Raw genomic sequence first — 72,089 nt, forward strand, 5'->3', positions numbered from 1 at the left:
ATAGCTCTTTCCTCTGTTGAAGACTGTTTCTGTCTGCTGAAACAGTCTTCTCTCAGATAGCTACCTGACTCCCTCCCTCTCCTGCCTTAGAATTTTTGCTTCTCTGTGAAGATTTTTTTGACTGTCCTATTTACAATTCTAACTCTCACCATCTTCAGCTCCTCATCTCTTCCTGCAGCAGATACTTCCTTTCACCTTCTCTGCATTATTTTATTCTTTAATACTTGTAAGCATCTGACATACTATATATTTTCCCCTTTCACCAATTTAGTACCTGACTTTCCATGTTCCCTTCCTTCCTACACACACACTAGAATATAAACTTAAGAAGAGTGAAGATTTTGTCAGGTTTTTTTTTTCACTGCTCTATGCAGTACCTAGAACAGTGCTTGGAACATTCTAGGCATTCAATATATATCTGTTGAAGGAAACCTCATTTCACAGTTGAAGTAACTGCAGCTCAAACCTTGGCCTAGGTGACACTGGGTGTGAATAACGGCTTGAATGACAAAACCCAGTTCTGTCTGTCTCAACACACATCCTGAGCCATCAGCATCATTTTGCTGTTAATATTTTCTATGTATGTATGTATTTATGTATCTATCTATCTACTCGGTATCAACTGACTCAAGACTTGAATATATCCAACTGCCAACATGATATCTCACTGGGGAAATAATAGATATCTCACATTAACCTGTCCAAAATCAAGTGTGTTAATTTTCATTAGCAGACAAACAGTTCTGAGAACTAGAGGCTACCAGTGGCCATTCTCTTAGAAGTGTTAGGATCCCTGCTCTGGGAAAGGACAGGACAGGACCAGAGTTCCTTTCTCATGGCCCCAAGTGACTTAGTGTTCCCCTTGCCCTCCTGCCATGAAGCTCATGACTGTGCATGCCACATGCCTCATTTTTCCAAGAAGTCTTGTTTGCACATTCTTAATGCTTTGAAGAAACAGTATGCATATACGAATTAAATTCTAGGTAGGAACGATCTATGAACTGCAGAGTATGTTGTTAGAAGTTTCATCAGTGTTTGGAAAATCTTCCTCTTTATATGGGGCCAGTGCAGTGGCTCACACCTGTAATCCCAGGACTTTGGGAGGCCGAGGCAGGTGGATCACATGAGGTCAGGAGTTCAAGACCAACCTGGCCAATATGGTGAAACCCTGTCTCTACCAAAAATACAAAAAAAAATTAGCTGGGCCTGGTGGTGGGAGCCTTTAATCCTAGCTACTTGGGAGGCTGTCGTGGGAGAATCGATTGAACCCAGGAGGCAGAGGTTGTAGTGAGCCAAGATGGCACCACTGCACTCCAGCCAGGGCAACAGAGGGAGAATCCATCTCAAATAAATAAATAAATAAATAAGACATATGGGACAGTACACATCCATTTTTTATTATAAATTAAGACTTTACAAGATAAAAATGAAAGCATAAATGTTAAAGTTGGAGGACTAATAAAAGCCTAGAATGCTTATGTTGTAACAATTTTAAAAATATGCACAGTAAATCTTTAAAAGAGCTGCACATATATTTATGTCATACTAATTAAATTTATAACTCAGAGGGACAGAGTAGAATTGTGGTTAAGAGTGTGGCTTTAAATCCCAATTCTACTACCTACTCCTATGTGATCTTGGACAAGTTGCTTAACCTCTCTGCATTCAGTTACTAATCCATAAAACTGAGATAAAAAGAGCACTTACCTGGAGTGTTGCTGCGAGAATTTGTATGTTAACACAGACGAACTGTTATGAAAGTGTTGTCATTGTTATTATGGGTCTTAATCTCCACATGTATAATGTGACTGGAAAACCTGGTTCAATGACATCATAAAGGAGCTGCTTAAAACTTATAGAGTAGTGCTTAAGAACACACTCTAAAGTCGGATATTGCTAGATTAAAGACTCATGTCCAAAACTTACTGTCAATGTGGATTTGGACAACATCTTATCCTTTCTACATCTCCTTTCTCAGTCTAAAAAATGGTGCCAGTAGTATCTACCTCAAAATATGGCAAAGAATTAAGTTGACTCTTGTCAAGTCTTCAGATGGAACTTGGCACACAATTAGTGCTAAATAATTGAGAGCTCTCACTCCTACCACACAGAAACAAAAGTAAATTATCAGATGAAAATTTTAAAATGTAGCCCAAAGAATTATCTGATATATATAGTCTTACATTCTGTCCCCCTGCCAAAAAAAAGTGGGGGAAGGAAAGAAGGAAGGAAGGAAGGAAGAGAGGGAGGGAGGGAGGAAGGAAGGAAGGGAAAAAGCAAGAAAGGAAGGAAGAGAAAAGTTATTTTACTAAAAAAGCATTGCACTTTCCATTTTATACAACTCTGTTTTGTGATCTGAGGCCTAGATGAAGCCAATTGCTCAGGACACTGGTCACAATTAAAATTCAAGAACTCTTGATAGTCTGAGGTTTGTTCCCCAAACCTAGCCAGAGAACTCATTTCCCTTTTTACAATGACATCAATTCAATTCAGCGTCCTGGAAAGAAAACACAATGTTTTCACACTTGTCACTCGTCTCATAGTTATTTACCTTAAAATGAGGCTGCATATTTTGGAATAAGTTAAGCAATGGTGGAAATCAGAGAGACCAGACTTTTGTCAGAGTGAACCTGACCCTTAGCAACCTTGCCCAATCTCTCTATTCTTTTCAATAAATCAATTAAATATCAATATGTATGGATATTTATTAGATTAAATATCAATATGTATGGTAGTTTTTATTATGTACGTTGTCAGAGATTTAATCTTTTTCATAAATGAATAATCCATCAATTTTTGCTAAACTATAATCTAAAGGAATATAATATTCTGAAATAAATTCTTAAATCTCCACTGGAGTTTTCTATTGTTGTTTTCTATTTTCTAAAAGGATCACAGGCAAAACAATATTTTTTTAGAAGGTAAGTGATCCTTGTATACTTTTGTATAGTTTCAGAATGTCTCTCCTGGCCAAAAATTGTCGTTCTTTGTTCAGAGAAATTGCATTTTAGTGAAACAGTTACCTAGGAGATTCTCTGATGGTGTGATTTATTGTGTGGCAGCAGCCACCAAGTCCAGTTGAAAGAGCACTGGTATAAAGTCAAATCGTTTATAAGTAGAATCCCAATCCCTCTGTTTGCTGCCTGTGTGACTCTGAATAACTGAGTCCTCATTATTTTACCTATCAAATATAACTAATACTCTATTCTTATAAAATTGTATTAAAAATCAAATAAATAGAACCACATATAAAGCCAGCACATGCCTAGCTTAAAGCAGATTCTTAATATATATTTGCATTTTCACCTTCTTTGTAACATTTGCTTTATTATACTCTCAAAAGTCAGCAATCTAGACATCAATATGCATATTATAATCATCCACATCAGTGTAATGAGTTAGATTTTACAAATTGTTTGCATTTATGTCATTGGAAACTCAGGCTCTGGGGAATGATCTTTTGCAAAGCTACTAAGACACAGAGCTGAGATAATGGGCCCAGTTCTCCCTGTGAAATTGTTTTGTGGATTGGTATCATCAGCTCCCTGAAGCACCTTTATTAAAATAGATTTGGAAAGTAGCTAGTTTGGGAGCCATGTCTTTGGTTTTGAAAGCTGCAAGCTGGAAGAGCATGTGCGGGTTGATACAGGATCTGAAGATGGAACAATCACATACCCAATATTATTCCCAAGGAAAGAGCCAGCCTGCTGGGCTGGATAAAGAAAATCCACTATAAAGTGTGTTTATCCTAAGAACAGGGACTGCCCGGCTTCCCTATAAATGCCAAGTGGAACACCACTAATAAAGCAGCTGACATTCTTTATATGCAAGTTGTGAAACTGACTTTAAAAGTTTATAAAGAAAATAAAAAAGAGAAAGAAATGGAAAAGAAAATTCCAACAGAAATTCTTAAGACACGATTGCAAGAGGAAGTCGTTTTTGCTTTCCTGTGCTAGTAGTTTCTTTCTCAGAGTGGTTCTTCCACTTAGTTCTGGTGACTCATGTCCTTGGCTGCAGGCACTTTGCTTATCTTGAGTGCTATAAAGCAGCGGTTCCCAACCGTTTTGGCACCAGGGACCAGTTTCATAGAAGACAATCTTTCCACAGACAAGGGGTGGGGAGATAGTTTAGCGTTGATTCAAGCACATTACACTTATTGTGCACTTTATTTCTATTATTACTACATTGTAATATATAATGAGATAATACTTATAAAACTCACCATAATGTAGAGTCAGTAGATGCCCTGAGCTTGTTTTCCTGCAACTAGATGGTCCCATCTGCAGATGATGGGAGACAGTAACAGATCATCAGACATTAGATTCTCATAAGCAGCATGCAACCGAGATCCCTCCCATGCACAGTTCACAGGAGGATTTGTGCTCCTATGAGAATCTAATGCCACAGCTGATCTGACAAAAGGTGGAGCTCAGATGGTAGTGCAAGCAATGGGGAGCAGCTGTAAACACAAACGAACCTTTTCTTGCTCACCCGCCACTCACCTCCTGCCGTGCATCCTGGTTCCTAATAGGTCACAGACTGGTCCAGGCCCGGGGACTGGGGAACCGTGCTGTAAAGCATCATGAAATGTGAGCCCTCATGGGATCAATCAAAGTAAATAGCAAGCAAACATCTATACTGAGCACCTACTATATGCCACATAGTAGGTACTCAACATAGATGTTTTAATCAGATATTCTACTTAACTCAAATAGGATCCTGATTGTGACTTCTCAAAAGTCTGTAATCTAGACATCTTTATGCATATTATAATCATTCACATCAGTGTAATGAGTTAGAGTGTACAAGTTTTCTGCATTTATGTCGTTGGAAACTAACGTTCTGGACTTACTGTGGCCTTTAGTCTGATTTGCTGCTAAGAATATCTGACCAGGAGTATCTATCTCATGTTGTCTCTCCATCTGGATATAAGCTACCCTAGGGCAAGAACTAGGTCTTGTCTGTGGAGGAAAGACTACTTAGCATGGCATATGGGGAATACATGGATAACTTTTCTTTGATGGATTACTTTTGTCTAAATTATCAAGTCACTGTTATAGACACAGTTGCTGCCTAGAAGAATTCAGACAATTTGGTTTATATATAGTGGCATTAGTAATATTTTATTTAAAACCTTCAGAATGCCAGTGTTCTAGGCTGTAATCCAGTCAGTAGAATGTTGGTTTTTTTTTTTTTTTTTGAAAAAATCTTGAAATTAAAAGCAAAAAAGGTCTGAGGGGTTATTTCACCAGGGTTAAAGCAAGGCCTTTCTACAGAGAAGCTGCCTTCCAGTGGCCACATTGCTGGAGTCTCTTCAGTGCTCCCCTCAACTCCTTTATTTTCTATTTCATGAGGTAATTAATTTTGATACAAAAAATATTTACAGAAAACTCTGATTTACTATAATTCCTTAGCAAAAAAATATACATATATAATCTAAAATATTATAAAACAAATTTTCCCAACTGGTTTTGGATAACTTTCTTCTTTGGTTTTCTCTCTGGTTTCCTCCAGTTGCTTGTTGCATGCCTTCTAAACAGCCTACCCTGCCAAGTGCCATGATTACTGTGACCACATCTTCAGAACCAGAAAACAGGATACCTGGCCCTAAGCATGCACTCATGGAGCAGAAGAGTTTTAAGTTCAGAATGCCACAGAAGACAGAAGATAACATGCTTACTACACTTGTAAAGCAACATGCAGCCAGCCATTTCCAGTGCAAATTATCTCATTGCATAGTGTGATAACTAAAGGTCATAACCATAATACAAATCGTGTTTTTCTTGTAATCTATCCTTCGGTTAAATGTGAACTCCAGGAGAGCAAAGACTTTGTGGGTATCCCCAGCACTGACGTCTGTGACCAGTATATGATAAACTGTAGTTGTACATAAGAGAGAATCAATAACTATTTGTAGAACTGAATACATTTTACTGCAACCCTTTTCATAATGTTAAGATAATAGACATCATAGTGTAACTAACAGTGCCTTAGAAGTGGATATCAGGGACTTGGCTACCACCAACAAGCAACTGTGAATGAGTAACTTCTCTGAACATCTCTTTGTTCATCAGGAAATTGAGAGAGATGGGGCAGATTTATTTTTTAGGTCCCTTCCACCTGTGAAGTGCCATTTCTCTCCACCTTCACTTATGATCATTCATTCACCAGGGCATGCAGACATTAGTCTTTGCTCAGAACTCAGTGTTTCCAGTAGACATGGATTGGGAGCAATAAAAGTGGACCCAGAGCTAATTACTGGGAATTCCTACTTGAATACAGAATGCTATGGCAGTTCAACACATGGAAAGGGATGTCTAGCCCATGAGGAATAAATACTCGATCTTTTAATGCTTCATTTCTAGAGCCACAGCTTGTGTTAAAAGAACCACCTTCACCAAGCAGTCCAATGAGAACAAACTCTAGGACAAACATTCTCTGCCAACAGAGCTAACTAGATGGAGAAAAAGAAAATGAATGAAATCTAGGGAAAAAAATGGAGCCACCCAGTTCAAGACAGTGCAGGTGGAGGAGCAGTATGTTTAGACCACATCGCAGGTAGAATTCAGAGGGACTGTAAGCGATGCCTGGAAACACTTATTGACCAACAATTAACTCCTATAGAACCAAGGGACTATCATTCTCCTATTGCAGAATAATTTTTCTAGATACTTTATTTTATTATAATGAAAGTTCCTTCTAATATCTTAATGACCTTAGGGAATTGCTATTCGTATCCTGTTAGTTGAGAGAAGAGAGTTTTTCCAGTGGGAACATGAATAAATTTAAATGAGTCACCCCTCAAGTACCAAGCACCACTGTTCCCAGGTTTAGATGACAATTACTATTCCTTCAGTGAACCATGGCCACTCTGAGATTGGGGGTGGGGAGGAGAAAGGAATGGAATGCCAGTGAAACCATCTTCTATTGTCATCCTGCTCTGGGGCCTCACTCAGTTGTAATCTTGCATCTCAGACCTTGGCCTCTTTGTGAAATAAACATTTCTTGGCCCTGTCTTGCAGGAAAATTGGAAGCCTGACCCTAAAATAAGCTAATATCATCCATAGACCAGACCAAAAGAAAAGCAGGGAGCATTTGGCACAAAGGAGCTCTCTTCAAGAAATTATTTTCCATGTCATATTTGCATAAATTAGTCATGGGCCCGCCAATTCAATGAAAGAGGAAAAGAGCGCTCATGACCCTAGTGTGCTGACATCCTGTTGTCCTTTATAGCTAAGGTCAGACTGTTTCTCCTTTTGCCTCATGTCGGCTCCTCTTAGTCGACTAAGACTGGCAAATCTGAGGCTACAGATTGTGCTATGAATGAGCAGCTGGAATTGCACAACATTTTACTTGGCTAATATTTCAGTTTGTTGAGTCAGTGGCCTGACAAGTAGCTACAGCCCATGAAACAACATTTTCTGACTCAGTGCATGTGCGAAAGAAGTAGTAGCTAAAGGTTCTGTTGGCACAGCCTTCTGACTCCACAGCATTGTTCTAGGATCTAGATTCCTCTCTACTTAACTCGGTTTCATTGCTTCCTATAAATTCTATGTAAATCTCAGACCCTCAGTAACATATCCCAAGACACATGATGAGCAACACTTGGTATTCAGTTTTCTCCAGTGCTGTGAAAGAGTCCCACCAGGAAACAATAAGGTCTTTTAGCCTATTAATTCATGAGCAATTTGATGCCTCTTACGCGATAAGTGCAAGTTGAGAAATGAATTTCCTGCTGCTAAAATTCCAACGCTTTAGAAACTCTTCAGTGAATAAATAAAAGTTTATTCTTTGCAATAATGATGGAAACAAAGACTTTCATAAAACCAAACAATTGAAATGTCTTGATAAATGCCTGCAGAGTTGGCTAGGTTTCTAAACTATCAAATAATGAGTTTACCTCTTCTTACACTTTTTCAAGAATCCATTGAAGAATCAAGATAGGAAAGAGTATGATTCTTCATTTTTCCTAGTCATGCTCCACCGCTCTATGTTATCATAAAAGGACTTTAATTAAAGTGTTATTCCATTAATTGCCCAAGAAGTCATATTTGAAAGAAATAAATGCTTATATATGTATGCTTACATGTCCCTTCTGGAAGTCTTAACCTTTAAAACTACTCCAGCCCCTTCCCCAAACGTCCTTCCCCAATTCCTTCTGCACTTACTGGATTCAAAGCATGACACTATAAAAGCTGTGAGAAGAAAAAAATATAAATTGAAAGAAAACTTTTTTTCAGAAAGATAATTAAATTCAATGTAACAATAATAACTACTCGTTTTCAAAACTCAGCTCTTCATCTATTTCTCCTAGAATTTTTTTCCAAAACTCTTACTTCAAGTCTGACACTGCTTCATCTCAGTTTTCTCTTTCATGATTATGTATTTTAACTCATAGGTATACTCTTTAAGACAGGGGCTATCCCTGAGACCTATCCCACATCCTGAGAAGGGCTTGGCACTCTCCTTGTCAGATAGCCTGTTGCCTCCTCAGCCACACTGTGAGCTCCTTGATAGAAAGAATTGTGCTATCTGTGGCTTTCAGAGCCCTATTCAGATACTTGATGCTTAACATGTGCTTGTAGAGTCGGTAAACTGAATGTATGTGGAGCCTCCAGAACTGTGTTCCCATTGAGGATGACAGGGAACAGATCAATCCTTGTCCTACATGGCCTAAATCTTAGTTTGACAAATATCTGGAAAGAATTACAAAAATATAAGGTAAGAATGACTTGGGAGTCCAGGGTGGTGTCTGAACCCTACTCACTGCCTTGGGCACACATATCTCATACTGTTGCAATGTCACAGTTGTTGACTTTCAGTTCACTCCGTTGGTCATCTGCCTAAAGTTGGTTAAGGACCCTCATACCCCTCATCCTACTGTTTTCTTCTACCCCAAACCCCCTTTCTCAGGACTTCCAGTGGTTCCCTCCTTTTAACCTCAGTATCAGCCCTTTATCCCTAACTCTTTGCCTGCCGAATGACATAGGAGCAAAGGATGAGAGGGAGCTGTCCTGGAGGGAAGTAGTACCTGCAAGGTAATCAGACCTTTCATACTACTCAGATCTTGTGGCCATCTCATGTGTGATTATGTTACAAGGATGTTTGTTTCCCTTATGATTTCATGCTATATGAACTCAATCTCAGGAAGAAAAAGAAAGAATTTTCAAGGCTCATCCTGCTACTGATGAGTTTTGTTTTAGAATGTTGCCTCCGAGATGCCTAACGCCATGCAGGAGAGAAAGCTAGGCAGGCAAATTAGAACATGGGCCTCAAAGCTCCCCTGGGAGATGGGAAGTTCAGCTCTCTGTGGCTCCATAGTGAAAGAGATCAGAAGCAGCACCTCTCTGGATCACCAGGACTTCAGAGTTGCTTGCTCATAACCAGACAACTTGTGAAGGCTTCTGCAAAATTTTATGGTGAAGGCTGAAGAGAAAAGAAGTAAAACCCTCTCTAACACTTATACACAGAGCCCTGTGACCCTGACACTTAGCATATCTTTCACAGGGTTCTCTACTGCAGTCATCTCACCTCTCACCATGGATTTCTCTATTCCAATTTTTTAATTGTAAGATATGTCACATTCACAAAAAAAAGTGAAAAGAACACATATCTGGCTGGGTGCAGTGGCTCACACCTGTAATCCCAGCACTTTGGGAGGCTGAGGCAGGTGGATCATCTGAGGTCAGGAGTTCAAGACCAGCCTGGCCAACATAGTGAAACCCCATCTCTACTAACAATACAAAAATTAACCGGACATGGTGGCACATGCCTGTAAATCCCAGCTACTTGGGAAGCTGAGGCAGGAGAATCGCTTGAACTCGGGAGGTGGAGGTTGCAGTAAGCAGAGATCTCTCCATTACACTTCAGCCTGGGCAACAAGAGCAAGACTCCAACTCAAAAAAAAAAAAAAGAAAGAAAGAAAGAAAGAAAAGAACACATACCTATAGTTTAAAACCATTATTATAAATGTTAAACACAAATAAATGGTAAATGTTCATATGTGTAACCACCATGCAGATGAAGAAATAACACATTACCAACATTCTCAGAACCCTCTCCCCTATTTCACCTCTTCCTGTTCCCTTTGAGTAATCACCTCCTGATTTTTTCCATAGTCATTCCTTTGCCTTTCTTTATACCTTTACTATCTGTGTATGCATTTCTAAACAATCCAACTTATGTTGCCTGCTTTTGTGCTTCACGTAAGTGAAATCATACTTTTTGTATTTTTTGTGCCTTGCTTCATTTGCTCCACAATATGTTTGTGTAATTCATCCATGACATTCCATACAGCCATAAGTGGTTTATTTTATTTGCCATTAGGGATTAAGAGGAGAGACTCTAGAGCCAGACTTCTCAGGTTTAAATCTCAGCTCTTTTCTTGTTCAGATGTATAACCTTGTGCAAATTATTTCCATCTTTCTGTACTTTAGTTTTAATTTACCTGGAGCTGACTGTGGGGTATGGTGTAAGTTAGGGGTCTTAGGTAGACCTCCCTGGGAAGATCTCAGAGATGGTGATTTGTAAACATGTGGTTTATTGGCGTATGAGCATGGGAACTATACCTGAAAAAAGGTGAGGAAGGCAGATTTGGGCAGAGGAGAAACGAATGGTGAAGCATATGCAGTGGAGGCCTTGGCAGGTCCCATAGTAGCTTTCAGCTTGTCTCAAATTGATAGAATTTGTATCCCCACATCAGCTAGTCTCGATGTGAGCTGCCTTCAGGGAGGGACCACAGCCTTCAGCAAGGCAGCTCCTTTAGGCCAAGGGCAATTCCTGAGGAGTGATTCAGCTGCGACCTGTCAACCAGCAATATTGCAGCTGTAACAATTGGTGTCATCACTCTGAAGGGGAGAACTGGGAAGGGCACCACAGCATACAATACAGGGTCCAGTTTGATTTTTTCCCATACAGGTACTCAATTGTCCCAGCACCTTTTTCCACGTTATATAATGCTACCTCTTTCATATCAAGTGTTCATACAGTAGTCTATTTCTGAGGTTATTAAAAGTTATGTTTCCAGCCGGGCGTGGTGGCTCACACCTGTAATCCCATTACTTTGGGAGGCCGAGGCAGGTGGATCACGAGGTCAGGAGATGGAGACCATCCTAGCTAACACGGTGAAACCCCGTCTCTACTAAAAATACAAAAAAATTAGCCAGACGTTGTGGTGGCCCCCGTAGTTCCAGCTACTCGGGAGGCTGAGGCAGGAGAATGGCGTGAACCCGGGAGGCGGAGCTTGCAGTGAGCTGAGATCGCGCCACTGCACTCCAGCCTGGGTGACAGAGTAAGACTCTGTCTCAAAAATATATATATATATATATGTTTCCTCGGTCAATTATCTGATTAAAACAAATTGATATCAACATATATATATATAGAAAATTACCCAATGGAACTAAGAACGAAGAGAGAGGACTTGACATATTAGATATCAAGAGTTGCTGTAATGATCTCTTTTTTCACAATCTCTTTCCCTCCTTTTCTTCCACATGAAATGTCCTCAACTGTCTTGTCCACCAGGGATGCAGAGTTTACTGTGCATTCTTCAAGACTAAGCTGAAACATGATTTCCCCTCGGAAGCTGTCATTGTCCTCAGGTCCTTCTTCCTCTGTCATTCTTCAGAACTTCAAGTGCTGTCTCATAAACCGTGCCAGTTCAAGCCTTGAGTAACATCCTATAGTTGTATGATCTTGGACTACTTTATTTAAACAATATATTATAGACATGCTTCACAATTTTCTGTAAAAATTGAAATTAAAGTGTTAACTATTACCACTTAGCTCTATAATATAGCTCAAATTATTTTTATTTGCCATTACTGACAATGAGTTTCTTCGGTGCAGGGATCATGGACCATTCAGCTTTGGATCCCTATCACCTAGCATAGTTTCATCATATGGATATGACTGAGATTCAAGATGGTAAGGCTCATAATCAAGAATGCAAGTAGTACATTGGCTTACTGGAAAGAATGGTCAGACATTCATATACAAGTCACTTATTTCTGGAAATAAAGCCACAATATTGAATAAGGTAGCTTCAAGCTAGGATGCTAGCAATTCTTTTCTTAATTCAAAGTTCCCATTTTCCACCTACTCTTTTCTCTAAGTAAAGGATGCCCCCACTCACCACCTTCACTGCCCTACACAGAACCCCAGATTTCCCTGTAGGCTGGGGGAAACAGATAATCTGAAGGAGAAGGAGAAGCAGGGGGAGGAGAGGAAAGAACAAGAAGACAAAGAAGGGGAAGAGGAGGGAAAAAAAGAAAAGGAGGAAAGGATGGAGAGAAGAAAAAGAAGAAAGAAAAGAAGGAGAGGGAGGAGGAAGAGTGGAGAAAAGAGGAGAAGGAGAAAACTATCGCCATATACTATTTATGCATACCTTTCCCTTTTTAAGGTTCTAAACAGGATGTTACATAATATTCCAGTCTGAAACCTTTGGAGTATTTTTCAAAACATCTAAGATTTCCTAAGGAAAAAGAATCAGTCCCAGAACTGACTTTACCTGTCTAGGGAGTGTGCCACTAGAACAATGAACAAGTATGCCCCCCCGCCAAAAATAAATAAATAAATAAATCTATGTTAACTACGGAAGCTCACGAAATAAGTTTTGGACAGTTTTTTGTTTTGTTTTGTTTTGGAGATGAAGTTTTGCTCTGTCACCTAGTGACAGAGCTCAGTAATGTTAGCTCAGTGCAATCTCTGCCTCCCAGGCTCAAGCGATTCTCTTGCCTCAGCCTCCCAAGTAGCCAGGATTACAGGTGCCCGCCACCATGCCTGGCTAATTTTTGTATTTTTAGTAGAGACAATTTCCCCATGTTGGCCAGGCTGGTCTTGAACTCCTGACCTCAAGTGATCCTCCTGCCTTAGCCTCCCACACTATTGGGATTACAGGTGTGAGCTACCATGCCCGGCCTTGGACAGTTTTAAAATAATTACTTGATCTTACTTCCAAGCATTGATCATTCAGAAATACTGAGGTCTACTTTTTAAAAAAAAAGTCAATTTATTCTGCTTTCAAATTTTTATTCTAACAAACAGGAAGCTAAAATATTGGACTGCTATTATAATGAATGTGTGAACTATACTGGCTTATACTTAGGAATAGAAAACCAAACACCGTATGTTCTCACTTATAAGTGGAAGCTAAGCTATGGGTTTGCAAAGGCATAGATAGTGATATAATGGACTTTGGAGACTCAGAGCAGGGAGGGTTAGAGGGAGGTAAGGGATGAAATAACTACATCTTGAGTACAATGTACACTACTTGGGCGATGAGTGCACTAAAATCTCAGACTTTACCACTATGCAATTCATCCATGTAATCAAAAGCTACTTGTACCCTAAAAGCTATTGAAATTTAAAAAAAAATAAAATATATAGCCAATATCTAAAAAATATAGTACAGAGTTGGAGAAACTCAAGAGCCTATCTCTGAGTCTGTTCACAAGGTCAAAAAGAGTTTTTCTGTTTGTTATAAGTCTTTTATTGTCAGCCCCATGAATTAGGAGGTTTATTTTTCCCTGAACCACATTTGTCTTCACTGAAAGCACCATTAAATGGAGATTCTGGCTCAACTCAGTGAAGCAGAAATGTGCTTCCTCCTTTGGAGCTTGATCTCCTGAGCAGCTGTTATTGCAGGTGATCTTATGACACAGCTCAGAACCTCAGTAATTTTAGTAGGCCAGTAGGGCATTAGAGAAGTAGGTCATTCTGGCTGCAGTCCTGCCAGAACAGGCCTTTGGAATTTGCTATTGTTTTCTTCCAGGAACAAGCAACAGGGTACATTGTTAGCCCTGCTACGTGCAACTGGATGCCACAGTAAGTTTTAGTGGCAAAGCTCTAATTAGATATTACCCTACTCAGATGAATAACAGCATTAAGAATGAGAATTTCAGAATGTGCTGCATTTGTTACTCTCCTGCAGCACATGACTAACTGAATAGCAGGTAGGTCAGGGCCAAAGCTCAGATCAGCATGGAGATGGCCTTTCCAAGCTTGGGGAGCATACTTTATGGAGTCATTATTTTACGTTTTGTGCTCCCTGCCCACTTTGTACTCTCTTGCCCTAGGGGAGCTCCAAATTAATTGGGTCTAAAGCAGAATATATCTAAATAAAGCATTTTATTTTTTGTAAAAGCCTAAAGTAATTGAGGTTATCATAGCAATTCTGGAGTGGAGAGCATAAAGAGAAGAGTGTCTTTGAGCAGAAAGAGACCTGAGAAGGAAAGAGAAGGTACATTATCCAGGACTAAGAAATACATAAGCCTGGATGCGGTGGCTCAAGCCTGTAATCCCAGCACTTTGGGAGGCCAACACAAGTGGATCATGAAGCCAGGAGTTCAAGACCAGCCTGACTAACATGGTGAAGCACCATCTCTACTAAAAATACAAAAAAAAAAAATAGTGGTGGCTCACGCCTGTAATCCCAGCTACTCAGGAGGCTGAAGCAGGAGACTCGCTTGAACCCAGGAGGCGGAGGTTGCAGTGAGCTGAGATCGCACCATTGCACTCCAGCTTGAGCGACAGAGCGAGACTCCATTTCAGAAAAGAAGGAAAAAAGAATAAAAGAAAAGAAGTACATAAACATATGACTTTCTACTCAGAATGAGGACCATGGACCTCTCCTGTCAGGTCCCCAGAGAGGTGACAGGATTCTGGGAAAATGGTTGTATTTTATACATAGGAAAGTTAGACCCAAGATTGGAGTTTTCAACTTGGCAAAAATTTCTGAACTCCAACTGTGGTCTCCTGATCTGTGTTCCATGCTTGGGCTTTCTGTGCTCCAAACATGCAGCTCTGCAATTCAATGGACACTGTGGGTTTGGAAAGTGTGTCTTTTAGGAATAGCAAGACAAGGGGGACATTCTCCAAATGTTTTTTGTCATTTTGTTTGTTTATTTGTTTGTTTTGTACATGTTTCCTGGGACCTTAGAAGTGTCTAGGAAGTAGGGTGATAGAAACCAAGGAGCCCATTAAAGACTGAAATGAAATATCCCATAGTTCTGGTGGAATGGGGAGTAAGGGTCAAATTTAATATCACTTGAATGTGTAAAAGGAATGTGAATTTTCCCATATACTTAAGATTTTAATGTAAAATTCATATTCATCACACAAACCTTGAAGACACTAAAAAGGCCTTGAATCAGAAGCAACAAGTGTTTGAGAGGCAGTAGATAAAAGATGGACTTTTTATTAAAGGCAGGTTGGGAACCCAGAATTGTAAACTTATGGTATTGATTTTGCTATGGGTCTTGATCTTAAATATGACAGGTATACAACAGAGCTAATGACCACTTCTTATCTCATAAAAGCATCATCTGTTATTCCATGTGCTTTTGTGACTCAATAACACAAGATAAGGCAAATTGTCTGCATAAAAGTGTGTCATGAAAAGGTTGCACTCCAGATACATATGTGTAAATGAAGCTCTGTGTACAATCCAAAGATTTATAAGCCTTAACAAATGACTCGGTTATGTAAAATAATGTTGATTTAATTAAAATTTTATCACCAAACAAAGAATGTGAATAGCTCTCAGTAATATGTATAAATAATATTTGACCTGCAGGATTCTGAGAGTACAAAACTGTCCTTCAAAACATAAAGCATTGAACAGGGTGCATACATATCACAAAGTTAGTAGAAACTGGAAATTTGCCATTTTTCTAGTATTTTAAAAATTGGACAAAATTCACTTGGAGTGGGTTCCTGAAAACAACCATATGGAATCCTGAAACAATGAATGCAAAAAATCAAAAATTCCCCTGCAACTGTTACTGTAAAAAAAAGGAAAAAAAAAACTGTTGGACCATTGATGATAGCAAGAAACACCTAGAATTTCATCTTCAAAATCTCCATGTTGAGTCATTTATTTAGTAAGGTAAAAGTGTTTACAATCCATTGTTCCTCTACATTTTCACTGCCTTTATCTCCTCATGTTCTCACTTTGCTCCTAACCAGCTTAGCCTCCACGGTCCTTCAGTTTAATCTTTCCCTTGCCCCTTTTCCTTTGATTAAGTTTTCTGCCAAAGTCCTAATTCCAAGTAAATTCAGCTGCACCTTAGCCTCCTGAATATGAGTGGAGAAAAACATAAAACCATAAAAACTGGTGTCTCTAAATTCGTGACCACTAATCTCAAAGAGCCCTTTGGAAAACCCTTCTACTCTCTATTACTCCAACACTGCTTTTGTACTGTCTCACACAGCCTAGAGACCTTGCTTCCTATTTCACTTAACAAAATAAGCAATCAGAAAAGAAATTTCGTCCACCCACCACCACCACTCTACCAACATGCCAGTATCTGAACCAACTTCTATACCTTCTGTTACAGTGAATCAACTACTATGCCCCTTTTTAAGGCCAACCCCTTCAACTCTATGGGATTTCTTTCACTTTCAGCTATTCAAGGTTATCACTGCAACAGCTGACTTTCTCTCTTCTGTTTCATTAACTTTCCTCTCTTTAGAGCTATGCTGTCCAATTCACTAGCCACTAACTCATATGATTATTTAAATTCAAATGGCCTACAATTAAATAAAATTTAAAATTCAGTTTCTCAGTTATACTAGCCACATTTCAAGTGCTCAGTAACAATATGTGACCAGTGGCTACTCTATAGGATAGCATGGACATGAATGATAGAACATTTCTATCTCACAGAGAGTTCTGTTGGATAGCGCTCTTCTGGAAAATTATTCCCATCTATCCACAAAGTTCTATAATCTCACATCTTAAAAAATCATAAATAAAAACTAAAAACTCTCTGGGCCTCTTCCTTCTCTACTACCACTTGCAGCACAATTCTTCAAAAAACGGTCTACACTTACTGTCTTAGTTTTTGTTTCTCTTTTGAACTTACTTCATTAAGGCTTTCATCCTCGCTATCCCATAAAAACAATTCTTGTCAAAGTCACCAAAGATGTGTTGCTAATGACAATTGTCAATATCAGTCCTCATCATAACCAATCAGAAATGCTGGACACAGCTGATCTAGAAGCATATATCTTCACTGGATTTCCAGAACACCATTCTCTCTTGATTCCCTTTATACGTTTCTGCTACTCTTGCTCAGTCTCCACAAATAAATCCACTTCATTAACTTCAGGTCTTCTCCTCTTCTCTTTTCTCCTGCATTCACTCCCTTAACAACTTCATGTCATCTCATAGTTTTAAATACCATCTTACACTGATAAATCCAAAATTTATATTTCCAGCTCAGACCTCTTTCCAAACTCCATACTTCTTTATCCAATTACCTCTTCACAATCACTACTGGAATGCCTAATCGCCATCTCAAATATGGCAAATTCAACTCCTGTTTTCTCTCCTGCACACAGCCCTTCTTCTGCTTAAGTCTTCCATTTCAGTAAATCCTAGTCCCCTCCTCAAGTTGCTCAAGCCTCAACCTTGGTTTCAGTCATGACTCTTCCCTTTGTCCTATGACCACACACAATACACCAGCAACTTCTATCTGCTCCTATTTAACATATCTAAATTTCAATCACTTATTAGTTTCTCTCCTGCTACCACTAAGGCCCAGGCCACCAGCATCTCCCACTTGCAGTATTGCTATAGTCTACTAATTGGTCAAATTGGTCTACTTACATTTTCCTTTACAGCCCTACACACTATTTTCAAATATAAATGCATTCATTTTTGAACGAATGAAAGAAATAGAAGCGCCCATAAAAATGCAATGCTTATCATGTTACTACTTAGCTCAACATTAAATTTAAGTGGCTTCCCATCTAACTAAGATAAGAGTCAGAAGTTTATACAGTGGCTTTCAAGACACCATTTCAAGACTCCACTTCCAGTACTCCCCACACACCTCTCTGCCTCATCCTCTGCCACAACCACACTTTGTGTTGTGCTATCTGCTGCAGACTTCTTGAGCTGGTCTCCTTGTAGTTGCTTGGCACATGTCAACACACTTCTTCAGAGTCTTCCTCTGCTTTAGACCATCTTTTTTGCTTCTTTATGTTCTCCGTGCAAATGTTCCCTCTTGAGAGGGGCCTTCTGATCACACCATAAAAGGCAACAACCCTCCTAGCTCTTGCTATTTCATTTATATCCCCATGGAATTTGAATTACCAGTGTGCTCACTCTGCCAACATTTTTTTCCAAATGAAGTAGTAAAAGCATCCAGATTAAATAACATTTTTCAAAGAAACAGCAAATAAAGCTGTCAAAGTCACCAAAGATGTGTTCAACACATCTTTGGTGACTTTGATGGCAATGCCATACTAATTTTGTTCATTTCCTTTCTTTTGTCACCTACAAATCAGCCAGGTCTAATATTAATTATCCCAATTTTTTTTTTAATTCTATTGTCCACACTCAGATTTCTAGGCTTTCTTTTCTGTATACTTCTTACGTTGAGTGGCTCTACATGCTTCTCTCAAATGTAGACTTATTATAAAAAAGTTCAAGCATCTGTCTGCTTTGTTATGTGTTCCAGAATGTTTATATAATAAAATACATATTATTTAAATATAAATTGCTTCCCCTTTATTTCTACCTTATAGATAGATTATTATATTCAATTTCATTAAATTTTGTGTGCACAGAGATAATATTGCTTCTGCAGTATAATCTGGATAGTAAATAATAATATAATTATTATAATATAATATAATTCTGGATAGTAAGGAATAATACAGAATTTTTATTATGCTAAGGAGGAGTTTGAATTGTATGGTTGTAGACAACTAATCTAACCCAACTCCTTCATCTCTCTGATGAGGAAATAGAAACTCCAAAGATAATAGCACTGGCAACAGAGGCAGGGCTGGTACAGGGGAGGGATGGAGTGCCTTTCATTCATTTCTCTTTTTCTACAACAGATTGCCTCAATCTGTTCTGATGCTAATAGAATTAATAGAAATACTGTTAAATTATCCTTCTTACCCAAAAATTTTTCTTTGAAAGGAAAAGTTTAATTCTAAATGGCTTCCCTGAAATCAGTTTAATCCTTCATCTCTTTACAGAAGACTATAATTTAAGAGACTTCACTTTTTATAAAAATTAAAGTGTATCAGCTCACAAATAGAACTTTTCAAAGAGCCATTGCACACAGTCATATTGTTGTGATGTTGGTTTTAGTGTTTGATTTCTATTGATTGTTTAGTGAAGTCACCCCACAGACACTCTTGTATTTCTTTGTCAAATATACTCAAAATATTTACCTGGTAGGAATGTTTCCGGTTCCCATAGAATAACTCAATACTGTAGACATGAAACCAAATATTGCAAAGAGAGATCTGCAAAATACAAGCCTTTCATATTTTAACAGGTAAATATGACAGTGTCCAAACAGACGTTATAAACTCAGCCTCAGAACGTGGATTAAGAGGTATTTTATTGTTGAGTCCCTGTATCATGTCCAGCTTTGACATGGTTTGAAACAAGAATGTATCTACGATGATCTTAAAGGCATTTTTGAGTTTCACATCATATGAATCTACAATTTTATTTGCTTATTATTAATATGAAGTAGATTGTGTTTTGTGCCTGTGTTCAGATATCTGAGTGTTTCCCTGCAGATATTATCAGCAATATCTGTGCTGCTTTTACAGCATGAATCACATTGTCTCTATTAAACTTACTTGGATATGTGCCTGGCCTCCATATAATACTCGTATGTTCATTAAGCAAATATTTTTAAGCACCTTTTATGTACTAGGTGCTGGGAGTATAGACATAAATATGGTGGATTTTGACACTGCCTTCATGGAACTGTCTGCTTTTGAAGAAGAAAAAGCCATGTCTTTCATCTGTGTTCCTCCATATGATGGCTTAACATGGTTTTGCACAACTTGTGCTTGTAGAATCGAACAAAAGAAAATAGCAAATACAGTTAAGAAGAAAACAGCACACGTGCTGTTGGCAGCTGGATCCACTAGACCTAGCATAGTCCCAGACTGTGAGACCTGGGGTCTTTTCTGTCTTCTCTTTTTCAATTTCTTGTAATTAAAAAATGATAATAATAACCAGAAAGGTAGTGAGAGATTCTACCTCCCTCTCTGGAAGACATAAAAAAGGCAGGGAAATGTTCCAATTTTAAGCCATTAAACACTCTGGCTTGAATCAAATCAAAAACATTATCTAAACTGTCATACACTAAATACCCTTGACTCTACTAGGGCTATTTATCACTGAAAAGCACTGGATTAGTGGTGTGTTTCTTTGCTTCCTAAGGATTATTGATGATAAGAGCATACAAGACAGCCAGTGTAGAATGCCAGAAAGAGATACATTGCAAGTCATCTCTTTCTTTTTTTTTAATTATATTTTTAATTACAGAAGTGATATGCAAATACATTCTCTTTTTTTTTCTTTTTTTTATTATATTTTAAGTTCTAGGGTACATGTGCACAACATGCAGGTTTGTTACATATGTATACATGTGCCATGTTGGTGTGCTGCACCCATTAACTCGTCATTTATATTAGGTATATCTTCTAATGCTATACCTCCCCCCTCCCCCCACCCCACGACAGGCCCCAGTGTGTGATGTTCCCCTTCCTGTGTCCGAGTGTTCTCATTGTTCAATTCCCACCTATGAGTGAGAACATGCGGTGTTTGGTTTTCTTGTCCTTGTGATAGTTTGCCAAGAATGATGGTTTCCAGCTTCATCCATGTCCCTACAAAGGACATGAACTTATCCTTTTTTATGGCTGCATAATATTCCATGGCATATATGTGCCACATTTTCTTAATCCAGTCTATCATTGTTGGACATTTGGGTTGGTTCCAAGTCTTTACTATTGTGAATAGTGCTGCAATAAACATACGTGTGCCTGTGTCTTTATAGCAGCATGATTTATAATATTTTGGGTATATACCCAGTAATGGGATGGCTGGGTCAAATGGTATTTCTAGTTCTAGATCGTTGAGGAATCGCCACACTGACTTCCACAATGGTTGAACTAGTTTACAGTCCCACCAATAGTGTAAAAGTGTTCCTATTTCTCCACATCCTCTCAGCACTTGTTGTTTCCTGGCAAGTCATCTCTTTCTCCTCCAGAATATTATCCTTTACCCTCCTTCAATTTCATTTAAGTGTTGACATCAGCTTTCCTCTTCGGCTCCTGCTGGGGATCACTCCAAGTTGATGAGCTAATATGCCTGTCTATCCCTTTCTCTCTACCAGCCGTGTTAATTGGCTGTAAGGGGAGTTCAGAGTTAGGAATACCCCTACACCTCCCTTGCCCCTCACTACGGAGAGTGCTTTGTGCCTTGGCATCCCACCTCTGACATCTTTCCATGGCCCTTCCATTCCATACTCACATAAGTCAGTCTCCAAATCTTATCAATAACTTTCTTCAAATAAAATATTATGTGAGATTCTTACCACCTAGGCAGTGGTAATTATAATTGTTCTCAGTGTTTGAAAAACTTATGCTTCTAGAGGTATGTGAATATTCATATTGATTAAACTAGGTAGGATGAGCGTGTATACAGATCTAGTACTTCTTCTTTCCATATGACCACTCAGAACTGTTGACCCAGCTGCCTACACTCCTATTCCTGCACATCTTTCTTCATTTGGCTTCCCTGACATTACACAGTTCTGATTACACTATTTCCTCTGTGGCTACAATTGCCTCAGTTTATTTTGCAGAGTCTCCTTTCTCTTTCATTTTATTTTAATTGCTGTTCCTCAGGCTTCTGTCTCTGTCTTTTTCTTTATTCATTCATTCAAATTCCTTTACATAAGTAACCATTTATTTACTAATAACTCTTAGACTGCTCCTGAATTAAGAAACTGTGTTTCTACTGTCTCCTGGACATATTCATTTACATGGCTTATGATTCACCTCCCTCAAGTAAATCCAAAGCCAATGCATCTTGGCTCCAGATCTCCCCTTCTCTTGTTGTGAATGAAACCACCAGCTACTTCATAATTCAAGCAAGAACACTGGGCTCTCTTCTGGACTTGTCCCTGTCTCACCACGCAAATCCTATCAATAACCCTCCAAACCCTATTTGTGTCCACTGACATTTTACCTGTCTACATACTCATCATCCCTTGCCTGGATTACTAGAAAATCTCATTTCCTGCCTCAAGTCTTGGTACACTCCAGGCCATTCTCTATACTGCAGGCAGAGATGATCTTCCTAAAACACATATCAGATCATGTTATTTCTCATCTCCAAATTTGGGGACGGCTTTCCCATTGCTCTTAGGATAAAGGCTAAAGTTAGGTTGGGTGTTATAAGGCCCTCCATTAATAGGCTCCTACCAAGTTCTGCCTAGACTTCTGCCACACTTACACTCTAACAGTCTGTCATTTCTGCAGTTCTTAAAAGTTATGTTCTTTAAAGTGATACATTTTCTAGAATTCTGTGCTTCAGTAAGCTTATCCCTTTTCTGGGAACACTCTCCCTTCACCCACACAGGAAGGCTTTCCACACATTTTTACAATATTTATATGAGTTCTTGGATTAAAGTAGTTTAATTTTTTCTTCTTCTTTTTGCTATTGTATTTTAAATGTTTAAATGCAATGAACATGTATCACTTTTATTACTAAACAGCTAGTCATCAACATATGCATACCCTGTGATTCCATTCTGGATATATACACAATAGAAACGAATATTTTTTCACCAAAGGACTCAATTAATTGTGAGAGAGGTTTTCCCTTTCAAATTAAAGGTAAATATATTCATAGTTTTAAAATACTTTTATTTTATGTTGAGGGGTACTATATGCAGGTTTGCCATATAGATAAACCAGTGTCATGGGATTTGTTGTACAGATTATTTCATCACTCAGGTACTAAGCCTAGTACCCGATAGTTATTTTTTTAGGATCCTCTCCTCCTCAAGTAGGCCCCAATATCTGTTGTTTGCCTCTTTGTGTTCATGAGTTCTCATCATTTAGCTCCCACTTATAAGTGAGAACATGCAGGATTTGGTTTTCTTTTCCTGCATTAGTTTCCTAAGGATAATAGCCTCCAGCTCCATCTATGTTCCCGCAAAAGACATGATCTCATTCTTTTTATGGCTGCATAGTATTCTATAATGTATAAATGCCACATTTTATTTATTCAATCTGTCATTGATGGGCATTTGGGTTGATTCCATGTCTTTGCTATTGTGAATAGCACTGTAATGAATATTTGTGTGCCTGTGTCTTTATGATAGAACAATTTCTATTCCTTTGAGTATATAATTATTATATAACCCAAGTTCTACAGTATTTCTGTGTTGAATGGTATTTCTGTTTTTAGCTCTTTGAGGAATCACCTCCCTGCTTTCCACAATGGTTGAACTAATTTATATTCCCACCAATAATGTATAAGTGTTCCCTTTTCTCCTCAGTCTTACCAGCATCTGCTATTTTTTACTTTTTAATAATAGCTATTCTGACTGGTGTGAAATGGTATCTCATTGTGGTTTTGATTTGCATTTCTTTGATGATCAGTGATGTTGAGCTTTTTTTCATATGACTGTTGGCACTGTGTATGTCTTCTTTTGAGAAGTATTTCTTCATGTCCCATGCCCCCCTTTTTTAATGGAGTTGTTTTTTCTTGTAAATTTAAGTTCTTTATAGATACTGGATATTACACCTTTGTTAGATGCATAGATTGTAAATATTTTCTCCCATTCTGTAGGTTGTCTGTTTACGCTGTTGATAGTTTCTTTTGCTGTGCAGAAGCCCTTTAGTTTAATTAATTAGTTTAGCTCTATTTTTCAATTTTTCCTTTCTTATAATTGCTTTTAACGTCTTTATCATGAAATCTTTGCCTGTTCTTACGTCCAGAATGGTATCGCCTAGGTTGTTTTCCAGGGTTTTTATAGCTTCGGGTTTTATATTTGTCTTTAATCCTTCTTGAGTTGATTATTCTATATGGCATTTGAAAATAGTCCAGTTTCAATCTTCTGTATATAGCTAGCCAGTTTCCCAGCAACATTTATTGAATAGGGAGTCCTTTCTCCATTGCTCATTTTTGGAAGCTTTTTCAAAGATCAGATGGTTATAGGTGTATGGTCTTATTTCTGGAGGCTATATTCTGTTTCATTGGCCTATGTGTCTGTTTTTGTACCAGTACCGTGCTGCTTTTGGTTGTTGTAACCTTGTAGTTTAAAGTCAGGTAACATTATGCCTCCAGCTTTGTTCTTTAACTTAGGATTGCCATAGCTATTCAGGCTCCTTTTTGGTTCCATATAAATTTTAAAATGTTTTTCTAGTTCTGTCAAGAATATCAATGGTAGTTTGATAGAAATCACGTTGACTCTGTAAATTGCTTTGGGTAATATGGCCATTTTAATGATATACATTCTTCTTATCCATTAGCATGGAATGTTTTTCCATTTGTTTGTGTTATCTCATTCTTTTGAGCAGTGTTTTGTAATTCTCATTGTAGAGTCCTTTCACCTCCCTGGTTAGCCACATTTCTAGGTTATTTATTTATTTATTTATTTTGTGGCAATTGTGAATGGAATTGCATTCCTGATCTGGCTCTCAGTTTGGCTGTCATTAGTGTATAAGAATGCCAGAGATTTTTGTATGCTGATTTTGTATCCTAAAACTTTGCTGAAGTTGTTTATCAGCTGAAGAAGCTTTGGGCCAAGACTACAGGGCTTTCTATATATGGAACCATGTCATCTGCAAATAGGGACAGTTTGACTTTCTTTATTCCTATTTGGATGCCTTTATTTCTTTCTCTTGCCTGATTGTTCTGGCCTGGACTTCCAATACTATGTTGAATAGGAGTGGTGAGAGAAGACATCCTTGTCTTGTATCAGTTTTCAAGGGGAATGCTTCCAACTTTTCCGCATTCAGTATGATGTTAGCTGTGGGTTTGCCATAGATGACTTATTATTTTGATGTTTGTCCCTTCAATACCTAGTTTACTGAGAGTTCTTAACATAAAAAGACATTGAATTTTATCAAAAGCCTTTTCTGCATCTATTGAGATAATCTTGTGGTTTTTGTCTTTAGTTATACTTATGCGATGGATTACATTTATTTATTTGTGTATGTTGAACCAATCTTGCATTCCAGGGAAAAAGCCTACTTGATCATTGTGGATTAACTTTTTGATGCACTGCTGGATTTGGTTTGCAAGTAGTTTGTTAAGGATTATTGCATTAATATTCATCAAGAATATTGGCCTGAAGTTTTCTGTTTTTGTTGTGTCTCTGCCAGGTTTTGGTATCAGAATGACGCCGGCCTCATTGAATGAGTTGGGAGGAGTCCCTCCTTCTCAATTTTTAAAATTAGTTTCAGTAGAAATGACATCAGATCTTCTTTGTACATATGGTAAAATTTAGCTCTAAATCCATCTGATCCTGGGCTTTTTGGGGGGTTGGTAGGGTATTTATTATTTGTTCAATTTCAGATCTCATTTTTGGTGTGTTCAGGTAATCAAATTCTTCCTGGTATAGTTTTTGGAGGTTATATTGTCCAGGAATTTATCCATCTTTTTAAGGTTTTCTCGTTTGTGTGGTTAGAGGTGTTCATAGTAGTTTCTGATGGTTATTTTTATTTCTGTGTGGTGAGTGGTAATATTTCCTTTGTTGTTTCTAATTGTGTTTATTTCGATCTTCTCTTTTCTTCTTTATTAGTTTAGCTAGCAGCCTATCTATCTCATCAATTTTTTCAGAAAACCTACTCTGGGCTCACTGATCTTTTGAATGGTTTTCCATGTCTTTATTTCCTTCAGCTCAGCTTGGATTTTGGTTATCTCTAATCTTCTGCTAGCTTTGGGGTTGGTTTGCTCTTGCTTCTCTGATGCTTTCAGTTGTAATATTAGGTTGTTAATTTGAAATATTCCCTTTTGTTGTTGGTGTTTAGTGCTATACATTTCCCCGTTAACACTCTTTCAGCTGTATCCCAGAGATTCCAGTATGTTGTATTTTTGTTCTCATTAGTTTCAAAAAAGTCTTGATTTTTGCCTTAATTTCATTATTTACTCAAAAGTCACTCAGAAGCAGGTTGTTTTATTTCCATGTAATTATATGGTTTTGAGCAATTTTTAAAGTTTTGACTTCTATATTTATTGCACTGTGGTCCAACAGTGTGTTTGTGTGATTTTGGTTCTTTTGCATTGCTGAGGATTGTTCTATGTCTGACTGCTAGTCAGTTAATAGAGTGTGTGCCATATAGCAATGAGAAGAATGTATATTCTCTTGTTTTGGGGTGGAGAGTTCTGTAGAGTTCTGATAATATAATTCTCTACGATCAGATTTATTTTAACATTGAGTTCAGGTCCAAATATCTGTTAATTTTTCACCTCAATGATCTGTCTAATATTATCAGTGGACTGTTGAAGTCTCCCACCATTATTGTGTGGGATTCTAAATCTTTTTGTAGGTCTCCTAGAACTTGCTTTATGAATCTGGGTTATCCTGTGTTGGGCGTGTTATATTCAGATTTTTAAAATAGTGCCTGTTACCAGATTAAAGGTACACTGTACACCTCTGTACTATCTTTGCTATTTCCTATGAATGTGTTCCAAAATAAAAAAATAAAAAAATTATAGTTACTGACATAAATATTATCTAGTAATTTAAGATAGCATTCCTCTGAAAATTAAAATTCAGTTGGCAACTGAGTACATAATAAAAAATACATCATTCACAAGATCTGTCTTCAGTGTTACTTTATGGTTTTAGAAAATACTTTAAATAAATCATTCAAGTTATACTTATTGAAATATAAATATCAGAGTGGTAAATGTCAACATATTAGAATAAATATTTTCTTTTCCTGGCTCCTAAATCTAAGTGAATCTAGAAGTTCATAGACTAAGAAGCTTTAATATGACAACTGGAATGCAAATATATCAAGTGTGATAACATCTCAAAGATAAATGAGGATTGTGTAAGAAAGGAGATATGGGCCAATTATTGCTTACCTTTTTTGAAAAGTGCCTCATTTCAGTCCCCATAAAGATAGTCAGAGGAGGACATGGGAGAGGAAAGAGAACTGATATTCCTCTCAGGGGTACATGGCAGAGCCAAGGCTAGATTCTGCATGGCAGTCACCAACAATCATCTCATCTTTGAGCACATTCTCCTTCCTGCTTCTGTGTCCTCTCCTCTCTTCACTTACGTCTCCTTCATGTCCAGCTCTCCTCATCTGCCCATGCAATCAATCCATCAGTCACACAAATAGAAATTGTAACAGTGTATGATATAATCTATAAATGAAGGTATCATTAGCAATAATGCTCCACTTGGAAGTCTTGGGGTCTCCCCAGGATCTTATGGCCAACACAGAGCTCTTTCCCTCTGCAAACCAGCTCACACCCAAGGCTTCCTCAGTTGGGTACATGAGACCATTATTCACCTAGTTGCTCAAGTCAAACACCAATAACTTATCCTCAGTTTCTCCCTATCCTTGCCACAATGCCACTTAATACATCAAGTCCTCGTATATTTACATTCAAAATGCATCTAAAACCTGTCTGCTTTTCTCTGTCTTCACTGCAACTACCTTATTCTAAACATCATCCTTTCTTACTTGGATTATTACAACAGTTTCCTTGCTTCTATTCTACACAACAGCAAGGGTGATCTTTAAATTAAAAAATAATAAATAAATAAATAAATAAATAAAATCACTTTGTTGTCCTGCTTCAATTCTCCAACAACTTCTTACCATAGCTAGAATAAAGTACAGACCCTTTACCATGGCCCCTCAGGGTTCTCAAACTCTGGCCTATCCCTGCCTATCATGTGGCACTGACTCTGCTCCAGCTGCTCAGGCCTTCTTTCTCATCCTCAAGCATGTTAATCTCCCTTCTGATGGAGAGTCTTGTGCTCTGCCTGGAATGCTCTGGCCCCAGAGTTACGCATAGTTTCAAGTTACAGTTAACTACCATCACCAGCTGAGGTGTTTTCTGAATTCCCAAACCAAATGAACCCCTATTATATGAAATAATTACTGTGTCCATTTATTTATTGTCTATTGCCTGCCCATGCCATGTAAACTCAAAGTGAGTGAGGATCACTGGTTTTCCTGGTCCCTAGAATAGTCTGGCATGTAGCAGACTCTTTAAAAGAATGTGGTGACAATTCATTTTGTCAATTTTTTCCTCTCTTGACTTTCATCAAGATGACTAAGCTTGGAGAAAATGAGAAGAAAATAAAAGAAATCAAGAAATAATAATCTCAAGACAAATAGAACAGTTCTAGATTCAAATGTTTAATATGAAATAAAAAGTAAAGAGCTGAGTGTTATTCCTGAATGAGATCTATGCAAGTCATGTGCAGGCAGAGTTCAATGGAGACATCTATTAATTTTTCTTATCATGACTATTATGCAAAAGCTTTTGTTTTCTTTTTATTATGAGTATTATTTTCCATAGTAGATTTGGGTTAAGTAATAACTGTGGGGTTTTTTGCAAGGAGTATTAACATTTTATACTTGAGCAAGAAAAAAATGAAATCAAAATATTGCTTACTCTGTAACTACTGCCACACTGCCCAACTTCCCCTGATTGCTGTGAGTCTATTTCCATCTGAGGAATCAAAACTTCTTTTTTTGAAAAAGAGATCACTGGAGAAGGAGAGGGGGAGATTTAAGTAATCATTCATTGAACTTTGCATATAAAATAGTACTATACATTACCAAGGCCCACCTTAGGATTCGGGAATTTCTCTGTCTCATTTTTTAATGTATATTTGTTATTTATGAGTCATATATATTAAAAGTTACCCTTTATAAGACTTCAGTCAAAGCTATGAATCAAAATCTTTGCGTTTGTTTTTGGAGCAGAGAGGTTTCTATTTACCTAAGATGTGTTCTTTTGTCTGTAGAAAAACGATTGCTGACATGAATAGCAGCTTTGTTACCTTATTACCCAATGCAAATAAAAGAATAATGAACAGTCATTTTATGTGACTAGTAAGAAAGAAATTAGTTACTATGCTTAAAATATGGACTGAGCTATTATTCTGTCATTCCATAGAACTCTGAGCCAGTTGTTGAAGATCTCCACTCAGATTGATCATAAGTTAGAAAAGCTCGTCAAGTTCTATCTGATGACAAAACAAGTTCGGTCAAAGAACAACCCAGGTAGTCAATATAGTAAGAAAGAAAAGCAGGCATCTTTTGTTTGTCTGAAATACCTATTTGTTTGTAACACCAGGATATCATCTTATATCTAGCCTCAGCCTTGGGCCAAATTATGATCCAAAGGTTTAGTAAAAAGAAATTTGTTCTCTCCAGAATTTCAGATTTACTGCTGTATGTTTTCTCTCTCTATTTTCTGCTCAAGAAAAGGTAAGATGCTTCTGGACTATGAAGCAATCATGGGAATCCATGAAGGGCAGAATGTTGTAATGAAAAAAAATCCCAGCCTGAGAATCAGGAACTTGTTTTCTAACCCTATATAACTTCTCTGGAGCTCATATCTCTGGATGCAAAATAAGCATAGGAATCTTTTGGGTTCCATTAAGCTCTAAAAAGGAATGAGTCATTGCAGTAGAGCTTTCCTAGGTGGTAAATTAAGATTATATCTACACTGAGTTACTAAGAGAATAACAAAGGCATTATATATTTTTAATAAGTATCTCATTTACAAAATTGTCCCAAATGTTGCTGTTATTTACTGGAGGTACTTATTAAAAATATTATTTGCCAAAAATGCAACACAAAGAGTAGACAATCTGCCAAAGTTCTGTTCAATGTTACCAATATTTATTGAGATTCCAATTCCTGGGAAGCTTTAGCTTGACCTTAGACAACAGCATGCAGAGTTGTTTCTCAATATTGCGGATTTATTATACATAGTGGATTTATTTCTGCAGTTAGAAACAGTTTCCCTCATTCTTTAGTAACAGACATTGAGCTCTTTCAGAAGGCAGGAGAGGGGGACAGTTTTGAATGCCCTAAACTTTCTAAATTTTACCCTTTGATTCAAAACCTTTACTTTCATCAAATGCACTTTATATTCTTATATATGGAGGAAACCTTGGGGCAGCAGAGCTAGTTCATATACAGAGAGAAAATCTTTGCACCAAGGTTGGATTAACTGAAAGAAAAAAACATGTAGAGAATATGTATCTATAAGGAGACTGAAGCCAGTGATAAAGCGGTTTTGAAATGGTCAGAACCCAGACAACATGTTTAAGCCTGAAAGTCTGAAATCTGGGACAGCACAGAGATCTTTTGGTAAGTAGGTCAGTGGAAGAAAAAAGACTTTTGCAGTGTACATCATGGTCTCAAATGAGTATGCTTGGATTTGCATACTTACATAAATTCAAAACCCTTTTTTTCTTTTATTTTTTAATTGACAGATAATACTGTATGCATTTATAGTGCACAACATGATGTTTTGTAGTTCATATACATTGTGGAATTGTCAAATCTAGCTAATTAACATGTGCATTACTTCACGTAGTTATTTTTGTGGTAAGGGCATATAACATATACTCTAGATTTTTCAAGAACATAATATATAATCATTGACCATAGTCACCTTGCTTTATAGTAGATCCCTTGAAATTTATTTTTTCTATACTGCTGTAAGTATGTATCCTTTGGCCAACATCTCCCCCTACCCCCACCACCCCCAGGCTCTGGTAACCACCACTCCACTCTGCATCTATGTGATCAAATTTTCAAGATTCCACATATAAGTGAGATGATGCAGTATTTGTCTTTCCGTGCCTGGCTTATTTCACTTAACAGTTCATCCACGTAGTCACCAAGGCTGGATTTCATTCTTCTTTATGGCTGAATAGTATTCCATTGTGTATATATACCACATTTTCTTTATTCATTCATCCATTGATGGACACTTAGTTTCCACCTAGGTTTCTACCAATACCCTCTTTGGTGTATTCTATACCAACCCTGGCTAGTCCCACAGCACTGCCACCAGATATTACTACTTAAGTGGAAATGAGAGCCCATTTCCTTCTATTAACATGCCATTAATACACAGAGAGTCGCTGCAAGGCCTTTGCACATTTGCTGTTCCCTTTGCTTGGAATGTTTTTCACCCAGATATATATATGCATGCTCACTCTCTCACTTCCTTCAAGTCTGAGCTCAAATACTGAATGAGAGGCCTACCTCCCTCCTTTTAAGATAAGCATTCTCCTATGAATGTGTATTTCTTCCTCAGCTATATTTTTTTCATAGCCCTGGTAACTCCCAACATATATACTTATCCAAATATATTCATTTGTTTTTATTTTTTGCTTGTGTCTGTGACTAGAATGCAAGCTCTAGAAGAGCGGAGACATTTATTTGTCCATTGTTGTATCCCAGATCCTATAATACTGCTGGCATATAGTAGGTGCCTAACAAACACACACCTGTCTAATTTGTTGAATGCATTAATTGAATACATTTAATACATTTGATCATCCTTTAAAACAAGCTAAAACACTGGGCAGGTGGAAAAATAGTCAAGGTCATTTCTGCCACCTGGTTTTTCCTCTGCTATCCCTTCCAAAGGCTTGAAAATGGCTTCATCTCAAAAAACAATTACAGATCATGGACAATGTAAAAGCATATTTGTTCCTTATTTTCTGGAGATGACTATAAACCTGTAATTTTCCTAGAAGGAACATTTATAAGGAGTGTTTTAAATCTTTAATTGTTCTGATAGTGAAGCAGTGGCTAAAGTTTAGGGATAGAGGCTCGATGAGGAGGTAGCTGATATATATAATGACCTGCATCTCTCCATCCCTCCTTTATAAAAAATTCCAACCTTGGTTTTGTCAGTCTGGCTTACCTGGTCAAGTTCAGGAAGCTTGATAAAACTTTCAAAATACTAATAAATCTAACAGTTATTTAGATACTCTTCTCTTCCTCAAGCTCTGCTGGAGGTCACAAGAAATGTGCAGTGTAATTTCTTAGCTTGAGAGATCCCAAAGAGAATAAAATGAGAAGAGGAAGAAGATCATGTTGACTTGATCCTTCCCTCTTGGGTTTGGATGCAAGTGACTAACATTCTGGGAGCATTCCCAAGTTTTAGTCTCCTGAATGATCCTTGATAGAATACCCCCTCAGAGGAGATTTGCAAGGTATTTTATTGAGTTCCTGCTTGAGTCAGAAAGTATGTTCTGTTCAGGTGACTTGAAATCATTATTTCCATTTCCACGCCTAGTTTCTAGATAGCCTGGTGAACTCATCTGCCTGAATGTTCCATTCACATCTTGATAATTCCTTAGTCCCTGCATTAAACTACAGGGGGTCATGGGGCTGCATATACTCTTTGCGTGTATATACTAAATAATACTGGGCCAAGCAAAATAATTTATCTGCTTCATCCAGGAAATACCCTTTCCTGAAATTTAAGGCTGTGAGCCAGACAGCTTATTTATGAAGACTAAATAATTTCTCATCCAGACTTGCTTCAAGACCTTTGCTTCACTGTCCTCACTCATCTCTACTACCCTCCTTGCAGAACCTGCCTTAAAATCACTTAGCCCAGGTCCTGAAATGCTATAAACTCCTTGCCTGAATTTAGCATTTTGAGATATCACTAAAACTGGATAGTGCTCTAAAAAACGTAACATTGTATGATCAATAGGAATGAATAGCCAACAGCCAAAGTGCAGTTTTAATCTGACCTCATTATTTCCTCTCCGAACTTACTCTTTCTCCTTTGATGACATTAGAATCCAACCAACAGAGTCCATGAAACAGAATTATTCTTCACTACTCCCTCTGACCTTCAATAACTAACCAATCCTGAAGTTCTACTAATTTTGTCAAATTTTCACTTTCAATATATTCCTGCTTTCTTCCCACTATTTTTCATCCCCACCCCACCAAATACTCTATGTAATCAACTCCACTTATGGCTGGTATAGTTGCAGGCTGGCATCATGTATGCTGCCTAAATCCTATTAAAAGAAAAACTTCAACCAATTTTTTTTTTCAGCAGTCTCGCTCTGTTTCCCAGGAGGGAGTGCAGTGGTGCCATCTTGGCTCACTGCAACCTCCGCTTTGTGGGTTCAAGCGATTCTTCTGCCTCAGCCTCCCGAGGAGCTGAGACTACAGGTGCCCACCACCACACCTGTCTAATTTTTGTATTTTTAGTAGAGACAGGGTTTCACCAGGTTGATCAGGCTGGTCTCGAACTCCTGACCGCAGGTGGTCCACCTGCCTTGGCCTCCCAAAGTGCTGGGATTATAGATGTGAGCTACTGCCCCCGGCTGCCTAATTAAATTTCAAGGAGTTTAATTGAGCAATGAATGATTCACGAATTGGGCAGCCCCCAGAATCACAGCAGATTCAGAGAGACTCCAGCACAGGCACATGGTGGGAGATTTATGGACAGCAAAAGGAAAGTGAGGTACAGAAAAAGGAGGTGAAGTAGAGAAACAAGTGGATTGGATAAAATTCTCCAGTTGCCTTATTTGACCAGGATTTGAGTAGTTGGGTGCATTTGATTAGCCAAAACCCAGTGATTGGCATAGTTGTGGGCTACGGTTGGTTTACAACTCCGCTTGTTATAGTTCACAATGTACAGAAAAACCTTTAGGCCGAACTTAACTATGTAAGGAGGCAGCTTTAGTCTCATCTTGATTTAACAATTCCATAGAGGCTATCTAAATCCATATCTCCAGGGATGAGAGTTTTGGAGACTTCCTACCCCTTCTCCTTTCCCCGTGGATTGGGAAACAGGAATTGCTGGGCTTTCCTGTGTGAATGATGTATTCCCTTTCTTATACAATACCACCACATCACCTTCACTTCCGTGGTTGCTGTTATTGCTGCTGTAATACTGGTTGTAACATGGGGGATTTTGCTTAGGCCATGGTGGAAGGAAGATGAGTTTTAAGCACTAAAGATGATTTTGAAGGAATAAGTGGTATTTATCTACTTATAGTCCCATGGCTACCTCCTCATTTCATTTGCCACAGTTTTTAATATTTTTACCAACAGCTTGACGTCCCTTGATTTGTCCTCTTTTTTCTAAAACAATCTGTGCTCTTTTTTCTAAAACAAAGTGCCAATTTGATGTCTGGAACTGCAGTGTCTAGACCTTGGCTTGCAGAGTTCTCAGAAGAAGGAGCAACTGAGGAGGGCTTCAGTCATCTGCCTACCTAGGCAGCCCTGCTAGACAGCCTTCTCATGGAAGAAAATTTGAGCCCCTGGTGAGAAATTCCCAGGTCCTGAGAACTCAGAATTACAGACCTATAACACGAACTGTATGTAGGCTGGGAGAAGAACCACATGGACCTCTCTTGTCATTTAAGAAAATTCTTACTGATCTTAATGCTTACATTTTTAGGTCAATAGCAGGATGGACATGACCTACCACAGAAACAATGATTTGATTTTTGTTTTTGTTTTAAGGGCTTCTTTTCCTCCTATATCAGCAGATGACAATACGAGAGGAGATTAAATTCTATGGGGGTGAAGAAACTAACCTCAAAATTTAAAACTGAAGTACCATTTTTTAAAGATAACAGTTAACATCTGTGGGATGCTGACCATGACCATATTTGCAAGGCCTTAGAAGATAGATGTCATTATGACATTAATTTTACTGATGAAGAAAGAGAGGTAGGACAGAGTGTTGAAATCACTTTCCCAAAGTGACACAGCACCTAAATGGCAGAGCCTGGCTTTATCCCTGAGCCTACGTGCTAAAGCATTTTTACCAGGGTTTGTGAAAATGTATTCTAAAGGAAAGTAGTCCCACAAGATGCTCCAATAAAAAAATGATTTTAGAGTCATTTGAGCTCCCTTAATACCTAGCAATTCACTATGAACAACAGCAAATAAAGACTCTGAAGAAACTTGTTTAACTTAATTCACAAACTTACTGGAGCACGGCACACTTTTCCGCGTGACTACCACCAATACTTTAGCAAACACAAAGTAGCAGAAACACCTGTCAGAGGACAGTGTCTCAGATTCCCTTCACATCCTTTCTGGCTCCAGACCCAGCATATTACAAAGGTGCTCCATATTTCCCAAGTGAGTCATGAAATAGAAACTCTGTCAGGAGTCTCTAAACATGTATGGCAGATTTGTATGTGTGGTCTTTAGTTTTACCTGGTTGCAAAGTCCTCCAGGATAGGCATATCAAGTTCCATTTATAAAAGCTCAAGGGAAGTGCTAGGCAAGGATCAGAACTGCTCTGTGCCTTCCTGAAAATCTGTGCCCAGCTGGCTGCCCTTTGAGGTCAGCCAAAGTGTCTACTGGCTGGCAATGTGAAAAACTCAGCTAGTGAGTCTGTAAAGAAGAAAAAGGCAAAGTTTAGCAGGCATTACTCCTTTTGCTTTCAAAAATATAGGCATCCTACAGGACTCAGAGGGACAACAATTATCAGGCACAAAGTTCTTGCATCTCACATCACAGAGTGTTCAGAGCACACAGTGGTGCTTATGAGTTGTGCTGATTTGGACTTATTATTCACCTCTCTTTACTTTATTTGGACAAATTATAAACCTTTCTTTAGCTTCTTCCAATGAAAATAAGTAATGAAAGTCCTATTCCAAAAGGCTGTTATGAGGATTAAGCAAGATAATGCAGGTAAGGTGCCAGCACACAGTAAAATGCTCATTAAATTTGGCTATTATTAAGGCAGTCCAAGCAGCTGTGCAGAAATTCAGTTCTACATGGACTCAGGCAAGTTACTGACTCCTTTCAGGAGCCTGCTCTCAAGTCTTGAGAGTTTTCCCAATAGCTCCTTGGCCTTTCAAAGAAAATGGTGGGGAAAGAGTGGTGTCATTAAGTGGAAACAATATAGGAAGGTGACAGCTACCCTGAACCTGACTCACAGGTTCTGACAGAAAGAGGGTGGGTATCCAGTTCCAGGACTTTCTAGTCTCACCAGTATTCAAAGCATTTAACGGAAATACAAATTAGAGTTCCCTGAATAAAGGAGAGCTTGGTGCCAATCAGGAGCAGACTTCTTTTAATCATTATGTTATTTACCAATGCAAGGTCATGGTGGGAAGTGCCTTCAAACGATAGTAAAAAGTAGCAATAGCTAAAATGTAGTGAGCTCTCACTGTTCAGTCTCTGAGCTAAGCACTTAATGTACATTTTCATATTTGGTGTTCTCAGCAACCTAATGATGTAGGTACTATTTTTATATCAATTTTCCAGACAAGATAATAGATCCTTAGGTCAAGGAAGTAGCCTGAGGCCACACACCAGGTAAATGTGTTGGTGCCTTGATCTGATTCCAGGAGTTTCCATTCTAGAGTCAGTACTTTTAATAACTTTGCTCTGCTGCCTACTCAAGCCAAACCCACTACCCTGCTGAGATAATTCCATTTAAGTGGCTTCTAAGAAGCTGTGTACATATGATGTATAAGCAGCTTTTTAATGAGAGAAACAGCTGAAATGTTATCTTTTAGCTCAAGGTGTGCACCTGTGTTTCACCAACACTTTATCCACATTATACTTATTTCCAACCATCAGAAACTCTTGTGTTACTTGAGTAGTGCCAACTGGATAATTCACTTGTCAAAAAATAATCCTGACTGCATATTCCCTATTTGTGAGTCTTCCCAATCTCTAACTAGGGTTAATTCCTCAGTACTACAATCGCTGTTTTCAGCTACACAGGTAATAATCCTACCAGGCAGTGCTCCTTAAAAGGAGAGGCGGTGATGCCGTTGCCCACCCCAAAGTCATATGGATGTTAGGTGGATATATTATGTAATAAGGTAATTAGATCATTATACTGAAAGCAATCAAAACCAACCCTAGAATTTCTATCTCCTGAAACTAGGGGTCTTGTGACTAAATTGATTGGCTATTTGTTTTGGTATTGGAAAAGTCTTGCCTCTCGATAGATTTCTTTTTTTAAATTCTGAAAAGAGTCCATTTTTTATCTCACATATGTAACACTTCTGCCTCACATATATAAAGAATTTAAAAGAACAAAATCTTACATTTTAATTTGAAAATAAAGAAAGTATAAGATACTTAAGAAAATTTAAAACAAAAATGTTGATGAAAATAGTGATCACAACCAAGTAGCTATAATATTGCCTCTTTCAGCCCCTATCTTGTGCAGCCCAGCAATCTTCTTAGTTGATGTTACTTGTCATCTAGATTTGCTAAAGTTGATATACAGCATGTCTGAATTGGGATGGAGGCAAGTGATGATAGTCTTACTTACATAGTGTTTTCTATGTGGCAGATACCATTTTCATTTAATCTTTATTACAGCCCTGTGGCAATGGCAAAGAAAGTGAGGCTATGAGGCAAAGGGGCATGCAGCAACTCCCCTGAGGTCACATAGCTTGCTAGAGGCATAGCTGGGAATCAAGCCCGGAACATGTGGCTGCGAACTCTGAGCTCCTCATCACAACTCTCTGACTCAGTGTGACTCTCAGAATGTCAGCTTCAAGCCCAAGGCAACTCCTTGGAAATACGGGGCCCTAGGTAAGAAAGTTCATGCTCTGGACTTCCAGTCAGGAAAGATTTCAAGAGCTACCAAGATTAAGCATGACTGGAAAGATACAAACTGACTGGCCTAACCAGAGCCTGCCAGAACAAGCCCGCCTCACAGAACTGCCTTCCCCCAAGAAAGCATTAGGTCAGGAGGACAGCCCAGAGGTGCTGATGGGTGCACACCCCGCCTTACAGAACTGCCTTCCCCCAAGAAAGCATTAGGTCAGGAGGACAGCCCAGAGGTGCTGATGGGTTCACACCCCGCCTTACTGGCCTGCAGTGTTCATGTTTCAAGACAGAAGAGTCTCTGATGTATCCGAGACCCTCTCCCTGCCAGAGTAGTCCCTAGAGAATGTGCAGTGTTACATCAGTGACTGACGGAGACTGAGGGTAATCATAGCTTCCTGTTTTCAAAAATATATATATATATACACATATATATACACACACATATATATATATATATATATATATATATATATATATATATATATATATTCTAAAGTTCCTTATTGGTAGCTATTCTTGATTTTCACTTCCTTCAGGCTTGCCTAAAATATCTTTTGTGTTTTTTCTTTTTGAGATGGAGTCTGGCTCTGTCGCCCAGGCTGGAGTGCAGTGGTTCCATCTCGGCTCACTGCAAGCACTGCGTCCTGGATTCACGTCATTCTCCTGCCTCAGCCTCCCTAGTACCTGGGACTACAGGCACCCACCACCTCGCCTAGCTAATTTTTTATGTTTTTAGTAGAGATGGGGTTTCACCATGTTAGCCAGGATGGTCTCGATCTCCTGACCTCATGATCCGCCCACCTTGGCCTCACAAAGTGCAGGATTACAGGCGTGAGCCACCGCACCTGGCCAAAATATCTTTACACACTTCATTTTCATAAGAATTCTAGTATTACACATTGATTTTGACTTTTCAAACTGGGAAATGTGTTGACCATTAAAGTCAACTGGTTAACCCATGAAAACCAGCCAAACAAGTTACAGTGGATACTGTGCACGTACGCCTTGCTTTGACTCAGACACAGGGCATCGCTGAAGTTTCAGATGTGATGAGCTGGCCCCTAAATCCCTGATATTCCTCAACCATGGTCGCTGGGACTGATGTGTACCAATAAGCTTGGGAAGAATAGGGGCCTTTGTGCTATGAAAACAGACTAATCTCTACGCCTACTCTATGCCAAATAATGTCAGTTCATGAGCTGACACTGCCAACACCACTTGTTGCTTTCACAGCAAACTGGAAAATCATTGCTAAACTGCCTGAAGTATAATAATAAAAAAAATTAGAAAGTGGCCGGAAGTGGTGGCTCACGTCTGTAATCCCAGCCCTTTCTGAGGCTGAGGCCAGTGAATCTCTGAGGTCAGGAGTTCGAGTCCAGCCTGGCCAACGTGATGAAACCCCATCTCTACTAAAAATACAAAAAAAGTTAGCTAGACGTGGTGGTGGGAGCCTATAATCCCAGCTACTTGGGAGGCTGAGGCAGGAGAATAGCTTGAACCCAGAGGGCAGAGGTTGCAGTGAGCTGAGATTGTGCCATTGCCCTCCCGCCTCGGTGACAAGAGCAAAACTCCATCTCCAAAAAAAAAAAAAAAAAAGAAAGAAAAAGACAAAATTAATTAATGCCAAATCAAGAATCTTGTCTTATGACTTTGCCAAGTAACTTTGAGTGAAACTATGTGTACAGAGATTATTTTCAATGCAAACTTTCTTGAACATCTGTGAGTGAGAAAACATGTTAGCTTCTTGGAATATAAAGTAAGACAGAGTCACCTCCGGTAAAACACTGATAACACAGAGTTGGTGGAAGCAACAAATGTTCACAACATTTAATTAAAGGGGAGCAAAATTGTCTTCTTTCCTCTCTGATGGAGACTTAATTTGATGTTAACTTAGAGTGCTGACTTATAAATAAACAGTTTACTCTCTCAGCCTTAGAATTTGGACAAAGAGATGGAGATCATACTGTTCTCAACTGCTAGGCAAAAACTTTTTTAAAGTTTTTGATGGTGACAAAATTATAATAGAAATACTCATTGGAAGATAAAGAATGTTGATGATGCAAGGTAAAGAAATTCTCATGTAAAAACAAAAACAAACAAACAAAAAACAGCTGAGGGGTAACAAGCCTGCTGCTCCTTCCCCAAGGGCCATTGTCAAATTGCCTATTTCAGAGACAGTCTGAACAGGGAGGCAAGGCATTTATCAATGGTGTGATAGAGGCTGACAGTTGTCAAACCAATATTATCCTACCGTTTTTTTGCCTCCTAAAAGGATTCCAATTTGACCATGTGCTCTTTAGTGACAATGTGAATTCTGCCCCTCAGGAATGAATTATGACTGATTTAAGTCTATAGTGATAATCCTACTCTCTTTTGTCAGTGATTGGTTTAGGGGTCGGCCTGTGGCCTATTTCTGGCTAGGTGAATGAGAGGGAAATCTATTAGAGGTTCCTGGGAAGGACTCTTTTCCCTGATACATATGTTCCCTTTCTACTAAGGACTTTGCCCTGTGAAGGTGTGGTGGTTGGAGTTACCACAGCCATCTTATACCCATGAGGAATGACATTGTTAATGTGATAGGATCAGAAAAGCCTCGATAACATGGTCAAGTTGCTGAGCCGCTCTTAGAACCAACCATCTCATGACTTCCTGTTATGTGAAATCATAATAAACAATTATTTACGCAAATAAGCAAAAAAAATACCATGTCTCGAGCTCAAAGGAGCAAAGAGGAAGAGCTGAGATTTCAAACCCAGATACATCTGACTCAAAAGCCATTCTCTGTGGGCGGCAAGCCACCCAGGTGCCGAGGCAAGAGACCGAGGGCACGAGCTGTTCCAGTATAATAAAATACATAAAACAACAAGAGTTATACTACATCCAGATCATAGACATGATTATACATGAATATCATTAATCATTAGTTTGTAGCAATTACTCTTTATTCCAATATTATAATAATCCTCGCTCTACAATCATAACCTAGGAATAGCCAGGCCATACAGAGATAGGAGCTGAGGAGACATGGTGAGAAGTGACCAGAAGACAAGAGTGTGAGCCCTCTGTCACGCCCGGACAGGGCCACTAGAGGGCTCCTTGGTCTAGCGGTAATGCCAGCATCTGGGAAGACGCCTGTTGCCAAGTGGACCATGGTCTAGCGGTAGCGTCAGTGCCAAGGAAAAACACCCGCTACTTAGCAGACCAGGAAAGGGAGTCTCCCTTTCCCCGGGAGAATTTAGAGAAGACTCTACTTCTCCACCTCTTGTGGAGGGCCTGACATCAGTCAGGCCCACCCACAGTTATCTGGAGGCCTAACTGTCTCCCTGTGATGCTGTGCTTCAGTGGTCATGCTCCTAGTCCGCTTTCATGTTCCATCCTGTATACCTGGCTCTGCCTTTTAGATAGCAGTAGCAAAATTGGTTAAAGTACTAAAAGTCTCTGATATGCAGAAATAATGGCGTAAGCTGTCTCCTCTCTCTCTCTCTCTCTCTCCCTCCGCCTCAGCTGCCCAACAGGGAAGGGCCCCCTGTCCAGTGGACACGTGACCCACGTGACCTTACCTATCACTGGGAATGGCTCACACTCCTTACCCTACCCCTTTGTCTTGTATCCAATAAATATCAGTGCAGCCTGGCATTCAGGGCCACTACCGGTCTCTGCGTCTTGGTGGTAGTGGTCCCCCAGGCCCAGCTGTCTCCAATTTTATCTCTTTGTCTTGTGTCTTTATTTCTACAATCTCTCATCTCTGCACACAGGGAGAAAAACCCACTGACCCTGTGAGGCTGGTCCCTACATCTGGCGCTCTGACGTGGGGCTCTCCCTCGCTGTGTGAAGTTGCACCTTGAGTGCGGGACTCAGCAGAGGATTTCGACGAGAGATTCCTGAGGACTGCGGTCAATAAGCTTGGTGGTAAGCTTGAGCACTCAGTATTCCGGGCACACCATGGGACAGCCCAGTACTAAGTACTCGGCTTATTTAAACTTTATAAAAACCCTCCTGTATTATCTCAACCCTGTCCCTGTTCAGCCCTGCTGTAGGGCTGTCAACCTTCTGCCTGTTCTACCCAGTAATGAGGCCCTCAACCCTATCCCTCCACAGCCTAGTTTTCTCATGCCTGTTTCTTTTCCTCCTAATCAGACTCGGTTAGAGCCGCAGGCTCCCTTGAAGCCTGGTTCCTTTCCTCCTAATCGGACTCGGCTAGAGTCACAGGCTCTCTTGAAGCCTGGTTCTTTTCCTCCTAATCAGACTCGGCTAGAGTCACGGACTCCCCTGGAGTCACAGGATACCTTGAGGCCTGGTTCCTTTTCTGCTAATCGGACTCCCTTGAAGCCTCAGGCTCCCTTGAAGCCTGGTCCACAGTTGCCGTGGCAGCCTGGATTTCAGGCCCATGAAAGACCTGCTCAGCAAGTAATCACGTCTACCCAAGTTTGCCACTCACAAGCAACAAGTTACATACATTCCTCAAAATGACACTCCTCTTATCAGGGCTATAGCACAGGCAAGAGAATATGGGGATCCCAAAGCCTGGCAATTTCCTATAATTTTACAGCCTCCCTGCCGTCCTGCGGCACAAAATCAGCTACAGCCCGCTGATGTTGCTCAGCAAGCAGCTGATCTCGCGGCAACTTCTCGCTCTGTGTTAATATCTTGTTTTTCTGCAGTACAAAAAGCAGTTGCAGCAGCCAGTTTAGTTATTGCCCCAGAAAAAATCCAAACTTCTTCTCCTTATCACTATTTAGGAATGCAGCTAGAAGACAAGGTTATTAAGCGCCCCCCCACCCCACCAAAAAAAATCATTGTTCCCCTCACCCGATTACAAGTCCAACAGGCTTTTGCAACCTGCATCGCTTGGCAAGTACATTTGGCAACTTTCCCGGGTATAATTGATAATCACTATCCTAATGTAAAATTATTTCAGTTCCTTCCTCACTTCTTGGATTTTACCTAACATTACTAGAAACACCCCATTGGCTGAAGCTGTCACTGTTTTTACTGATGCTTCCTGTAATGGCCGAGCAGCATATACAGGACCAAGAGAACGTGTTCTTAATACAGGAGCTATTTCAGCACAATGAGCTGAGCTACTTGCTGTTATGGCTGTCCTTGAAGATTTCCCTGAACCAGTTAACATTCTTTCTGACTCGGCGTATGTAGTACATGTTGCTCGCAACATTGAAACTGCCTTAACCAAATTTCTGCCTAATGATAACCTATTCTTTCTTTTTCAAAGGTTTTAGTCTGTGCTCAAAGCAAGGTCTTCTCCTTTCTACATTACTCGCATTCAGGCCCACACACCCCTCCCCAAACCCCTCTTGGCAGCAAATGCCAGAGCTGATATATTAGTTGCTCCCATTTTTACAAATGCACGAAATTTTCATACTTTAACTCATGTCAACGCTGCGAGACTCCAAAAAAAGTTCCCCCTTACATGGAAACAAGCTAAAACCATGTGCGTCACTGTCCTACTTGTCAAGTGTTAATTTTACAGCCACTTTCTTCAGGAGTTAACCCTAGAGGACTTTCACAGAATGCTCTCTGGCAAACGGTCGTGACTCATTATCCTGCTTTGGGCAAGCTTTTTTTATACTTGTAACTATTGACACCTTTTCTCATTTTATCTGGGCCACTTGTCACACAGGGGAAAGTACAGCTCATGTTAAACGACATATGCTTTCATATTTCTCGGTGATGGGCTGTCCCGAGAAACTGAAAACTGACAACGGCCCCGGATACACTAGCGCTGCTTTTAAAAGGTTCACTCAGACATGGGCAATTACTCACACAGCTGGCATCCCCTATAACTCTCAAGGACAGGCCTTGGTGGAACGAGCCAATAAAACACTCAAAGATCAACTTCGAAAACAGGACACTAAAACAGAGGGATGCTGCCACTCCTCATGCTCAGTTAAATCTGGCTCTTTTTACACTAAATTTCTTAAACCTAGCAAGAAATCAACCTTTTACAGTGGCAGAACAACATTTCACTGGAAATAAATTTGATCCACAAAAAGGAATGCGGGTATGGTGGAAGGATGCAACTAACAAATGGGAATTAGGCACAGTCGTAACATGGGGTAGGGGTTTTGCTTGTGTTTCCCCAGGAAAAGGACTACAGCCCGTGTGGGTCCCCTCCCGACAACTGAAATTGCACCATAACTCCAAAGATGAAACATTCCCAGAAACAAAAGGCAAAGACCCCTCAAAAACCGAGGAGGAAATTTCGCCTCCTGACACATAATCTTCATGACCTCGACATTGAGACAAAATCTCGCTGTGTGACCTACAACACCACTCGTTCAACTCCACCAACATGGGGTCAAATAAAGGTCTTATCCCATCACACAGAAAATTTATTAAAAGAAAAAGGAATCCCAAAAACGACCAGTAATATAATTCTGGCTGTCTTTATGGTAGTCAGTGCAGCGGTAAGTATACCACCAATTGGGGCAACTCAAAATTATACCTACTGGGCATATGTTCCTTTTCCCCCTTTAATTTGGTCTGTCTCCTGGATGGACTCCTCAGTAGAAGTTTACACTAATAATAGTGCATTCATGCCGGTCCCTAATGATGATAGGTTTCCAGCTCAACCAGAAGAAGAAGGTATGCACTTTAATCTGTCAATTGGCTATAAATACCCACCACTGTGTATCACCTGGCTGTTTAGCTTATTCTTACCAGAATTGGATGTGGACCGTACCATCCTTAACAAATGATTCTTATCAAGTACATAATGTGTTCAGTAGCAATTCTTTTCAACTTCTCACTGTTAAACTTAAGCCTCTTGAGGAATTGAGGGCTCCTGTCACTACTAACAGCAATAAAACAAAAGGACTGCCAGACTGCCCAAAGATACCTACAAAGGGACCTTTTCTACTGAATTCAATTTTATGGAATGATTGTAATGCTCCCAAGGCCGTTGTGCTCCAAAGTCTAGCCATGGGAACTGTTATTGATTGGGCTCCAAAAGAGCATTATTCGCAGGATTGCTCCAGCAAAAATACCTCATGCTCGGAGTATAATTATTTGTTAGATTATATAAAGGATGGATGGCAGTCATACAGGTTGAGACAATAGGTGTCTCCTTACCCATTTAAATGGATGGATGCAGGCATTGTTCCTCCTAGACCAAAAATGATTCATCCCATTGTTACCCCAGAACATCCTGAATTATGGAAATTAGCTGCAGCTATAACAGGAATAAGGATATGGAACAGTACTTATCCACTCCTTCACACTAATACCAAAACACCCACATTCAACATCACCTTGATATCTAAACAGGTAATACCCATCAGGAGTTGTGTCAAACCCACTCACCTGCTGTTGGTTAGAAATATACTTATCATTCCCAGTACACAAACTATAGAATGTGATAATTGTAAGCTGTTCACGTGCATTGATGCTACTTTTAATCCCACAACAAGTATTCTCTTGGTAAGTGCTAGGGAGGGGGTATGGATACCAGTTTCTTTACTCATCCATGGGAGTCTTCCCCCTCTATATACATAGTCAATGAAGTTCTTAAAGGTATCCTCAAAAGAACAAAGAGATTTATTTTTACCCTTATTGCAGTCATTGCAGGTCTAATTGCGGTTACTGCAACAGTGGCAACTGCTGGAGTTGTGATTCACAATTCCGTTCAAACCACTCAATGTGTTGAAGCATGGCAAAAAAACTCCTCCAGACTTTGGAATTCTAAGGCTCAAATTGATCAAAAATTAGCTAATCAAATCAATGATCTCTGCCAATGTGTAATATGATTGGGAAATAGAGTTATGAATTTGGAACACCGTATGCAATTACAGTGTGATTGGAATACTTCTGATTGCTGCATCATGCCTTATGCTTATAATAAAGATCAGCATAGCTGGGAAAAGGTCTCAAGACATTTAAAAGCCTGGGATGATAACTTAACCTTGGATATTTCAAAACTTAAAGTACAAATTTTTGAGGCTTCACAGGCTCATTTATCCACTGTTCCTGGCTCAGACATTTTTGAAGGAATAACTAAAGAATTATCTGATCTTAATCCCTTTAAATGGATCAAACCCCTTGGAGGATCATTGTTGTCACTGGCATTATTAATACTGGTATGCTTATGTTGTCTCTTTTAGTCTGCAGATGCCTCCAAGGAGTCCGGAAACAAGTCCAAAGTCAACGACAAGCAATGATGGTGATGGCGATCCTAGTTAATAAAAAGGGGGCAGATGTGGGTGGCAAGCCAATCAGGTGCCAAGGCAAGAGACCGAGGGCACAAGCTGTTCCAATATAATAAAATATATAAAACAAAAAGAGTTATACTAGATCTAGATCATAGACATGATTATACATGAATATCATTAATCATTAGTTTGTAGCAATTACTCTTTATTCCAATATTATAATAATCCTCGCTCTACAATCATAACCTAGGAAAAGCCAGGCCATACAGAGATAGGAGCTGAGGAGACATGGTGAGAAGTGACCAGAAGACAAGAGTGTGAGCCCTCTGTCAAGTCCAGACAGGGCCACTAGAGGGCTCCTTGGTCTAGCGGTAATGCCAGCATCTGGGAAGACGCCTGCTGCCAAGTGGACCATGGTCTAGCGGTAGCGTCAGTGCCAAGGAAAAACACCCGCTACTTAGCAGACCAGGAAAGAGAGTCTCCCTTTCCCTGGGGGAGTTTAGAGAAGACTCTACTTCTCCACCTCTTGAGGAGGGCCTGACATCAGTCAGGCCCACCCACAGTTATCCGGAGGCCTAACTGTCTCCCTGTGATGCTGTGCTTCAGTGGTCATGCTCCTAGTCTGCTTTCATGTTCCATCCTGTGCACCTGGCTCTGCCTTTTAGATAGCAGTAGCAAAATTGCTTAAAGTCTCTGATATGCAGAAATAATGGTGTAAGCTGTCTCCTCTCTCCCTCCGCCTCAGCTGCCAAACAGGGAATGGCCCCCTGTCCAGTGGACACGTGACCCACATGACCTTACCTATCACTGGAGATGGCTCACACTCCTTACCCTGCCCGTATGTCTTGTATCCAATAAATATCAGCACAGCCTGGCATTCAGGGCCACTACCGGTCTCCATGTCTTGGTGGTAGTGGTGCCCTGGGCCCAGCTGCCTTTTCTTTTATCTCTTTGTCTTGTGTCTTTATTTCTACAATCTCTCATCTCCACGCATGGGGAGAAAAACCCACCGACCCTGTGGGGCTGGTCCCTACAATTCTCTTGGTCTTCTGTTCCAGCTCTAATGAATTAAAAAACTAAGAAAGTAAGAAATGGATATTTAATATCCTGGCTATGTTCTTTGAAGGGTGTCTCTGCAGACCACTAAAGTGAATATTTCTATAACATACACTGGGCAAGTCCCAGATTTGTCCCGTAGTTTCTGCTTCCTATGCCCTAAGTCAAGGTCAGATGTAGAGCCGCAAGTAATATTCTGACCAGTGAAGTTTAGCCAAATGATCCAAACAGACAGTTTGGTTTAAAGCTGCTTTAGGGATTCAAATCCAAATATCAGAAGGATCAACAATTCTTGATCGTTTTCAATCTAAACAAACACTACCTGAGTAAGTATCCTTCTTGATTTTTGGTTGTGCAAAATGATTGTCTTTAAAAACTTTCCAGAACAGTCAAATAAACTTCTGAAGGTGTTAGAGTTATGTCAAATACTTTAACAACTCCCTTTTTCTGATGAAAATATGATCATTTTGTACTGAAAACAGAAGCATACATTTCTCATAAATCAAAATCACTTTAAGAAAAGTAGAGCAATTTGAAACACTCCAGGGGAAAGGAATAATATTCTACTCTCATGAGTAAAAATTACTGGGGCCTGTCTCAGCAGAAAAAGTAATTCCTGGGAAGAGAAGTATCTCTTATGAAAGGCTTTTCCCCAAAACTGGATGGTTGTGTGGCAGAGGAGTTGGAGGGTGCAGAGGAGGCACAGAAAGGAAGAAATAAGCATAATAGGATGAGTGAGAACCCCAAACAGAGCCCCACTCAAGGCTGCTGTCCAGGAACTGGCAGCATCAGCATTGCCTAACGTTGGGAATGCAGGCTCTCAGGCCCCACTTCAGACCTCCCAGGACCAGAATGTGCAAGTCCACAAGACCCCAAGGTGATTCAAGCACACATTACAGTGTGAGAAGCAATGGTTTAAAACAATGGTTCTCCACCTTGGCATCACTTTGAATTTTCTGCAGGACTTTAAATAAGCACTGATACTTGGGTCCAATCCCAGAACTTCTGATTTAATTTTTCAGGAGTATAGTTGGGGCACTGAGGATTTTTAAGCTTTCTTAAGTGATTACAATGTACAGCCAAGATTGAGAACTACAGATTTAGTGGACTGATAATGGCAGTTTCTGTTTATTTGCTCTCCTCAGTGGCACTAGGATGTATGTAAATTTCTGTTTTAGACTTGAAGCCACGAGACCCTGTAAGAGGAGAATTTTTTATCATCGGGTGTAGGACACTCGACAACAGGTCATGGAAATCTGAGTGGTTTGCATTATATAATAGATCTTTCCTTACAAAATGTACATGTACAATAAATTTTTATAAATAAGAATCATTTTGCACTCTTAATATTTCCCATACACTGTACTAGACAACCATGCCCATTATTTCTAATCATCCCATAAGCTCTACAAAGATAGTGTTATTATCTCTCTTTCACAGATTTGGAAACTGAGGCTCAGAGATGTCAAGGGATTTCCAAGGTGACACATCTGATAAACAGTGCTGTCAGGACTTGAGTACAGGTCTTCTTGTCTCCAAAGCTGAAGTTCTTTACTCTGCCCTAACTGCTTCCCTTAAAAACACAAATCACATTTCAAAACCACCAAGTTTGTCATTTTAGTAAATACACAAGATGAATTATTTTGCAAGGCAGAGTTACTTGATGCAATCTCTCTTAATTTGCCTACTTTACACATTACAAAGTTTACGTAGATTTTCCCAAATGTAATCCAAGCTTTGATTTTAGCCCTCACATGGTGAGTTTTAAAAACAAATAACTAACTAGTTATTCCTCCTCCTTTCTTCCTGTTTTCCCCCACCTTAACTCCAAGTCTTTTATAGAGTGAAGTTCAATTAAAATAAAATAAAATAGAGTATTGCCATGTAAGTATATTTAGCCTTCCAATTACCTGAAGGAAGTAATAAAGGAATAATTAAAACATTATGGTTCTGTGTGGGTTTAGTGGGCTTGGATGGTAATTTTCCTGACAGGAGCACACAAACTGATGCCCAGTAAGATGCTGCTGTACCCTGTTCTCAAACCACTTAAGAATGATATTCACGTTGCAAAGGAAACTCCCTATTGGGAACCCCTGGTGGGGCTTCCTTTTGAACATTTATACCACGATGTACCAGAACACACTGCTTTTACAGTATCAGACCACCCTCCAGTCTCTGGGTCAAAAGTCTGCTTAAAATGAATCCAGTAGCTGATAAAAATGACCTGAGGATAGAAAGAGAAGCCCCCAAATCACACTGGGCACCACACAGATGCCCAAGCAGATAAAAGTGATGCCTTAGAGAGACCATCAAGTGGCTAGTTCACATGCAAATGTTGCTCCAAGTACTTACAAAGTGAGGAGCTCTATACTAAGTGCTTTATATGCATTTTTCCCTTGAATCTTCATAGAAACTCTACAAGAGTCTGTTAATTTTGTTTTACAAATAAAAATGCTGAGAAATGGAGAAGTTAAGTGACTTTCACAAAACCATGTTGCTAGTAAGTGATGAATTAGGAATTCAATGGCCGCGATCTAAGTCCAGAGCCCATGTTTTTAGCCCAATACTGCCACTTATAGGTAGGATGTAATATCATTTTCTATAGAGATATAATTAAAATGGCAGATGCTTGACAGGTCTAACCAGCACCTACTCCCCCTGTTCCTCTCTAAACGGACCCCTATTTTCCTTTAAGGAAATAACTGTAGTGACCACCTGGTAATTACGCAGTAACCATGATTTCTTAGTGGACTGACCCACTTCCAGCTCAGGGGAAGGTCATCAGCATATTCTTACACCCCTTGCAATGATGGTCAATTTACCTTGGTTCAATCTCAGTGAAGATCTGGAATTATCATTTGGTGATTGTGAGAAGTGATGCTTTCTACTTGGGAAATGAATAAGGAAGTGTGCAGCCTTAGCTGTTACGGCAGCCATCTTTGTGACCATGAGGTTACAGCCAGGCTGAGGATGAAGCCAGCATGAAGACAGAGGCCAAAATCTTGACCAAAAGAAGTCTGATGCTGGCTCTTCCTTTGGTTTACAGTTTCATGAACCAACAAATCTACATTATTGCTTAGTTCCCAAGGAGTTGGGTTCTCTGCAACTGAAAAGTCTTATCTGATACATGGATACCAATACTGTATGCTTTGTTGTCTTGAAATAATTCTAAGTGAGGAATTTACTTTCAACATGCTATGGTCTTAATAGGAGCTCCATTGTGGACATCTTCCTGAAGATAAAAATATAGAATTGTCTCTAGACAAGCTCACTGCTCAGATAATTGCTCTACTGCTAATCTAGACTCTATAATTTGAAATTCATCATAATAGGTTAATATGAATAAAGGCATTCACAATGAGTCAATTATATTGCTATTCATCAACTTGTGTAAGTGCCTGAAGCACAATTTATGTCAAACTCAAGGAACACAAGCTTCATATCCTGAAAATTTGGGGAAAACGTTATTAGTCATAGGTACCTTTTAAACTAAAAACAGGAAATTTTGTTGTGAAATAAAACATGACCAAACTAATTGTTTCTCATTTTATTCAAAATCGTTTCCCCCATGAAGCTTTCCTCAGGAATTGAAAGAATGATATATACACTTCATGACTCAAGTCTTTCCACTGACCTCACTTACCAAGAGCTGCAGAATGTGGCTCCCCACATTGGCTATGATGCTCACCACAGCCCTTCTTATCATAACAGACCTCTTTCTTATCCACATTCCATGTGCACCTCAGCATGTTTCCTGTGGGTGTCCATTGGTCTTTCTGTTTACTCCCAGATAGTTGGATCAGCTGTACTCAAGATGGGAGGAAACTTCAAAATGTTAAAATGCCTATACAAGCAAATGGCAAGAAGTGTACCAGCCAAAGGCAAACTGGATTGTCATCTCCTTGAAAGTAGTTCTATACTCAAATTGTCTAAAGTGACAAGTATACAAATATATAATGAATATGCATGTATATGTGCTTATACATATATATTAAAATTTATTTGGGAATGAGGAAGATTGTTGAGCATTTGAAAAAATTTCATTGGACTATTAACTTGTCTGAAGAAAAGTATAATGGAAATTGAGAAAATCAGGAAAGGAAATATTGTACAAGTTAGGAAAGTTAACCTGGAAGGCTAGCTTATGATAATTGTGGGTTTTGCCATTGAAACTACTGTTAAAAAACACAACTATTTTTGCATCAACCTAATACATTATCCCATAATTATCCCTTGGAAGTCACCTGAGGGAGAATTGTTTTGCTCTCCAATAAATCTAACCAAGTTAATCTGAAATTACTAAAAGGTAAATTTTTAAAGTTCTCAATGTCCTCCTCCAGGAACACACATGGCGCGGGGCGGGGGGTGGGGTGTCTTACTAAAAGGGCATTAGAAAGAACTTACAGAATGTGGCCTTGTGTCATGTGATTTGGAGGAGGGTTTGAGAAGCATGGCTTTGCTCTAGATTGGATGTTGTTAGGAAGTGATATAAGGTCATGACTGGATCTCTCAATAATTCTTATCTAGGAAGAGGGAAGACTAGAGTCAAGCTAAAACTGTCAGCAATAAACAAGCAATAGCCACTCTAATTAGCCAGGATTGGGGGATATTGGGCCATGTTTGTGATTTAAACAGATTTCATTCTTTGCCTGTGTTCATGCATGGTTACGGAGAGGTCTTGTTTTTGTCTTGATTCACCATGGTCATAGGGTGGCATTGTCTGATGTCGGTATTCTGTGAAATCATTTATTTGAAGAGGAGATCGCTAAGACATAGCTGGAGTGCCAGGCCAGCTCCTGGATGTCAGAGGCATCTTTTTCTTTCCCAAAGCCATACAAATTTTTCAATGTCTAATCATATAAAGCAAATCTTTCCACTAAACAACAACAACAACAAAGTCCAAAAAGGCTGAAAAAGATATGTGTAGATTTATTGTATGAGTAGGAAATTGTTTTTTCAGGTTACCAGTAACTTTCATTAGAGAAAGTTGATAAACTGTCTCATCTTCTTCATTCAAATTTGGATTAAATTTTTAGACTTTGTGAACACAAGTTTTCAAAATTAGCTAAACAATTCTTCATGCCAAGAAAAACTGAGCAGAATTTTTGAGAGTCTACAAATACTTGAGCTAGAAATGTCAACAAGGTGTGGACTATACAGAAGCATATATGTTTATGTATGCCACAGCAAACCTGTGAGACTCTTTTGAAAAGCAATTAAGCCAGGCATGGTGACTCACGCCTGTAATCCCAGCACTTTGGGAGGCCGAAGCGGGAGGATCACCTCAGGTCAGGAGTCCGAGAGCAGCCTGGCCAATGTGGTGAAACCCCGTCTCTACTAAAAATACCAAAAAAGAGAAAAAAAAAAGAAAGAAAAAAAATTAGCCAGGCGTGGTGGCAGGCACCTGTAGTGCCAGCTACTTGGGAGGCTGAGGCAGGAAGAATTGTTTGAACCCGGGAAGCAGAGGTTGCAGTGAGCTGAGATTGCACCACTGCACTCCAGCCTGGGCAAAAGAGCGAGACTCTATTTCAAAAAATAATAAATAAATAAATAAAATAAAATGAAAAGCAATTAGGCAAGGGAGGTCAGGAGGTATAAAAATATACATGTGCCTTGAGTTAGTAACACTGCTCTTAGGACTTTATCCTGTAAATATTCTTTCAAGAGAGAAAAATTGCATGCTTAAGATATCTCCATCATATTATTCATAGTAATGAAAATTTAATAGCATTCTAATTTCAAACAATAGCAGAAACTTTAAATAAATGTGCATCTACTTCTCCTAGACTGTCTATTAAGTCATAGCTTAAATGATCATTCCTGCTGCTTTAATGGCACAGCAGAGTTGTTCTGCTTTGAATCAAATGGGTCTTTGTCCCTTCACTTTTATCAGTTACTGGATGTGGGCAGGCCCCAGAAGGGCATGACCTTGGGTGAGGTGACTCTCTAGCTGGTGCGATTGCTGAAGTGCTCCAGTGGCAATGAAAGAGAATCTGGGTGGCACAGCTGCATGTTCACTTCCGTCCACCCCTAGCACTGCTGGGATCCACTTTTTTTCAATATATGGGGAATAGCTCTTCCAGAATTCTATGGCCTCTCTTCCTGGGGCAAACTTAGGAAAGACAATTAAGTGGGAAGAACTATAGTCCTTGCCTCTGCAACTGGCTGTGGAATTTCAATTGATTGTCTCCCTCCTTCATTGTTCACTGTAGATCTCCCTTCTTTTCAGCTGCCACCCCTGTTTGTCTTAGAGGCTTTCCTGGTGACGTGACCCAGAAACTCGTTCTCAATGAGCCTACATCCCTGATCGCAGTGCCTTTCTCAAGCCAGGATTGCTACACTTGTCTATTTACCATCAAAATTGGGCAAGAGAGCACCAAGAGGCACTAAAGTAGATCTTCTGAGTTCAGTGCATGGGTATGAGGTGCCACCTAACATCACGCTTAATCAGAGACACACACAGGAGACAAAGGAATTGGCTCATGACCGTGAGATTCACTGATTGTATCAAAAACTGAATCACCCAGAGGTCAGCAGCCCAACAGAGCATTAGAGTGGCCTGCCAAAGGCACAACAGAAACACCAGCCTAGAGGTGATATCTTACCACAAGAATGGGAGCCATCATCTAGGTAGTATATGTACCTTGAACCGAAGACCTTATATGGTGCAATGTCCTTAACCAGATGACTGCATGAGTTTGAGAATAAAGAGGTGAAAGCAGAAGTGGTCCTGCTTAACATCCATCCCAATGATGCACTTGGGGAATGTATGCTTTCTTTCCTGGCAATTCTGGAATCTTCAAGGTTAGAAATTTTGTTCCCTATCAAGAACACATTAAATAGGCCACAACTAAGCATCCTATTGAATTATAAGATATGGCCTCTGAAAGCACTTCAGTCTTTTTCTGTGCGGGCACCAGCAGGCAAGAAAAGGAGTCACCATCATGGCTTGGTAATGCTGATCACGGATTTGACCCCGACCATCAGGAGGACGTAGAAGGAGATAGGCCTACTGATACATATGATAGGGGCAGGAAGGAATATGCTGGCACTGGTATGTCAGGAACTTAAATCTTTGAAGGGTTTCTCTTCTACCCTCCGGAGCACATTTGTCTTAAAGCCTCCAATGTGCCAGCCAATTCTTGCTCATCTGACCTGATTAGCATGATGTCATTGACACAGTGGATCAGTGTGATATTCTGGAAGATGTCTAGACAGTCCAATTGCTTTAGACTATATTATTACAAAAGATGGGGCAGCCTCAGGGAAAAACTCTGAATATATATGATTATCCATTCTATGTGAATGGGAACTCTTTTTCGATAGGAATAGAAAAGAACACTTGCCAAATCAGTAGCTCCCCACCACATATCTGAGGCCAGGTTCATCTGCTCGGTCTGGCACAGTGGCTGCAGTTAGGGGTGTTGCTACCACCTGGTTGAGTTTGTGGAGACAATAGTCCACCAGTATCATCTGTTTTCTTCAGAAGCCACACTGCTAAATGAAATATGACAGGAACAACCCCCACCATGTCTTTCAGATACTTAAGAGTGGCAACAATTTTCAACCACCCTCCCTCCTCTAATATACTACCCTGCTTTTTACTTACCATTTTGACCAGGAATAGGTGGGTGGAGGTGGATCATTTAAGTGCTTGTATTTGACATTCTCATCTGTGACAGCTCTTACCCTACCCACCAAGGACATAACATAAGATTTGTACCAACTATCATGTATATCAAGCCCAGCTACATATTTGGAAATAGGAATGACTCCCACACAGGTGGGTTAATTAATGGGTTCCAGTATTAAAAACAGGCTTAGGTCTGGAAACTGGGAAAAGGACCAAGACATTTTATTGGCACAACCGCACTCAATCTCTTGACCATCCAACCTTGATTTCTTCTGATGGTACAAGTTGCGTACTGTCCTTGTTGGTGGCCCCGCTATTCACCTCTAGGATATACCATGTTCTATTAACCGTCACGATCATTCTCTGCAGGTCAGGGTCCTACACCGACCACTCTGAGCTTGCCACTCATTATATCGATCACATCCACTTGTTCTTGATGGCTAAGTACAGCCAGATGGCCTTATGTGTCAGCTCCAGCCAGCCTGGGAGATATACCACTGAATCTATCTCACCAACATGTTCCCAGTGGCCTTCACAAGTGATCTACTCACCAGGACTTTCTATGCGACATAATCGTCTTGTGGGGTTTTCAGTCTTACACAGTATGTCTACTCCAGCATACCCACTTCCCTGACTCCTTTCTGTAAAAATAAACTTCACTGAGGTAGAATTCACATATAATCAAATCACCAAATTTACAAGAACAATTTGGTGAGTTTCAAAAAATGTTTACAGTTGTATAACCAACACCACAATAAAAATATAGAACATATTATTCACCTCAAAACATGCCTGTAATCCCAGCAGTTCGGGAGGCCGAGGCAGGTGGATCATGAGGTCAGGAGATTGAGACCATCCTGGCTAACACAGTGAAACCCCGTCTCTAATGAAAATACAAAAAAAAAAAAAAAAATTAGCCGGGCGTTGTGTCCGGCGCCAGTAGTCCCAGCTACTCGGGAGGCTGAGGCAGGAGAATGGCCTGAACCCGGGAGGCGGAGTTTGTAGTGAGCTGAGATCGTGCCACTGCACTCCAGCCTGGGTGATAGAGTGAGACCCCGTCTCAAACAAACAAACAAACAAACAAAAAACATTCTCTTGTGTCCCTATTAGTTAGACATCTTTCACCACCCTCCGCCTCTGACAGCCATTCTTCCTGCTTTCTATTACTACAGTTTTGCCTTTTCTAGAATTTCTTATAATTGGAATTATATAACACATTGTTTTTTTTGTATGTGACTTCTTTCACTCAGAATAACGTTTTGAGATTAATCTATGTTGTGAGAATTAGTAGTCTACTTTCTTATTGCTGAAAAGTATTCCACTCTATGGATATACAACAATTTCTTTGGTTATTCAATATTTTTTAGACATTAGAGTTGTTTCCAGTTGGGGGCTATTATGAGTAAAGCTGCTATGACCATTTTCACCCTAGTCTTTGTGTGAACTTAGTGGCAGCACATTAATATTGCATTAAGATTTTATTTGCTTTTATCTGATAACAAGTGATGTTGAGCATCTTTTTATGTCTTTACGTGACATTTGCATGCCTTCTTTTGTAAAATATTTGCTCAATTCTTTTGCCCAGTTTTTAAATGGATTGTTTGTTTACTAATGTTGAGTTACAAGAATTTTGTATATATTCTAGTTCTTTATCACATATAAGTTTCGTAATTATTTTTCCCAGTCTTTACTTATTATTCTCTTTAAAGCATCTTTCCTAATGTTTACAGTGTTTTTAATGCTTAAGAAATCTAGTTATTCAGTTTTTAATTTTATGATTTGTGGTTCTTGTATCCTATTTATTAAATCCTTGCCTAACTCAAGGTTTTGCGTTTTCTTCTAGAAATGTTTGCAGTTTTAGTTTCTCTGTGATCTTTTTCTGATTAATTTTGTATACAATACAGGATAGTGATCCAAGTTTATTTTTGTATATAGAATACCCAATTGTTTCAACACCAATGCTTAAAATACTTCTTTTCTCCATGGTCAAGGTCACTTGATCATAAATATATGAGTCTATTTTTGGACTCTATTGTTTTTTATTATCTCTCTTTTTGCCAATACCATAGTTGTGATTATATTGTAGATTTATAAGTAAGTCTTAAAATCAAATAATGTGTCTTCCATCTTTGTTCCTGTTTTTCAAAGATTTGTTTGATATACTTAGCATTTTCATATAAATTTCAGAATCATTTTCTAAAATCTTTTCTAAAAAGAAAAGCAAACACAGTAGAATCTGAAATTCTCATTGTTCAAAGACGCCTGGACACTCAAGGGACTCAAGGCAGGGACGTTCAAGGCAGGGACTCCATTATTTCTGAGTCAAAAAGATCATAGGCAGGGTGACAATATGTGCCAGCTTGTTCCAGACAGTTCCTATTGACACCTATTATTTGGGCATAATTATTAATAGCATCTCCTTTCACTTTCAATAGTGGCCCTCTTTGAATGATAAATTATATGGAACCCTGAGCCTTGGATGCCTTTTCTAAGCCTGGAAGCTGCCATGTCTATGACTGCTAGTTGTACTAATACCTCCTTGTTATCCCTCCAAGAGGCTGCCAGGGGATGAGGCACTGCTACCCTCAGGATCCACTGACACTGCTTCATTCACATTCTGAGGAAATGTCTCCTCTTACCTCTTCTTATGCTTCAAAGCTCTGCTCTGTATTTTCCCCTTTCTTCCCTCCCTCAGTACAACATTTTGGATACCTTAGGTTTTAAGAAAGCAAAAACCTAAATGAAGGTTGCCTCTAGCAACTTATTTTCCACCTCTCCTCAGACAAGGGAACATAAGAGCTGGGAATCCAAAAAGGAAAATAATCTCGGGAAACATAAATCAGTATCTCACTAAAGTATCCTTCTGTGTTTGTATCTTCAGAGTTTGTTACCAGTGAATAGCAAGGAAAGGAGATGCTCTATGAATACTGGAAGGAAGAGAGAGAAAAGGATGACAGTAGGGAGCTCACATTAAAGAGAAATAACACATTATTTAATGAGTCCCCCAGCTGATGCCACAACAAAACAGCCTCCTCCGAACTTTTATGCTCTTTGAAATCCTCAATCTATCCCACCACTCTGCCAACTAACGGGTTCAAATCATGCCCTGCTGCCTACCTGCAGTATTACCTTGAACCTGTTATTGACACTTACTCAGTCTGAGTATCCTAAAATCGTGATGGCGATACCTACCTCATTTGTTGATTATAAGGCTTAAATGAAAACAGCGTAATAAAGTGCTTAATACAGTACCTGACCTCAATAAAGCCCTTATTACCCTCAGCAAGTGTGTGAGAAAGGAAAAGGAGCCCATATGCAGAAAAAATGGCTTAAGGTGTGTTAGCATGCTTGTATTTCATTAGAGGCTGAAGCATACTAGGTGTTCAATAAATTATTAGTACGCATGCATATTTTTTAAAATAAGGATTTCTTATTATTAGCATTATCCGTGCTATCTCCAAATAGCAAAGGAGCAGCTGCTCTTCAACCATGGAGAGGAGATGACTGTATATTAGAGGATACAGTGTTTTATTTCTGTTATATTCTATTGTCTATTCTATTTGTATTTGTTTTATATTAATCTTCATAGGGTTTCTAATACCCCTGTATTGTCACTCAAGCCTCCTATTCTGCAGGCTAAAAAATCAAGCTGATTACAGTTCTTCTTTTATTTGTCACAAATCAAAAGAATGTAGTGAAAACAGTTAATACTATGAAAAGCACAATTAGTTACTTTATCACTAGGTCAGGTGGCAGCTCAGGAAAATCTGTTAATCTAGAATTTCTGTTGACATACAACATTGGAGTCAGCTGGGCCTCAGCTCGTTTCCATTTGAACAGGCTGTTGACAGTTATTCCGTGCCAGGTGCAGCTGTAGCCACTACAAACACGCAAAAAAAAAAAAAAAAAAAAAAAAAAAAAAAAAAGTTTACGTCACTAGAGGGCGCTGCAGCCCAAGACCTGAAATGAGGACTGCGTTAACCCCACCGCACTGAAGTTGCAGTGCGGTTTGTACTACATTACATTGTGTTTTGCTGTATTGTGCTGTAATGTATTGAATTGCATCAGATTAAATTACATCATTTGATATGGATGTATATGGTATTTAAATGTGTTGCCTTAGAGAAAGCACAATTTGCTATCATATTTTTTGATGCCTATAGTTATCCTTTTCTTAAATAACAGTGGCTGAAATAGATGCACAGCAAAGCATAACTCACCTCAAGAATTTACCAGAGTCATTCGCAAAGAGACAGCAAGTTGTAGTTGAAAGAGAATTGGTCATTCGGTCGATCTTGCCTCTTCGGAGCCTAAATATTGCTTGTGCACAGTAGGCACTCAAGAACATATTTGAAAGACAGACATGATTTATATTTATTGTATGCCATTCTCTGGGCAAACTTGGGTCAAGTATGTAATCAAATATATCTCAAAGTGGATCCTCTGATTACCATGCTGAAATCATCTGGGTGTTTCTTTAAAATGCTGTTTCTTAACCTACCATAGACCTAAGAGATCAGGACTCTTGTGAGGCGATGGTGGAAGTGGTGGGGAATCTGCATTTTTAGTAAGCATTCCATGTGCATACTGAACTATTGGCTTAACCCATTCCCTGTCTTAGTTCCCTCCCTCTCTTCATCTGAGGAATTAATGAATTAGCTCAATCAATTATTTGGTACAGGTGCTTCTATGGAGTAATCACCACTACCAAGGGAGAGGAAATGTCAGTTCTCCTAGTTGCAGAAGCAAAGCTCAGCTGGGAAGGATGAGACTTCAGCTTATTGCCATGCATTCTTGTGTAGCCCTCACTCTCAGCCATGGCAGGGTCCCTGAATGTGAAGGCGAGCAGGCCAGCGCACAGGCACAGAGTTCAGCAGTGAATGTGCAGAAGTGGTTTGTGTCAAGCCGTAGAAAAGAGAAGCAGCAAACAGTGGTCAACACCCTATTCCAAAGTCTGGTTCCAGAACCAGCAACATCAGGATGCTCTGGTATATTTCCCCTTCCTCTCCTGGAAGCATGAGTGGAGTTTTCTCCAACATTTACTGTAAGAACCTGGTGGAGCTCCTAGAGTTAAAACTCACAGAAAGTGAGAACCTCCCCCATGACTGTCCCCTACCCCAGATTTTTAACTCCCAGGCTTGTCCATGCTGAGCCTCCAGCAACTCATCAATGCAGGTCAGGTTTCCATACCCAGAACAGGTGCCCAAGGTGGTTTTCTACTAGTAGATTTCTGCTTAGGTAAGCTCTGATTCCCTGTGTCTGCCTTTCTGTCTCTCAAATTTTGGGAGCAGCACTTTACTCTGTGACTTCACTTCTCTAAGAAGAGTTGTTGATTGTTCAGTTTGTTTAGATTTTTACCTGTTGTTAGGACAAAGTAACAAATTCTAAGCTCTTTACATGCCAGACCAGAAGCCAGACATCTCGATTTTATTTCTTAGATGCATAACAGATTTTTGACTGAAGAGAAGGAGTGCTAGAGGCAGAGGAGGGACCTTTCTTCTCCAGGAAGAACTCTCTGAGGCCTTGGACTTGAGCAGTATGATTTGGGCCTGGTAGCAATGTGCACAAGGGAAGCGGGAACCCTCTCCTCACTGATGTATGGACCACTTGGGCCCTTCCAGGGTTCACAGTTTTGAAAGCCTCAGGATAAAACACCTTTGTCTCAGACTTGGATATGAGCTTTTCCATAAAGAAACCCAACAGCAGAGGAATTGATATGGCCTAAAATGTTGCAGATGGGGGCCAGGGAGAAGAATATGGGAGGACTGGGTTGAAATCTCCCAGGAGAATCTAGAAAACCTTAGAAGGGATTTTTTCTGGGGACTGACTTCTTGTGCTATGTAGTTAAGGAACAAATGTCAGTGAAATATGGGGGTTACCATTAACCCCAGGTAGAGCCCACATTTCACTCATACATGAGTGTCAACATTTCCTTTTATAGGGGTTTCTAGGGAAAGACAAATTATTAGAGCAAAGAAAGTTGGGAACATGACAAATGTCAGTGGTGGCCAAGAAAATGTGTTGAATTTGGCAATGTAGAGAGCCACGAATAGGACTCAAGTAGTAACATGTATGAAAATGAGAAACGGTTGATACGTGTGCTGGAACTGCAGCTTCAACAAAACTGAGCACAAGCTCCTGCAGCCTCAAGTTCTCCAACTTCATAAAAGAATGGCAAAAAAACAGATCCTCACAGTGACAGATTGACAGGAAACAAGGTGACCCTCTGGCTGTAAGGTTGCAATGGAAATGTGAGCTGTTTCGGATAACAGCTGGTGTGGAGTTTGGAGAAGAGGTGCTAATGTGTCCGTTAATCCCTTCTTGTGTACCCAAAGGCAAAATTACTCAGAAACCTGAAGACTGGAAAAAAACTTGAGTTCTTACTCAGGAGAGCTCAGCCTTCTGCAAGCAAAGGTGGTCACGGGACCTTAGTCTGGACACAGGAAGCACAAGGAATACACTGGCTTCTCAACCCCCCTCCCTGCTATCTTCTGTAACTTCTCCTTAGGGCTTCATTTTGCTGGGGTGGGTGCCAGGGCCACGGGACAACTGGTAAAGTTGATGTGGATTGATGTTTACACATATCAGGAAAGGGAAGAAGAACTATCCCCAAAATAATCCTCTCCCACTCCTTTCCACCTCATGCACTAACTGTTATGAAACAACACTAGATCCTAGAAAGATGCTGTAGAAATTAAAACATTGTTCTTCCTTTTGTCTGTTGTCTTAAATAACTATGGTATTTGAAAACTTACTAAATTCAAAGTCTTTTTAATTATACAACACCCTGAAAACATATCCTTCCTGACAAGATCATAAAAATCTTGTGTGCTTATATATATATATATATATATATATATATATATACACATTATTTCTATTTATATATGTATATGGACATGTGGGTGTGCAAGTGTATATGTTGGAAGGAGGGAGGGCAAAACTGGCAGCCACTTCAGGCATCATAACACCAGCTAACACCTGCACACTTGCACATACTTACTCTGTGCCAGGAGCTGTTCTAAAGGCTTTACACATTTACTGTGTTTACTCATTTAATCCTCACAACAATTCTATGAAGTAGGTATTACTATATTCATCATTATCCGCATTCATCTGATTGGACAACTAAAATACAGAGAAGTCAAGAACGAAGAAGGGATTTGGTCTGAGGCTGTGAGTGCCGCAGTTCCTGGGCTACAGGCCCCTCTCCTTGGAGTCCATTTGAATGTCACCAGACAGGCAAGACTACCTGACTATGCAATTGAATTCAATTCCACTGATAATGCCAGAAAAAAATTCCTACATTAGTTTCCTTGTTCAGAACGTTGCTTGCAGAAACATGTTGGGAGGTTTAAACATTTGCCTGAAGGATAAAAAATGACAGATTGGAGGAAAGGAATGTCACATTTCAAAACATGTCTGGGGAGAGAAAAGACTTTGAAAACTAAGTTTATTTGATTTCTTTCCTCCTTCCTTTTAACCACACCTTCCCAACATACCTTTTTCCACTGACAGGCTTCTACATAGTCCAAGACCGAAAGAAAACGTTCCATTTTCTCCACAAACTACAGGTCTGCTTGGCATTGCAGGGCTGTAGGGACTGAGATATATTTGTCTGCCAGTGGTCTGATTTGATTTCTTTCCTCCTTCCTTTTAACCACGCCTTCCCAACATACCTTTTTCCACCAACAGGCCTCTACATAGTTCAAGACCGAAAGAAAACACTCCATTTTGCCCACAAACTACAGGTCTGCTGGGCATTGCAGGGTTGTGAGACTGAGACACAGTTGTCTGTGAGTGGTCTGCCTTAAAGGGTGAGTACATCCAAAGTGTTAAAGAGAAGGTAGATCTGACATTATGTGTTCAAAGAACAGTCTTCACCTCTTCAGCAATTATAAAATGATACTTGTAACCACCATTTAATGTGTAGCCACTAATGGTTGGAGATTATCATACGCTCTCACTAATCCATTAAATAACCTTGTGTGCTATTGTCCCTAGTCTACACACAAGAAAGGCATCTGCATTCTCACTGTCTTCACCTGCTCTTTCTCAGGCTTTTAATGTTCCTTGCTCCTTCCTGACACAAATCTTTCGCATATGCTGTTTCTTCTGACTATAGCACTCCCCACACTCCCATTAATAAAACCTAGAAATTATTTCAATGTGGAATCATACATTCATTTGTGTCATTCTTAAATAATGCCTATGTCCCACTTGATACCTAAGGTCCATAAGAGCAGGTATTATAGGTGTCTTTTGCTCACTATCATGTCATTAGAAAGTAGTGCAGGCACAGATAGGAACTCAATAAGATAGGTCACATTAATTAACTTTCCCAAATTGGCTGAGCTGAGGGTCAAATTTTGTTCAGCCAAGATCCAAAGCTGAACTCTCTATTGAGCTTTACTGCCTCCAACATATTCATGACACTTTAGGAAAAGAAATCAACCTTAAGTTAATAACCTATAAAGAAATGCCAAGAAAATGGAGACTAGCAGATGACATGACCACCATAGTTGCCAAACGTAGGCCTTGGGCTGAGTGATATTGCAAGGTCTTTCAACATTCAAGCTTGTAAAGATGCTCCGTCTTATGTACCTGTCTTCTGTCATAGTTATCTCTCCATATCTATCTAGAAATCTGTAGTTTTCGCTTTCACCACTCTTCCTTTCCTATTCTTTCCTCATCCCACACTTAATTTCAATTGCCCTAAGTTTATGTTTGTCAGATAGATAGACAAATAGATAAATATGTGTGTATATGCTTTTGAAAATAATTAAAATGGATATTTGAATCACAATGGAAAAACAAAATCTTCAAACTAATTTTTTTCTAAAATATTTTTCTTTCTATTTTTCACATCTACTTTCATTTTTCTTTTAGTTCCATCTCTCAGTTATAATTCATAACTTCTTTGCTGGAGTCATAAATTTTGAAAGCATAAGTTTCTTGCTTTTGAGATCGTTGCCCTCTCTATCTCACACCTCAGTAAACGGCAGTAACAATTGCCATTTATTATGCACCTATTATGTAAGGCAGGTGGTGTTTCAATTCCATCTCTCTGTATAATATGACTGCTACCTGAGGTCTGTATCAAAGTCTTCATTTTACAGGCGAGGAAATGAGGGCTTCAAGAGGTTGAGTCTGCCTAAGGTAATGCATTCAGTATGGAACAGGGCCAGAATTTAAATCACTCCTTATCCTAGTGTCCTTGTTCCTTTTGCCACACCACAAAATATCTAGAACAGTTAAACTCAATTTAAAAGAAATAAGAAAACAAATGATCTCTAATGCCAATGACTACTTGAACCTATGAATCAGTAAGGGCAGATGTCAAGCTACACTTACCTCTCCATTGTCTCTCTCAATCTAACGTTTTCCACCTCTCACTTCTCACCACTTGCTCCTACAGAAAGAAAACTAAGAGTACCTGACTAAATAGTCACCTGAAAAATGTCTAAAGAACTTATTCTTTATTATCCCCCAGAAGAAAGATAAATAAATACCGTTTACTGAGTTTCTACTTTTGCCAAGTACTTTGTAAAGGTTAACTCATTTACAATAATGCATATAATAGTATTCACATTTTGTAAGTGAGAGAGACTTGGACAGGTTAAAAAATTAAATCTCAAGTTTTAGTTATGAGTCCTTTTGTTTCCCTTTATAAACTCCTTCTGAACAGTTTCATCCACATGCATGTTTAAGTCACCAGATAAGTGCTGGTTACTCCTAAATATAAAACTCAAGGTCTTACCTTTCTCTTTGTTTCCAATCATGGATTCTTAATTGTTTCAGTTTATGGAACCCTGCCTGCTCTTCAGAATTTTTGAGGACCCTAAAAAACTTTTGCTTATGTGGATTATATTTATCAATGTTTACCATATTAGAAATTAAAACTGAGAAAAGTTTAAATATTTACATATTAATTTATTTAAAATAATAATAAACTTGTTACATGTTAATCTTACAACATATTTTGTGAAAAAAAAACTGTTTTCCAAAACAACAGAAAAAAGTGTACTAAAAAAAGACCATTGTCTTATGGTTTGAAAATCTTAATATCTAGCTTAATAGAAAGTATCTAGATTTTCATATCCATTCCTGCATGCAATCTGTAATAGTGAGAAAAACTGGCCTCATATACATATGTACTTGGAAAGAGGAATATTTTAATTGTTCCTCCTTTTTAAGATTTTCAGATAATTATGGATATTCTTTTTTGATATTACACCAAAACTAAAAAGTAGTAGTTCCTTAAGGGTTAGTTGCAATGTGAAACCTGAAACCACATCAGTGAACTTTTCATACTCTATTATAATAAAATATGCTGGTCTATTTTGAAATTTGAATCAATCTTTTACCTATGCAAGATTTTGTGACATGCATTGGTCATTTGGAAGACATTGGTTTACTGAGTTATGCAGATGTTCCGAATGTTGACAGATTTTTCACATCATATGAAAAAATAACATTTGTTAATATCACGACTGATCTCACCAGACAAGTGTTAAAGTATTGGTAAACCTTTCCAAATTCTATTTTTTAATGGAAAACTCAATTTTCACATGAGCAAAACACGCAAAGGAAACATTGCATGTTTCCTTTGAAGTGACAGGCTCATTTTGTTCATTTTTGAGAAAATGTCAGCCAAATATACAAACCATAGTTTACCTGTCTGTTGCTCTTCCAAATAAAAATGGCATTCCATAAAAAGTTGCCAGCTCAAATGGCGATTCAAACAATTTTCACAACTGTTATTCCTTGCGATAAGCATTATAGACTGATATGCAGCATAAATGACTCATGAAATTTCTAGAAATACAATTTTAAAAGCATAAACATATGAAATATGAGAAGATAAACCAGTCAAAAGTTGTGCATAACTTGACATTGAAAACTATGAACTATTATTGAGAGAAACTAAAGATTATTTTAATAAATAAAGAGAGAATCTATGATCTTAGGTCAGAAGACTAAGTATTATTTAGATTTTAATTCTCCCCAACTGACATATAATATTAACTCAAACTCAATCAAAATATCAGCTAGAGGAAAGAGGTGGAGCAAGAAGGCCAAATAGATGGCTCCACCAATTGTTTCCCCATGTGGGAATATCAAGTTCAACAACTATCTACACAAAGGGAACACCTTCATAGGAACCAAAAATCGAGTGAGCACTCACAGGGCTTGGTTTTGAATTCATATCACTGAAAGAGGCACCGAAGAGGGTGGGAAAGACAGTCTTGAATTCCTGATGCCACACCTCCTCCATTCCCCAGCAACAACCACTTCTATGCACTTGGGAGAGGGATGGGGTAGCGATTGTGAGCCTTTCCATTGAACTCAGTGCTGCCCTGTCACAGTGGAAAGCAGAACAGGGCTGTACTCAGCTTATGCCCGCACGTGGAGCAAACATTCCGGGCCGGCCCTCGCCAGAGGGGAATTGCCATCCCAGCAGTCAGAGCTTGAATTCCAGTAGGTGACATAAACACAAGCTGGAGTGCTCTGGGGCCCTAAGTGAACTGAGTGGGCCTTCCAGGACCCAAAGACTGCAATTCCTAGGCAAGTTCTAAGTGCTCTTGTTCCTCAGGGAAGAACAAACAGCCATACCCATATAGCCTGTTGTGGGCTTTTGAGACTCAGATGTGCGGGCTTGAGATAACAACCAGCACATTCCCAGCTATGCTGGCTATGAGAAGTGACTGCTAAAGCTTGAGGAAAGCAGAGGGAAAAGTAAAGGAGGGGACTTCGTCTTGGACCTTAGGTACCAGCTCAGCCATAGTAGGATAGAGCACCAAGTGGGTTCTTAGGGGTTCCTAATTACAGGCCTTGGCTCTTAGACTGAATTTCTGGACCTGTCCTAAGCCAGAGGGGAGCCCACTGCCCTGAAGGGTGAGTCCCAGGCCTGGCAACATTTAATACAAATTAACTGAAGAGCCCCTTCCTTGGGCCTTAACGGAATGTGAGTAGTAGCCTGGCAGTACTCCATGTGGGTCTGTGGTGGTGGTGGCAATGGGGTGAAGCTCCTTGGCCTGTGGCAAGTGGAGGGAAGAGTGGGAAGGACTGTGGCACATGATTTGAGTGCCAGCTCAGCTGCAGTAGAATAAAACATCAGGTAGATTTCTAAGCATTTGATTCCAGTCCCTAGCTCCCAGAAAGCATCTCTGTACCTCTCTGGGGTCTTGGGGAACTCAGCACCCTGAAAGGAAGGAAACAAGGATGGCTGGCTTCACCACCTGCTGACTCTAGAGTCCTGGGACCTTGCACAAACATAGGCAGTAACTAGGAGAAAGAGAGATATGTGACCTTTCAGAGAATTCAAAATAGCCATTTTGAGGAAACTCAAAGAAATTCAAGACAACACAGAGAAGTCGTATAGAATTCTATCAGATAAATTTAACAAAGAGATTGAAATAATTGAAAATAATCAAACAAATTCTGGAGTTAAAAAATGCAACTGATATACTGAAGAATGCACCAGAATCTCTAAATAGCACAATTTATCAAGGAGAAGAAAAGATTAGTGACAGGCCATTTGAAAATACAGAGAGGAGACAAAAGAAAAAAAAAATAGAAAAGAATGAAACATGCCTACAAGATCTAGGAAACAGCTTCAAAAGGGCAGATATACGAGTTATGGGCATTAAGGAGAAGATAGAAAAAGAAATAGAAGTAGAAATTTTGTGAAAAGGGAAAATAACAGAGAATTTCCAAAATCTAGAGAAAGATACCAATAAGAAGGTTACACACTACCAAGTGGATTTAACCCAAAGATGACTACTTGAAGGCATTTAATCAAACTCCCAAAGGCCAAGGATAAAGAAAAGATCCTAAAAGAGGATATATATATACACACACACACGCGCACGCACATATACACACATACACACACACACATATGTGTGTGTGTGTATATATATATTATATATATATATATACACACACACACACACCATACAATGCCACAGACAGCAGACTTTTCAGCGGAAACCTTACAGGCCAGGCAAGAGTGGCATGACATATTTAAAGTGCTAAAGAGAAGAAATTTTACTCTAGAATAGTATATCCGGTGAAAATATCCTTAAAACATGAAGGAGAAATAAAGACATTCCCAGACAAACACAAGCTGAGGGATTTCATCAACACCAGACCTGTCCTACAAGAAATGCTAAAGAGACTACTGCAATCAGAAAGAAAAAGATGTTAATTAGCAAGAAAAACATCATCCTAAGGTATAAAACTCACTGGTAATAGTAAGTATAGGGAAAAACTTAGACTATCATAACACTGTAACTGTGGTGTGTAAACTACTCTTAAGTAGAAAGACTAAAAGATGAACTAATAAAAAATAATAACTACAAAAACTTTTTAAGACAGAAACAGTACAAAGATCACTGAAACAATAAAATTTTTTAAATCAGGTGATGAAATTAAAGTGTAGAGTTTTTCTTAGTTTACTTCTTGCATCTTTGATCAATTATTTACACAAGTACTGTAAAGCTGTTATCAGCTTAAAATAATAGGAAATAAGATAGTATCTGCAAGCCTCATGGTAACCTTGAATCAAAAAAACATATAGCAGATACACAAAAAATAAAAAGCAAGAAATTAAATTATACCACTGGGAAAATTACCTTCAGTAAAAGGAAGACAGGAAGGAAAGAAAGAAAGAAGAAGAGACCGTAACACCATCAGAAAATGAACAAGAAAATTACAAGAGTAATACCTTACTTATCCATAATAACATTGAATGTAAATAGACTAAACTCTCCAATCAAAAGACATAGAGTGGATGAATGGATAGAAAAGTACGACCCAATGATTTGTTGTCTGCAACAAACACAAACTATAAAGATACAAATAGACTGAAAACAAAAGGATGGAAAAAGATATTCCACATCAATGAAAACCAAAAAAGAGGAGTAGCTATACATACATATATATGTATAAATATATATGAAATATATATATAGAGAGAAATCCACTTTTTTTTTTATTTGGGTCTTCTTTCTTTTTTTCTTAGTCTGGCTAATGATTTGTTAATTGTGTTTATTTATTCAAAAAACCAACTTTTTGTGCCATTAATTTTTTGTATTTTTTTCATTTAAAATTTATTTATTTCCACTCTGATCTTTATTATTTCTCTTCTATTAGTTTCCATATATATATATATATATATATATATATATATATATATTTCAAGACAAAAACTCTAAGAGCCAAAAATCACTATATAATGATAAAGGAGTCAATTCAGCAAGGGGATATAACAATTGTAGATACATGTGCACCCACCACTGTAGCACCCAGATATAGGAAGCAAATATTAATAGAGCTAATGAGAGAGACCGATCACAATAAAATAATAGGTGGATACTTCAGCACTCTACTTTGAGCACTGGAATAATCTTCCAGACAGTAAATCAATAAAGAAACATCTGACTTAATCTGCACTATAAACCAAATAGACCTAATAGATATTTACAGAACATTTCATCCAACGGCTACAGAATATACATTCTTTTCCTCAACACGTGGATTATACTCAACAATAGACCATATGTTAAGTCACAAAACAAGTCTTAAAACATTAAAAAATCTTGAAGTGATATTCATCATCTTCTCTGACAACAGTGGAAACAAACCCTAGAAACAAAAACAAATGAGCAATTTTGGGAACTGTACAAACACACAGAAATTAAATGATATGCTCCTGAATAACCAGTGGGTCAATGAAGAGATTAAGGAGGAAATTTAAAAATGTCTTGAAACAAATGACAATGGAAACACAATGTAACAAAACTAATGGGATACAGAAAAAGTAATACTAAGAGGGAAGTTTATAGCTATGAGTGCCTACATCAAAAAACAAGAAAAACTTCAAATAAATAACCTAACAATACATCTTAAAGAACTACAAAAACAGGAGCAAATCAAACCCCAAACTAGCAGAACAGAAATAATAAAGATCAGAGTGGAAATAAATTTTAAATGAAAAAATACAAAAAATTAATGGAACAAAAAGTTGGGTTTTTGAATACATAAACGAAATTAACGAATCTTTAGCCATACTAAGAAAAAAAGATAGAAGACCCAAATGAATAAAATAAGAGATTAAAAAAGGAGACATTACAACTGATGCTGCAGAAATTTAAAGAATCATTAGTGGCTATTATGAGCAACTACATGCCAATAAATTAGAAAAATCTTAAAAATAAATAAATAAATTTCTAGGTACATAAAATCTAACAAGTTTGAACAATGAAGAAATCCAAAACCTGAACAGACCAATAACAAACAATGAGATCAAAGCCATAATAAAGTTTCCCAGGAAAGAAAAGCCCAAAACTCAAAGGCCTCCCTGTTTAATTCCAACATTTAAAGAAATAATACCAATCCTACTTTAATTACTCTGAAAAGTTGAGCAGGAGGGAATACTTCCAAACTCATTCTATGAGGCCAGTATTACTCTAATACCAAAACCAAACACACACACACACACACTCACACACGCAGAGAGAGAGAGAGAAAACTACAGGCCAATATCTTTGTTGAATACTGATGCAGGATATCCTCAACAAAATACTAGCGAACTGAATTCAACAATGCATTTAAAAGATCATTCATGATGGCCAAGTGGGTTTTTTCCAGAGATACAATGATAGTTTAACATACACAAATCAATCGAAATGATACATCATGTCAACAGAATGAAAGACAAATACTATATGACCATTTCAAATGATACTGGGAAAGCATTTGATAAAATTCAACATCCCTCGTGATAAAACCCTCAAAAAACTGAACATAGAAGGAACATATCTCAATTCAATAAAAGCCATATTAAAGACTCACAGCTAGCATCATACTAAATGGGGAAAAGCTGAAAGCCTTTTATCTGAGAACTGGAACATAACAAGGATGCCCGCTTTTACCACTGTTATTCGACATAGTACTGCAAGTCCCAGATGGAGTATCAGTGATGAGAAAGAAATGAAGAGCGTCCAAATTAGAAAGAAAGAAGTCAAATTATCCCTTTTTTAGATGTTATAATCTTATATTTGAAGAAAACTAAAGACTCAACCAAAAATGATTAGAACTAAAAAACAAATTCATTAAAGTTCCAGGATACAATATTAACATACAAAAATTAGTAGCATTTCTATATGCTTACAGCACAATAAAAAAAAAGCTACAAAGTAATTCAATTTATAATAGCTACAAATAAAATAAAGTACCTAGGAATTAACCAAATAAGTGAAAGTTATTTACAATGAAAACTATAAAACATTGTTACAAAAGATTGAAATGACACAAAAAATAGAAAGTGTTCCATGTTCACAGATTAGAAGAATCAATATTGTTAAAATGTTCATGCTACCCAAAGCAGTCTACAGATTCAATACAATCACTTTCAAAATACCAACAACATTCTTTACAGAAATAGAAAATACAGCTCTAAGACTTATATGGAAGAATCACATTATCTGACTGTAAATTATACTACAGTGGTGTAGTAACCAAAATCAAATGGTACTGGCATAAAAACAGACAAATAGACCATAGAATAAAGAATTCCAAAATAAACTCAGACATCTACAGTGAACTCCCTTTTGACAAGGGTTCCAAGAACATACATTGGGGAAAGAACAGTCTCTTCATTAAATGGTGCTGGGAAAATTGGATACCTATATGCAGAAGAAAGAAACTACTGTCCTATCCCTTACCATATACACAAATCAAATCAAAATACAGATGTAAACTAAGACCTCAAACTATTAAACTACTTAAGAAAACATTGGAGAAACTCTTCAGGACATGGGTTTGGGCAAAGATTTCTTGAGTAATACCCTACAAGCATGGACAACCAAAGCAAATATGAACAAATGGAATAACATCTAGTTAAAATGCTTCTGCACAGAAAAAAACAAATCAACGAAGTGAAGAGAATGCACAGAATGGGAGAAAATATTTGTGAACTACCCATCTGACAAGCGATTAGTAACCAGGATATATATGGAGCTCAAACAACTCCCTAGGAAAAAAATCAGATAATCTGTTTTAAAAATGGGGAAAAGATGTGAATAGATATTTGTCAAAAGAAGACATACAAATGTCAAACAAGCTTAAGAAAATGTGCTCAACATCGTTGATCATCATATAAATGCAAATCAAAACCACAACGAGATATCATCTAACCTCAGTTAAAATGGTTTTTATCCAAAGGATAGGCAATAACAAATGCTGGCAAGGATGTGAAGAAAAGGAACTCCTCTTGGTGGGAACGTAAATTAGTACAAACACAATGGAGAACACTGTTGGTGGGAATGTAAATTAGTACAACCACTATGAAGAAAAGTTTGCAGATTCCTCAAAAAACTAAAACTAGCACTACCCTATGACCCAGCAATCCCACAACTAGGTATATAACCAAAAGGAAGAAAATCAGTGTTAGTGTTATCTGCATGCCCATGTTTATTGCAGCACTATCCACAATAGCCAAGATTTGAATGCAACCTAAGTGTCCATCAACAGATGCATGGATAAGGGAAATGTGGTACATATACACAATGGAATACTATTCAGCCATAAAAAAGAATGAGATCCTGTCATCCTGTCATTGCAATAATATGGATGGAACTGGAGGTCATTATGTTATTTAAAATAAGTCAGACAGAGAAAGTCAAACTTCACGTGTTCTCACTTATTTGTGAAAACTAAAAATTAAAACAATTGAACTCATGGAGATGGAGTAGAAGAAGGGATATCAGAGAATAGGAAGGGTAGTCAGTGGGGTTGGTGGGAACAGAGTGATGGTTAGTGGGTACAAAATAAGTCAGAGGGAATGAATAAGACCCAATGTT

General features: G+C 38.8%; 1 long non-coding RNA gene across 1 annotated transcript; it reads right to left on the minus strand.

The window, feature by feature from the left end:
• Window positions 1-1,707: 1,707 nt before the first annotated feature.
• On the minus strand, window positions 1,708-55,087 carry LOC134809884 (uncharacterized). Its single transcript, XR_010156573.1, has 4 exons — window positions 55,000-55,087; window positions 4,503-4,570; window positions 4,223-4,280; window positions 1,708-1,817 (listed from the first exon to the last, which is right to left on the minus strand). It is a non-coding gene; the product is annotated as an uncharacterized LOC134809884 (long non-coding RNA).
• Between the last annotated feature and the right edge of the window lie 17,002 nt (window positions 55,088-72,089).

Source organism: Pan troglodytes, chromosome 3, assembly GCF_028858775.2.
Source record: "Pan troglodytes isolate AG18354 chromosome 3, NHGRI_mPanTro3-v2.0_pri, whole genome shotgun sequence".
NCBI lineage: Eukaryota > Metazoa > Chordata > Mammalia > Primates > Hominidae > Pan > Pan troglodytes.